This window comes from Leptonychotes weddellii, chromosome 2, assembly GCF_054177405.1.
Source record: "Leptonychotes weddellii isolate Sample4059 chromosome 2, ASM5417740v2, whole genome shotgun sequence".
In the NCBI taxonomy this organism is placed as follows: Eukaryota; Metazoa; Chordata; class Mammalia; order Carnivora; family Phocidae; genus Leptonychotes; species Leptonychotes weddellii.
In genome coordinates, this window is record NC_138370.1 from 34870144 (window position 1) to 34940790 (window position 70647).

The 70647-nt window shown below is 47.0% G+C and overlaps 1 protein-coding gene across 2 annotated transcripts; it reads right to left on the reverse strand.

Moving 5' to 3' along the window:
• Positions 1 to 4695: 4695 nt before the first annotated feature.
• LZTS1 (leucine zipper tumor suppressor 1) lies at positions 4696 to 56935 on the reverse strand. Of its 2 annotated transcripts, XM_031041225.2 has the most exons (5): positions 56736 to 56935; positions 23219 to 23353; positions 13819 to 14296; positions 11718 to 12521; positions 4696 to 9168 (listed from the first exon to the last, which is right to left on the reverse strand). In XM_031041225.2, the coding sequence occupies exons 3-5, from the start codon at positions 14161 to 14163 to the stop codon at positions 8497 to 8499; spliced, it is 1821 nt and encodes a 606-aa protein (XP_030897085.2). In that variant the 5' UTR covers positions 14164 to 14296; positions 23219 to 23353; positions 56736 to 56935; the 3' UTR covers positions 4696 to 8496. The 2 variants fall into 2 exon arrangements, with proteins under 2 accessions (XP_030897085.2, XP_006745309.2); XM_006745246.3 differs by lacking the exon at positions 23219 to 23353.
• Between the last annotated feature and the right edge of the window lie 13712 nt (positions 56936 to 70647).

Here is a 70647-nt window from a genome sequence, read left to right on the forward strand (position 1 = left end):
CCTGGAAGAACTGATCAAGCAAAGGGAAACTTGAACCTTGAACCCTCAGGCTAGGTGTGTACTGCGTGGCTCTGGACCCCCGCAGTCCGAGAGGGTGCCAGCAGGTGATGGGTCATGGCCGGCAAATTGTCCTGTTACTTTTGGTGTGAGGAATTTAATTTGTCTCACCTGTCACTGATTACAAATGCTGTGGTAAGCCTACTTACAGCTCAGTTTAGACATAATTGAGGCAGTGGGGGTGGTGGACACTGAAGGGACAATACAGTGGGGCCTCTGCCTGTGTGCCTGTAGGTGCACTGGGGCCAGCACTGTGTGGCAGGGCTGAGGGGGGTCTGTTTGACAGGAAAGGCTGCACTTAGGGGTGTGTGAATCGGATTCTAACTGGCTCCCTTTGGTCATGGGGTTTCGGTCATTGTCACAGGCGGGCTCCAGCCTAGATCTGCCCCCCCACACTGCCTAGCAAATCCCTCTTTGCTCCTTTCTTCTCCCAGCTGTGTGTCCTCGCTCTCTCCCAGGGGTTTTGCCCCACAAGTCAGTCTTCTGGAGTTGAAGGCTGGAGAGAAAAGCTTAGGTGGGGGAGGGGGACAGTTGACTAGAATAGTCAGCTGTTCCGCAAGGGGTGGAGTTTTGCTGAGGCTGCTGGAGTCTTGGGCACCAGTGTAGTTCAGCATAGCTGGAAGTCGAGACATTATATTAACAAATAACAATGGTAGCAATAAAGTATGATAGTGGTAATAAAAATAATAGCAATACTTTAGCTACATTTCAGTGGGCATTATGTCATTTAATTGTAAAAAAAAAAAACCCTCTGAAGCACAGGGAGGTTAAGTAACTTATCCAATGTCATGAGCTCAGCAGTGGTGGAGTCCGGACATGAACTCAGCTCTGATTCTGCAGATTGAGCACTTGACCCCTTGCCACACTGCAGAACGGGTATCTCTGGTCAGGTCTCAGGGCTGAACACAGGGCTGGGCAGCAGAACAGGTTTTTCTCATAAAGATTGTAACTGACAAGAGGAATGTCTTGGCATTTTTTGAACTTATATTGATGGTAGATGTGATGTTTCAGGAAAGTGGTTTAGGTTTGCCAAGGTAGGTGTTGGAACCATGAAGTGGAGAGACTTGAGGCCAGGTAAGGGGATTTAACTTCATTTGGAGGTCGGGAGGGGGAGCCCCTGAAGGTTTTGAACAAGGGAGAGACCTGGTGGGAGAAGCACTGGGCCGGGGTGGGGGGTGATGATAAACCTGCATCTTGTATGTCAACAGACTTAATGGACCAGAGTGGGGGCAAAGTAACCAGTGGGGTTATTAGATTGTCAAGGTGACTAGCTCTATCATTCACTAGCTGTGTGACCTCAAAGATGTCCTCTCTCCCCTCTCTCCCCTCTGGGTCTCTCTTTTGTCATCTATAAAAGCGAGGTGGTTGTAATCAGAAGATGTCTAAGAGGTCTTGGGCACTCTGGGAGTCTTTTGGTGACCTTAGCTGGCCAGCAGATGCAGGAAGAAAAGAGGATGGAGAGAAGGATAGGATCTGGGATCTGATTGGATAGAGAGGATGATGGGAGGCAGTGGGTCAAGGATGGCTCCAAACTGCAAGGAGAGATTGGTAGAAGAGAGATATCCTGGGGGAACAATCTGGAGTATACAGTAGGCTGAATAAACTGCTTGGGGCTCCAGCAAAGCACACCCCTCCCACCAAAACAGACACTAAAAAATGGGTATATGGATACAATGATTGAAGCGGAACATTTCTCAATCATGTTACATGGGGAAAGATGCTATTTTAACTTTAGCATCCATATAAGGATTGTGTCATTTCATAAAACTTTGTTTTTAATTTTCATGTGTGGAAGGACAATGTGTGACGCTGAATTCAAGCTTTTCAGTGTTCTTCACTGGAAGGGATGGGAGGAATTGTTTCTGAGGGAGAGGAAGCTGAGGTTGTAGGCTGCTTGGGGCTGCTGTAGGAGAGGTTCAGGGCAGCAAGAGAGAAGCTGAGGAGGGAGAAGCACTGCCAGATCCCTGTGAAGAAGGTGTCTGCTGGGGCCCCCAGGAAGGCTGAGATTTCCAAGAGAGGGAACGTGGGGTGGGAATGGGAGGTCCAAGTTAGGAAGGGATGATGACTGGCACATGCTCCCAAAATGTTGAAATAAGAAGACATTTTGGTTCTCCAACCTTCCTTTCCCTGTACCGAATTCCCCCATGCCACCCTTCCACGTAGCACCACCTGTGCCCAGCCGGCTTATATCATCCTGTTTCTTTCCTTCATGGCACTTATCTGATTGAATTGAAAATCATCTGCTTTATTTACTTCCGGAGTATAAGTTCCATGAGGAGAAAGGCCCTTCACTATTTTTGTTCACCTCTGTATTTCTGGTATCTAGAACAGGGCTTGGCATAAAACAGAAGCTCAATAAATATTTGTTGAATGAATATATGTATGCATACATGAGTGAATGAAATGGTGATATTTCAGGCCCTCTGATGCCTGGGTTGGAGAGAAAGTTGGAGGCAGCTTGACCTTCTTCATGTAGCTTAGAAAGCACCTGCTGGGGGCACCTGGGTGGCTCAGTTGTTAGGCGTCTGCCTTCGGCTCAGGGCATGATCTCAGGGTCCTGGGATCGAGCCCCGCGTCGGGCTCCCTGCTCGGTGGGAAGCCTGCTTCTCCCTCTCCCACTCCCCCTGCTTGTGTTCCCGTTCTTGCTGTGTCTCTCTGGCAAATAAATAAATAAAATCTTAAAAAAAAAAGAAAGAAAGAAAAAGAAAGCACCTGCTGTGGAGGCCGCCTGGAGACGTGGCCACTCTGCCTCCCCCCACCCCTCACAGGCACCAGTGTGCATACTCTATTCATGGCTTCATGAGAACCCTGGGACTGCTCCCAGTGCTGGCCAGGCTGAAGCTCAGCTGCTTAGCCTCAGGGGAGGAGGAGCCCCTCTCTCCCTTTTTCTTTTTCTCTCTCTCCCACTCTCATTTCCCTTTTGATCTTTTTTTTTCTAAAATAGTAAGTAGGTTTGGGGGCTTAAGAAAGGCTTATGTCCTCAACAGCACTCCAGGGGAAGATGGGCAGGGAGAAGGCTTTGCTCCCTACTTTGCTGCCCTTCCTGCCACTAAAGCAGTCTTTTCCATTGCCCCATCCCTTCCCAGGAGCCGTTTCTATTACTCCTAGCCCAATAGACAGAGAGAGTCTTGTTGAAGTGGCAAGTAAGGGGGGGTCACCAGAGAGTGTTTGGTTATCTATTTCTATGCCACATAAGAAATCACCTTGAATTTAGTGGCTTAAAAACACTGGCATTTAATGTGCTCATGGTTCTGAGGTCAGGATTGTGAAAGGGCAGAGTGGAGGAAGCAAATCCCTGCTCCATGGGGTCTGATGGATCAACTCCACTTAGCTAGAGCCTAGCGGGGGCAACAGGAGCCCTCCTGCTCCATGAGGTCTCTCCAGCAGACTAGAGGGGCTTTGTACATGGCAGCGCAGGGCCCCCAGGAATATAAAATTGGAAGCTCCCAAGCTTAGGCTGCCTTCTAAGCTTGGGCTGGAACTGGTGGAGCCTCACTTCTACTGACTTCGATTGGTGAATGTGAGTCCTAGGGCCCGCCAGAACTAAAGGGGAGGGGGCCAAAGCGGGGTGTGATTAGTGGGAGGCCTATTTCAGTGGGTGTCACCAATGCAACAGCCTCCCCGCCATGAGCCAGCTCAGGACAAAGAACAAGAAGGGTTATTCCAGGGCTGATACGACCCATTTGTCAGAGTGCTGGGCCTTGGGATTAGACAGATGCAGGCTCCTGTCCTGGCTTGCTCACTTCTCAGCTGCCTGGCCCTCCTTGAGTTTGGAGGTCCACCGCACCCTGGCCTCCTGCCTCTCCAACCTCCAGTGCTGCTCCTGTCACCTGCATAGACAGGCAGGAAGCCCCAGGTTGGTGGGAATGCCTGTCCTGGGATGTCCATCCTGTCTTTCCCTTTCTGCTCACTCTTCTTCTGTCCCATACTGGTCCCCCAGACCCGTTCCTGCCTGCCACCTTCCCTAGAGACCCTGATTTGTCCCACCTCAGAGGCATTGCCATTTATCCGTCATATGTTCCGTTTCCTTTGTACATGTCCCTTCTGTCTCCTGCCACCTGAGTGGAAGCCCTTTGAGTGTAGGATTTGAGCCCAGAGCAGTTGGGAATGCTTGTCCAGGTGAACAAGGCAGGTTGGCATGGAGAAGACTGGACAGATGGCCACCGTGGTGACCACACCTTCCCAGAGGGGAGGCCCGGAGGTAGTGGCAACAATAGTCATTCAGGTCTCCTGCCAAAGAGGCTGGAGTCAATGGGTCAAGGAATTGGCTGGTGAGGTGAGCAGCTAGACAGTGGGGGAGGGGAGGCCTAAGTTTGGGGCTTGGGAAGGAGTTCTCTTTTGGAGAGGACCCTGTGCGTTACAGACAACCATGTCCCTTCGTCTCCTTTTCTCCTTCCTCGGGGTCAATTTCACAGATAAAACTACAGGGTTGGAGAGTGGTACAGACTGCCTGGAAGTCTACCTGATGCCAAGGCCCATGCTTTCCCCCTGGCCAACACTGCCTTCATCAAGGCTGTCTGCATTTCCTTCATTGGCAGGGAGAGACATCACCTTTCCTGTTCCAGATGGAGGCGCCCCAAGGAGCTGCCATACCATAGCGGAGAAGCAGGGTAGCTTGAGGAGACAAAAGTAGCTCTGGAGGGCATGAGAAATGGCATTCTTTATTCATAAATAGAAACATAAAATTATCAGAGATAGTTTACATGGCCAAGAAGGGGCATCAAAAATAAAATGAAGCTGTCAAAAGCAACTCAAAAAAAAAAAAAAAACCCAAAAAAACAAAAAACAAAACAAAACAAACAAAACAAGAAACAACCCAGAGAAAAATAACTATGTACATATTCTTCCAAATGCCAGTCTATCCAAAGCCAGCCTTGGCTGGAGGTTCCAGCTTTGCCTGCAGACTCAGCACAAGATGGACCACGCAAGAAGCGCCCACTGGACAGGGTGCACAGCCTCCTGCCATGGCAGCTCCGGTTTAGGAGAACTCAGGACCCATAGGGAAAGCCCTCTCCCAAAGCTGCGGCTCCATCAGCAAGAGATGGCCCAGGCTGGGCCGGGACAAGAGTAGGGCAAGGAGCAGAGGGTCAGCAAGTGTTTCTCAGAGGAGAGCTAACCCTCCCCAGGCCCTGTAGAGCTCAGTGCCTATGGGGGCCAGAGTGCACCCAGCAGCAGTTACCTGAATGACCCAGCAGCCAGAAGACATGCCCCAGGGGGAGCCCTGAGAGACTCTGGTCATTGCAAGGCCTGGAGGCAGAGTGCCCTTCTTGGCGAGGTGGTACCGGGTGCTGCTCTCTCTTTGCAGGCAGGCAGAGCGTTTTCAGGCCGGGCATCCTTTGGAAGAGCAGAGCAGGTCGATCTGACTGAATGAGCAAGCATGCCGGCAGGAGTATTCAGAGCGAAGGGCAGCGAGCTCATGCTGGCTGGCCCTGGGCCAGGCCGTCTGCTCTGAAGCCCCTGTCATCTGACTTCCCAGTCCCCGCTCAGCCTCTGTTGTTCAGAGGCTCCTTCTGGAGAGGCTGGGTTTGGCATGGTCCGGGAATAGTAAGGATGTTTTTTTCCATAGGGAAGGGAAGAAAAACCACATGGCGGTAAGATCACTATGTTACAGGACACTGTTGCACTCTGGTGCCACTGTGGGCCACCCTGCGGCCTTCAGCTGGTGGGGGGGGGGGGGCATTCACGGGTTGGCCTTAGGCAGGGATGCAGAGTGCTTGGTATGGTCACACCATGGTGGAGCACAGACCTTGCCCCTGAGTGTCCTCCCCTGGGCTTAGCACCCATCTCTTCTCAGCAAGGTCTAGAGGGCAGGTCACAGGGCTTTGGCTGCTCTCTGGGGGTGGAGAGCAGTGGGGTATCTCCAGCCTGGGTGGGGAGCAGCAGCCCCTCTATCTCATGGCGGTCTCACTGGGGAAAGGAACTCAAACAAGGCCCAGGCTGAGCGCTGTGTGTAGCAGTGCTGACAGTTGACAGTACGGACTCCATCGTGGGCCCTCCATCTTGCTCGTGTTGCTTGATGACCTCTCTTGGGGCTGTGTTCTGGGCCCCTGGGAGGTTAACATACATACCTTAGAAATACCTTCGGAGGCTGGGATTGGGGGAGGCTGTTAGGCCTCCCATGAATCTGCTAAAGAGAACATAGTCTTTCCTGAGGCACAGGCGGTGCTGCAGATCTAATTAAAGGTTAGCTGTCCATTAGGTGCGTGCAAACCCTTGAATCTCACTGTAATGCCCTCCTGTGTGTCCCCTCGCTTTATAGAATCTGTGGATGAAGGTCCAGACTTTGTGGAGAATAACTGCATGCAGTGCCTGGACCATCCTCCACCCGATTCTCCCTGTCAGTAAGTTACCCTGAATAAAACTCTGTAAACTGGATGGAGTCACCCACTTTGTTTTCTGGTCTCAAAGTGCCTTCTCAGTTGAAAGATATTTTACCATCCCTCTCCCACCCTCTAACAGTGTGGCAGAGGGAATGGGACATTTTTGACTTGAGGGCCTGCACTGTGCCCAATGGAGGGCATTGCCCTCCAGGCAGGAAGGGGACGTTTAGCCTATCCATTTCAGGTTTAAATCTGCCCTATGACTAAGACCAGTGGCTTGAAATTCCAGAAAAGCTCCTCTGTCATGGGCACAGCTTAACCCCAGGGACCAGAAGGCAGAGCCAAATGCAGGGAAGATGGCCCTGCTCTCAGCCCGACTCAGGGAAAGAATGCGGTGGCTCTGAAGGGTGGGGGGGGGGAGGTGACAAGAAGCAGCTCCCACTCCCACTCTGGGTCCTGTAAGGACTGTGGTCAGGGAGGCAGACCCAGGGGGTTTGGTCTCAGACTGCTAAATACCCAGACTCTCTCATCTCTCCTACCTCAGTGAACCCCTCTCAGCAAGCAGGCATGAAGCTCAGGAATCTAGCAAGGCTTGGCTGTCCTAAGAAAGAACAACAGCTGTAGCTTGAGTCAAAAATAGAACCTGGAACAGTTCTGGCTGCCTGCTAGATCTGGCTTGCTTCTGAAAAGACAAGAAAGAAAAAAAGAAAGAAGACTAAAAAAAAAAAAAAAAATTTTTTTTTTTGTCCCTCTGAACCAAGCAACCAAGTAAGAAACCCCACCATTCTCTCCTCCCCCAGCTCTGCACATCTTCAGACGAGAAACACCAGCCTCCCCCAGGCACTGGCCCAGCCCCTAGCAAACTGAAGCTTTCTGGATTCTCTACAACTGGGGGCTCCTGTGGGGCCCAGGTGGAGGGAAGCTAGCCAGTGGCCCTGGGGCTGTTCATTAGGCTGTATTTGTGTCTCTTCTCCCTGCCTGGGACTCTGGCCCACCAAATTCTGGGATTGTTCCTGACCTGTAAGGAGTCTTGTCTGAATTTAGCACTGGAAATGCAAAGGGGAAAGTGTGTGCCACTCAACTGAGCCACAGGCAAAGGAGGGAAATGTCAGATCATCCCTGCGCCATTTTCGTCGTATATAGGTTATTCTGGATCCAGCAAAGGCTGGATTCTTGAGAAGAAAGTAAGTTCAGAGTAGCCACTGGCCAATTTAAATCACGTGGGGGCACCCCTACCTCTAGCCCCATGAGGAAAGATCTGGAGGCTGTCCCAGGGAAATTTGGAAAACCACAGCTTCCCTGTGTCACAATCTTCCCCTCCCCAGGACCTCAGTGTCTATGGCTTTAAGAAGAGTGGTCACTGAGCTCAATGGCTACCAGCTGTCCAAAGGCTGCTTACCTTCAGTTAGCAGGGCCCAGCAGGGTCTGGCCATTACTACCTGGCTTCTCCCTCTGACCCCCTCTGGGCTTTGCTGAGTCTAGACATTCCTGGGCTGCCCCAGATTTCCCCTCCTTTTTGTGGCTTTCTAGGATTGGGACAGCTCTGATGTTGCTAAGCCAGGTTCTCCATACCAAAATCCAACCCCTACAACTCTGAGGCCAGAGAAAAACAGCTCAGGTTATGACCGGGTCAGGTTCTAAGGTTTATGATCACAGATGGCTTCTTTCTACTCTCAAGCCATCCCAATGTGTCCAGGGGCAAAAAAAGCAGTTGTGCGAAGAGGCAAAAGGGAGCTTCTGTCCTGGGGTGGCCATCGGCCAATACGGCAGTTACCACCATCCCTGGGAGAGGGTCTAAGTATTTTTGAACAAAAGGCAAGGTTTAGAGACCTCTTAACCAAATGATGGAGATCCCTGAACCCGTCTCTTAGGAAAGCTAGAGGTCTGGTGGGCTGCAGGGATGGTAAATGCTGGAATGTGGGCAAGGGCTGCCAAGGTTATGTAGCAGTCCTTCCTCCCCCCCCTCCCCTGGAGAATCCCAGTCTGTGCCTTGGGGAAGGCCTCTCACAGAGGCCTGAGTTACTGAGCAGGGGAGTGGGGAGAGGAGCCCTCCATGACAGGCTCTGTACCCCTGCCTCCCGATGCCAGATCCCTGGCTCTCCCTCTCCCGGTAGGCCCCTCAGATCTCAGTGGCTATGATGTCCTCATAGGGGATGTCGGCCCCTTCAAGGTCAATTTCAAAGGGCTCCCCTGCACTGTCCCCACGGGCCAGTTGCTGCAGAGCCTTCTCCAGGCGCTGGTTCCGCTGGTACATGGCTAGGTAGCTCTGCTGTAACTGCTTCTGGTACTGGATCACCTTCTCTTTCTCCTCCTTCCACACCAGCCGCTCATGCTGGAAGCCTGACGACATCTGGTCGTGGCCTTGCCGCTCCTCCTTCAGCTCTGCACGCAGCCGCTCCAACTCCCGCTGCAGGGCGGGGATGTCCTCAGAGAAAGTAGTCCCTGGCCCAGGCCCCAGTCCTGGCCCCAGAGACACAGCATCCCGCTGCAGGGCAGCCTGGGCCCGCAGCTCCAGCAGCTCCTGCTCCAGCAGGTTCACCTTCTCTCGGAGAAGCTCAGACTCATTTTTCTTGCGCTGTAGCTCATTCTCACAGACCTCTAGCTCTAGGCCCTTGGTGCGCAAAGCGCTCTCCAAATCTTGAGTCTTCAGCTCCATGCCTTCCAGTTTGCCCCGTGTGTCCTTCAGCTGCGCCTTCAGACTGAGGATCTCACTAGCCTTGGCATTGATCTCTGTCTGGGACTCCTTCAGCTGCTGCTTCAGGAGAGAGATTTCACCTGACTTCTGGCACACCTGCCAAGGGTTGGGTGGGGGAGAAGAGAAAGTGCTAAGATGTAAGAGGTCCTTACCCGGGGCAAGTAACATCTTAAGTGCCTAAAGAATTAGGCTGGTCCTGACACGGTATCTCAGGAGCATGACGGTCTGGGTGACCCATGAAGGCCGAGCCCCTCTCTGAGCTTCCTTTCATTCTGTAGCCTGACTTGGTCCGTCCACATGCCTGCCTCAATCCCAAATCAGAGTCTAAATCTCAATCTGTACCCAAACCCACGGCTATGTGTAAATCAGTGACCACTACTCATAGCTCCATCATCCACACTTAACAATCAATGATATTGATTTCTGTGTCTGCCAAACTTCTATGATTCATGTTTGTGCCCATATCCTCTGACCTCACCCCTGTGCACACCCAGCTCCCCTCTCTCCCTACTGGGATAAAGACTGTCTTCAATCATTAACCGCTGCACTCCAATGACAAGCAACACACCTGGCTCAGGGTGTCAAATTCAGATCTGCCACACGGAGAGCTACTATGTTCTCCCCCTGCCCTGCCCCTCCACCCTTTCTATTCTTATTTCTTTTCAAAAGTTGGCCAAGAGCAGCAGACAAAACCAAAGGCACTGATTCAGATCCACGGGTCTCCGGGGTCTTGGTCATTTGGGGTCATAGGTGGCTCAAAAGAAGATCAAGACCAGTCTGGCCGGCCGTGTCACAAGAATGACTTTTCTCCTGCCGGCCTGTGGGAAAGCTGGACAGAATGAAGGTCAGGGCCTGGGCCTCTATAGAATGGATTCTTGGATCAAGACCAGAAGCCACCTTAATTTCTCCTCACTTCACTCACAGTAGTAACCCCCAACCCCTTGTGCTCATGAGCCACTTATGAAGCAATGCAGAGCTCTACCCACAATGCTTGTGTGGGACCAAGGATGCCTTTCTAAGACCAAGCCTGTATTTGTTTCATGGAGGGAGCAACATATAGTCATGGTTGGGCCATGGGCCTGCCTTTGAGTCCTGGCTGGATCATATATGATATGATATGATTGGCTGGTCCTGGCGATATACTATGTTGTTGTTGTGGTACTATGGAGTAGTGATTAAAAACGTGAACTCTGGAGCCAAAGTGTTGAGATCAAATCCTGGCTCTGATACCTATTATGTGGTGACCCACCGTGGGCAAGTCATTTAACTTGCCTCAGTTTCCTTAACTAAATTAAGGATTAGTAACAGTACCTACTTCATAGGGTTATTATAAGGATAAAATGGGAGAACCTAGGGCTTGGCACTTAATAAACACTTGATAAATTATTATCATTCTAAATATGTTTGTAATATATTTACGTGTTATTTTAAATATTTATTTTTTTTATTGTTTTGCTGTACAGCCTGACTGGACAATCTGGGAATGAGGTCACGGCAATGCCCAGCGTAGTTGGGGGTTGGGCAAATAAGGATGGATGCCTAGCGCCAGGACTAGCTTATATCTCTGAGTTGCCCCAATGTGTCCTGAGCCCTGGCTGAAAAACAATGGCTGGGGTGGGGTCTGCTTTGCCAACATCAATGGGAAAGCGGACAGGCACTGCTCCCACGGTCAGCATCCTTTCCTCTTTGGGAGACCTGGCAAACACAAGCGACTTTCCCTTCTCACCTGTCCAGTCCCCCTGTTCATCTCTGCCATAGAAAGGATCCTTTTCCTCTACTCCTGATAACACTTGTCATTCCAATTTCCAGAGTACGTACAGAAAGCTGCAGGGCATATAGGAAGCTGTGCTGCTGAGAATGTGTCACCAGCACCTGCAGGTGGCGCTGGTCTGACCAGACACATTGCCTCCTCAGTTCCTTTCCAGGGTAGGAGTCTTTGGGGAGAATGCCAGAGCCACCATGCCCACACCCCTACCAGCGCCCCCCGCCCCCTGTACCACCTTGAGAGGCCCTTCAGGTGAGGAAAGCTACCTTCTGGAGAGCAGGATGTGGAAGCTAAGCAGGCTCTCCAGCAAAGCCAGGTCCAGATGCCTCGTTTCTAGGTGCTATGTGCCCTTCTCCTGCTCATGTTTCCATTGCAGCCCACCAAACAAAGCCCCACTTACACTTCTATGAGGAATGAGCCATTCTGTCAGTGATACCTGCCCCAAGTGAGGTCACTCTTCCTGGTGGGTGGGGTACCTTCTCTCAAAAGTAACAAGGTCTCTGCTCTCTTGTGGTCTCTTGAACCAGTGTGAACTCAGGCTCAGGAACGGCTTGTGCTTCCTTTGAGCCTCCCGCAAGAGGAAGTGGGTCGGCCCTCGGACTGCCCAGTGAGGCCTCCGTGCTCCTGGTTCCAGCTTCTCAGTCAGTGACTCAGTTAGTAAATTCAGTTCTGGAGGCCATGAGGCCCTGGGGTAGCAGAGAGTAGGAAACTCACACAAATCATAGCCCCTTCTTTGGGTCCCAAGGCTGGCACTTTGGCTCACTCTGCTTAGGCAATTTGTGTTCACACACCATGGGCTAGGACCTGGAGAAACGGGGACTGGCATCAAACACCTGACCCCCCACCCCCACCCCCCGCAGCCCAGACGGTAAAGCCTCACCTCCCACTGGGTCTCTTCCAGCGCGGGGGCGAAGCTGGTCTTCTCCTTCTCATAGGACCTAAGCTTGGTCTCCAGCAGGTCCTGCTCCTTCATGAGGCTCTCAAGTTCCTGCCGGAGCTGCCGCTTCTCCTGCTGGAGCTGGAGCACCTGGAGGTGCAGCCCCTGCTGCGTGCGCTGGCTCTTCTGGGAGGCTTGCTTCGGCTTGCTGCTGCCCTTCTGCTCCAGGCCCTCCCGCCCCTCCTTGCAGCGCCACTGCCGCTCTTCGGAGGCCTGGCTGGAGGGCAGCTCCTTCTCCTCCAGGCTGCGCTGCAGCTTTTGCAGCTCTCCTTCTCTCCCCAGCAGCTTCTGCTCAAGCTCCTGGATGGTGCACTCGTCTGTGGAGATGGGGCAACGCACACATGAGGAACCCTTGTCCACCTGGCTTGGGTGGGCCAGCTTGCTACCCCCATCAGAGAAAGACAGAGCCTTCAAGCTCATCATGTTGCTGTCCTGGAGGATGATGCCCTGGGTAATGTTGTGGGCTGAGCCCCCAAAACGGCTGGTGGGCCCCACTGGCGTAACCAGCGGGTCCAACTGGTAGCTGCTGCTGGTGCTGTGTGTGGGCAGGCTGGACATGGAGTTCCGGCCGGAGTCAGACAGCGCCCCAGAGCACAGGCTGGGCTTTGGCTCCTGTTCCTTGGGCCTGTCTGGAGGGGCAGGGTGCAGCTGGTGGCTGGAGCTCTCAGGGGACGAGTGGAGGATGGCTCCTGACCGCGGCAGCACCGGCTTGAACGCTGTGGGCCTCGCTGCACCCTTCTCTGAGCCCTGGTGAGGAAAACAACCGTATCCATCCCATGTCTTCCTTCAGCTCCCCTCGCACCCTTCCCTCCCTTGCCTGGGTATGTGTACCAGCCACACAGCATCCTTCTTGGTCATAGCCACAGGCAACCTTGCCTGTGGCTATGAAGCAGCTGAATATGGTGAGTGTCTCTCAGGAAGGAGAAATTCCTTTGTGTCTAGGGATGGCCATCCTTAAGGATGACTCAGGCATTTTGTTTTATAAACTACCAACCTGTCATAAGCTTGTCCCCACCCTCCTGAGATGACAAACAGCATTTTTAGGTTCACTGGCTGAGACCCCTGGGCCAGGGCTCTGGCTCTGGGTCTCTGGGTGGTAGAGGGTAAAGCAATTAGGCTGGACGAGCATGGTGCCCTTGTAGAGGTCAATCCCTTCTTCACCTTCACTGCCCCTTCCAGTAGGCCAGGAGTAAGAAAACTGGCTATGACCAGTATTGAAGGGGTGGGAGGATCACTTGAAATAACAATCCTTTTCTGAAAACTGTCATTTTCATTGGGAGAGTGCACGGCAGTCTACAAGCCCTTTAACTTGAAAAACTGAAAGCTCTTTGCAAACTAAGGGGGTCTCTTCTGAGTATAGCAAACCCATGGATTCATCCCCCCAGGTGGGGGCAAAGGCTTAACTAGGAAAATTTTCAGGTCCGCTGGTGGGACCCATGAAAGCTTGAGGTGGCATAAGGGCTGGATTCCTGAGTATGTAGGGCTCTTTTAATCTCATCCTTGCTAACCTGATGATGACAAACTTGGCTCTTATACAGCAGCCAAAGATATTTCCAAGGCCCAGCTTGAGTGAGGAGCTGCTGCACCACAGAGGAGCGAGTGAGGGAAAGGCCCACCTCCAGGAGTCTGCTAGCAAAGAAGCGGCTAGCTCTCTCCAAGTGGACTCTCCATTGGCTCTTACAGAGACAACAGAGCTCCCTCCTCTTGCCATGCACTTGAAAATGCTGCTCTTGGTCCTGCTTTGACAACCAGTTGCATTCCAGTAGAGCTCAGAAAGGCTTTCATTCCCCTTTGCTCTTTGATTAGGGCTCACCCAGGGCTTCCAGATTAGGGGATTGACCAGTGCTTCAATTCCCTCGTCCAGCCGTTGATCTCTGTGGTGTAACTGAGCACTTCCGCCCTTACCACCACTGCTCTGGCCTCTCGGAGGGTTAAATGTTAGTGTCACCGCCTCCATTCCCCTCCCTGCCTCCCTGCTCTTTACCCCCATTTTGTCTCTATTGGTTTTCCGACCCACCCACCCTTACCAGAGACCCTTGCTTACCATTTCTAGTTGACTGGAGAAGGGCATAAGCTTGGATGGGGTGGACGGGCCAAAGTCCACCCCAGGCTGGCCGCCCATGTCCCCACTAGACAGTGCAGTGTAATCTGGGTGGTGGGAGCCCCGGGCTTTCTGGCTGACCTTGATGTAGAAGAAGTCTTCACTCTTTCCCATTTTGGAGCTGGACTTGCCATGGCCTGAGTCCTGAGAGAAGCCAAATCTCAGCAGCCCATCTGAATACCGATTGAGCTTCTTGAGATGGGAGGATTTGCCCAGCTTGTACCGTGAAGCCCGGCAGTGCTTGCCGTGGAAGCTGTGGCCAGAGATGAGGCTACTGACACTGCCCATGCTGGCTTGGGGCCAAGGACAGATAGGGCAGAACGGGGATCTGGTGGGGCTGCGGCAGCAAAGGGCAGTCCTGGTACCACGAGGGAACTGTGGTCATAGCAGAGGCCTCGAGGAGCCTGGCAGAGCTGAACACCTGGAAGCGGACAGAAGGCAAAAGTCAGCCTGAGAAGGGACAGTCACTGCACAGTCCTCAATGGTGACTTGGAGAGGAGTTGGTTCAGACTGCTAGATCTGAGCAGTAGAGAAAGCATGCTTCTCCTAACGAAAGCTCAGCCCTGACTGTTACTGGACTCTTTGTTCATTCTTCCTTTGTCTGCTAATTCAACAAACATTCACTGAGACCCTCCTTTGGGATGGCCCTCCTCTAAGTCCCGGGATATTGTAGTGACTAACACGGCTACGGTCCCTGCACTTGCGGGACTTGTGCTCAGAGTAGTGTGGACAGGCCATCAGCAAATCAGTGTCTACTATTCTTAGTGATGTATGTGCTATGGGGGAAAACTAAGCAGAGTAAGTGTAGAATTCTGGGAGGTGGTTATTTTATATGGGTGGCACAAGGGAGGCCTCTCAGTTGTGGTATCATTTGAAGAAACCTCAAGAAAATGAGTGAGCAAGCCAGGTGGAAATCTGGGGGAAGAGAAAAGAAGCTCAGAAGCCCCAAGAACAAAAGCCCTAAGTCCCTGTGGTGGACTGTGCTTGGCATATGTGAGACCAGTCAAGAGACCAGTCTGGCTGGAGAATAGTTAGCAATGAGGGTGGAGGGCATAGGACAGGCAGAAGTTAAAACTAGCAGGTACCAGGAAACATAGAGCCTGGTTGGGCATAGGGCTGGGATTTAACTCTGATTGAGTTGAGGAGCCCCTACATGGCTTTAAGCAGTTGATTACTTGATCGTAGGCTGCAGAGGGTCACTCTGGCTGCAGGGTGGAAAAGGAGCTGCTGATGGGCCTGGGTGGAAGTGGTGGGCTAGTTACATTAGGCGAGTGACTAACACGACTGGGCCAGGGTGGTAGCAGTGGATTACATTTTAGATGTAATTTTAAAGTCCAGCTGATAGGATTTGCTACAGGACTGGATGCGGGGAATGAGAGCAAGAGAGGAGTCAAGATGACCTCAATATTTTTATCCAAGCAACTAGAAGACATAAGTTGCCATTTATTGAGGTACAAAAGACCACAAAAAGAACCAGTTTAGGATGAGGTGGGGGTGGAAAATAGGAGTTTGGTTTAAGACATTAAGTTTGCAGAGCCTATTAGACATCCAAGGAGTGCTATAGAGTAGGCAGTAGGATGGGTGGAGAACTGCAGATTTCCATGTAAAAGCTGTTGATTATAGAAGCCAGCTATGCAACTAGGTGACATAACTACGGAAGTGAAGGCGGGAAGATAAGAGAAGTCTGAGGACTGGTTCATGGAGGTCAGAAGGTGAGGAGGAATGAGGAAGAGAAACTGAGAAGGCTCTGACTGATAGAGGAGACCTAAGAAAGAAACTGTTTTGTAAGGATGGTGTCAGGTGCTGCTGCTGCTGACTGAGAGTTGGTCAACAGGTCAGGCCATGTGGAGGTAGGTTGTCACTGACCTTGACGAGAGCAGTTTGGGTGGAGGGGTGGAAACCAAGGCCTGACTGGAGAGGATTCCGCAGAGAAAGAAGAGGGAAATAATTGTACCCCCGAATGTTGAGAAGTTTAAAATGCTTTTAAAAGTAATAGGGATGCCCAATCCAGGAATCACACTACTGGGTATTTACACTAAAAATACAACAACACTTAATTCAAAGGGATACACGTACCCTATGTTGATTGCAGCATTAGTTGTAATAGCCAAACTATGGAAGCAGCCCGAGGGGGATGGATGGATAAAGAAGAGGTGAAATATATATATATATATATATGAATGATGGACTGTTACTCAGCCCTAAGATAGAATGAAATCTTGCCATTTGCAACGACATAAATGGAGCTAGAGAGTATAATGCTAAGTGAAATAAGTCAGTCAGAGAAAGACAAATACCATATGATTTCACTCATATGTAGAATTTAAGAAACAAAACAAATGAGCAAAGGGGAAAAAAGAGAAAAAGGCAAACCACAAAACAGACTCTTAACTATAGAGGACAAAGTGATGGTTACCAGAGGGGAGGTGGGTGCAGGGATGGGTGAAATAGATGATGGAGATTAAGGAATCCACTCGTCAGTGATGGGCACCCAGTAAGTATGAAAGTGTTGAATCACTACTATACATTAACTATACTGGAATTAAAATAAAAAACTTAAAAAAAAGTAATAGGAATGCATTTTATAACCAATGCTGAGAATAACAACAACCTTGCCAGTCACCACACAGAGGAATACGTTGGGATGTCAACACCAGCACATTTGCAAATTTGGACAAATCTCTAAGCTTAGGCCACATGACTTTCAAAGCTGGGAAAATCTATGTGGTTGTCATGCATTGTGAAGGAGTATTTCTTAGTTAAAAGATAGATGATGGGGGTGGGGGGACTATGAGTTGAATAAAATAGGAAATGCAGAAGAAACCTTGTATTCTTTATTCTGCTCTAAGTTACACCGTTAATCCTAAAAGTGTGAAAGAAGTCCCAGGCAGGTTATAGGGCACTGTATGTGCAGAGTGGAAGAAAGGACTCTTCAGACTCTGAATATGAAGGCTTGAATTCAAACTTGCATTGTTAGCCTGAACTGTAAAGTAGTTATGTTATGAATGAATGCATTCTATATTCCACTAGTAGAGGCACAACACAACAAGACATCATGGTGTAAGTACAATGTATGCTTTCTTTGAAAAGCTTTTATTAAGTTGATGGTTTCTTAGAATCCAGGAAACACAGTTATGCCTACCTCACAGGATTGTTAAGAGAAGTTTATGAGACACCAAAATAAGCTAATAGGCCTGGTACATTTACTAAATGCCTACACAATAGACACCCCATAACTGGCAGGTATTTTCCTTGGTATTTGTCGTTGTTCTCTGCAGCATTCTTCATCCCCAAGTTATCTTCAATGCCTCACCTCATCTTCCAGAACTAGTGCTCTCCGTTCCATTGGGATGCAACTTTCCTGCATCCCAATCCCCAATGATGTTACTCAGGAGTACAGAGATCCTCTGCTAATTTACCAGTTGACGATGACAAAATGTGTTTTTCACCCCCACATCTTCCATCTCTTGCTTAACTGGGCCTTCAGATCCTAAGAAGAAAAAATTCTACCGTTGTCCCATGTAGGGAAGCTATTTTTAGCCAAAAGCCTCTCCTGCACTCTGCGCACTACACCACTTGGGCAATGAGTGACTTACTTTTTGCCCATCCAGTACACATTTATGAACATTTATATATACAATGTTGTAGAGATAAGACAGTTGGCTATGGCCTCACACAGATATGAATTTCAAAATTAACCTCTCTGAGGTTTCCTTGCTTATAAATTGGAAAAAATAACTATTTCATAGGACCAATATGAGGATGAAGCAAACTAACAAGTCAAGGGCAGTGCTGGGCACATGGTTAGTGTTCTACAAATGCATGTGTGATCAACTGAAGGCCAAGATGAGGGTGTTACCCTCAAGAAGCATACAGCATAGCTGGAGTATAACTATAGTATCCGTCAGACATGCTACATAAATCTGTTCATGGCTGTCCTGTTCCGGGACCATCTCCTCTCATGCGATCCTTGAGACGGCCTCCAAATTTGTCTTTCCCCAGTCTGTTCTTCTTAAGTAGCTGAAGTGTAAGTGTCATGCTCCCTGATGGTAACCCTTCAAAGCTTCGAACTGTTCCTAGAATAAGCAGGCCTTGGTTTCTACCTATTGCTCCAATCTTATCTCGTCCCATTCTTTCCTTGCTCACATCTGAAAGGATAGCCAGACTCATCTCTCCCCTATTGGTGAACACACCAAGCCTTTCCCCACTGAGGAGCTTTCACACCTGCTGCTACCTCTGCTGACAATTCTCTTTCCTTAGCTCTTCACACAGATCTTTCTCATCCTTCAGTTCTAAATTCAAATATATTACCTCTGCAGTGACCTATGGTTACCCTTGAAAAAAATCCAAGTCCCCCATTACTCTCTGTTATACCAGCCTGTTTATTTCCTTCATAACAATTGCTTAACCTGAAACAATATTATTTTTTAATTTGTTTATTGTGTGCATCTTCACCAGAATATATAAGTTCTATGAAAGCAAAGACTTCAAATCTATAGCTCCTAGAACAAAATGAGGAAGTGAGGCATGAGGTTACATGATGTGGCCCTTGTCATTTAACTGGCCAGTGGCTAAGCTGGGACGTGAACCTAGACCCAAATTCCAGGGTCTCCATGCTACAGCACAATGCTGGGGACTGCAGGTAAGGCTCAGAGATGTTAGGGCTCCCATTGTGAATAACAAAATAAGTTTCCAGGGATGGGGAAGAGAAAGCCTGGAGGAGAAGTCAGGGTCCGTGGCCTCTAGCCATAGTCACATTTCCCTTTTGGGAAGATGACAACAAGGTTTTAGGAATAGGTAAGCTTCTTGGTTCACCTGAGTAGCAATGTGGATGCCTGAATACTGTGCTAGGCCCTAGAGGATTGAGAGGAGGAAGACAAATGATGCCAGGGAGTGCAGGAGAGGAGTGGGTGCAGGATGGTGGCCTTTGGTCCCCTGAGTGCATTCCTGTCCCATAGCACCAGATCTCTATTCTCCATTTCCTAGGTCTTGACACAGAGAAGAGCTCTAAAGTTTGAGATTATCTCCAGATGCACTTGAAGCTAAACTAATTACCTTTCAGTGTCTAGACTTGTTCTTTTATCAACTTGGAGAGAGCATCACAGAAAATGTGGCTATGATCCATCCTAGTTCCCAAACCCTAGGTCTTCCCATCCACCCACCCCTGCCAGACTTGCTATCTATGTACTCAGGAAGGACAAGGCATAGCGGCACATTTGTATTCCTGGGAAACAAATCCCTACTGGCCCAAAGTACTGTACGTACTTAGGGTAAAAAATAAGCAATCACGCAGATCCTGGAGGTTCAAGAAGGGGAAAGAAAGAGGGAAGAGGACAAGAGAGGAAAAATAAAGGAGCCATAGAACCTCTCACTGAGCATGTTACAGCAACATTCTCCTGCATGACCTCCTACTGACTTTCCAGAAAGAGTCAAACAAGAATTAGACTCCAGGTTTAAGAGAAGGGAAGAAAAGAAAAGAACAGCCAAAAACATCTGGTAGAAAAGGACCCCCTAGCCTATACTTCTCAAAATTTGGCCCCAGGGAATTCAGGAGACTTCCCCCCCAGTACCAGGCCAGTCCTCCCTGTCCCCTACTTGACCCCACCCCCTGCCTGCCCTCAGTATGGCTGCTACAACAGGACCAGAAATCTTGGAATCTTGGAATCTTGGGAAGCCCTCCCTTTTGAGCTGCTTCTACTCCCAGCACAGCTGCTTTTCCCCCACACCAGTTTGCACTCTCCTTCCCCAAAGAAACCAGGGCTCATGCCAGAGCGACATATCTCTCTGATCCCCTTTTATGGAATGTGGAGATGGAGACATGGAGTTGAAAAGGGGTCTGTCTAGACTCAGGAAGGTGAGAAAGAATATTACTCACCCTCCCATCCCAAACCCTGAGGAAAAGCAGCTATGGCCTTGCCCACAGGAATCCAGACTTTTGGCCTAGGAAGAGTGAGCATCTTTACCCACTGTCTCCTCTGCCCTTGCCCAGTCTGGAGAGGTCGCTCACAAGATCAGCACGCTCAGCCTCCGGAAGGGTTATTTTTCCATCCGCTCCACCTTCTCTCCCTCCTTCCCCTCCCCCTGTCTCTCCTCCCCTCTCAGTCACTGCCCAGGGAGTTGTCCTGCAGGAAGGTCCAGCAGGAACCCACTGCCCTGCTGTGGGACATCTCTGCACTCTGCCTGGCACCCTCCCACCAAGATGCCAAAGCCCAGTGTTCACTGGAGACTTTGGGGAGGAACAAATAGCTTAGTCTTAGATTACTGACTTAACTAATGACTCCCTGAGATGCGAGCAAGGAAAGGAAGTGAAACCAGAGAAACTGCTGTATCACCCGAGTGCACGTCCTCCTCCACCCCACCCTCCCATGCTCAGACTCCAGGTTCCTGCAACACTGTTTCCTAAGACTTGAACAGACTTTGGAACTGCTTCAAAGAGGGTCCATAAGGTGAAAGGCAGCAGGCATTGGAGGGGGCAGCCACCTAGACTGTGATGAACAGGCTCCCTCCAGGCAAGGTATCTCACCAATGCTTGCTCTGGTACCTGACATGCTGCTCTTAGAGCCTTCTTCATCCACTAACTTTAATTTTAATCCCTTTGTAAAATACTGAAATACTATAAAAATAATCTAAGTAACTTGTGCAGAATTGACAATTGTTAAAATGCTACTTGTTTTAGAAATAAAACATCTCAAAGTTAAAATCCCCATTACTTCTTCCTTTCTCCTTTCCTCCATATCTCTCTCCCCAGGGAGAATCCCTATCGTGGATTACGTATGTACATTTTTTTAATCATTAAATATTCTTAACATAAAGAATAGTATAGGTATTGCTTTTTTACTTTACATAAATGGTATCCTGATGTATGTATCATTCTGCAACCTTGATTATTTTATTCAACATGATATATTTGGGACCAGTTCATGTTCCTTCTTTTACCTGCTGTGCAGTAGTATCCTACTACATTTCACTCATTCCTCCCTACTCAGATGTTTCCATTTTGTTGCTAAAATACTCTTGTATATCACTACTTCTCCACATGGGTGGAAAGTTTTCTAGGATTTATTTTCTTTGAGTCTTAGATGTCTAGTTTTTAGGAGAGGTGACATCTGAGACCCTTATTGGCCAATACATCACAAGAGGGCAGTAAGAATGGGGCAGCAACCCCAAATCACACTTCACCATATTACTCTGGGGTGAGGAAGTGGCACACTGCTGTTATTAATAAGAGGGTGCCACTGGCAGAGCGGAGGCAAGAGGCAGCAACCCTGTGATGGAGTGGGGGGGGCGGGGAGGGGGTAAAGGAGTTTTGACTAAACAGAGAGATCATCCTGTTGCAAGTGATGGAGGGCCTCCCTGCTCTGAGGCAGTCTGGACAATGAGGGCAGCATCTTCCATGGTCAAAGTTTCATAATGCTAGAGATAGTAGGACCTCAGAGATCCTCTACCCCAACTCCTTTACTACACAAAGCCTACATGGAAGCCCAGAGCAAGGAAGGGACTTGCCCAGGTCACATCAGGAGTCCTGGACTCAAAATTCCCATTTTACCAATAGAATAGGGCCAATTGGGTTCCATTTTCCAGTTTGGGGGGGGGGCTCTATGTGGGCCACATGTGTAAAGAGGCGCTGTGGGGACTGTGTTTGTGTGTGTGTGTGTGTGTGTGTGTGTAAGGCTGCCTGATAAAAATGGGATTCCATCCTGTGGGCTGGCAGTGCTGCACCATTCAGAGAGGATCACTCAGTGGGTATAGTGACTGAGAAGGCAGAGGAAGCCACTGTAGGCTCCACATGGGCCCCAGCCATAGATGGGGGAGCTGACCTGCCTCCAGGAATGGCTGGTGGTTGCTGGGCTGGGGCCAGAGCTCTGCTTGCAACTGCCTCCTTCCTTCTGGTGGGATGTCACCAGTCTAGGATAACTTTGAGTCTTAGCCATGGGAACCATACCTATGCATCCTCATGTTTAGTTCCATCTGTGGAAGTTGGAGAACTTCACACTATTATTCATTTACATTGTCCCTCAAGGTGGACCATATGCCAAGCAACGTGTTGGGTGCTGAGAAAAAGAGGGGCAAGGCCTCACAAGGAACTTGATTTGGTACTGAAACTGTAGCTTCCTCTCAAAGGAAGAATATGGCCCTCTTCCAGGCCTGGCTAGTGTGGCCCTAGGGGAAGACCTACAGACCACAAGAAGCCTCTCTGCTGGGCCCACATTTGCTACTCAGTGCTTGGCTCACTAGGCACTCAGCTTTCAAGGCCTCGTGATGGCTCCTGCATTATTTAACCTTTCAGGGATGAACGGTTATCTCTCCAATTATCTTTTAAACCTTCCTGAAGGCAGGAAGGGCTGAAGCTTCTTTGTATCCCACACAGTATCGAGCACAGTGCTAAGAACACAGTAGGTGCTCAATACATGATTTTAATAAAGTCAGCTCACAGGGAGCACAGGGATTTACTGAGCGAGCTTGTGGAAGGGAAGGTGAGGCACAGGGAGGATATATGACTTAAACTGAGGTCCCACAACAGATACATAGGAAGCCAAGTCTTCAAACCTAGAATCCAAATCTGGTTTCAATCCAAATTTCCATCTTTTAGACTCTATTTGAGTCAACTGGCCACTTGGGCAAAGTAAGTTTCCCCTCTCCTTCACTTCCCAGTCCTGTTCCAAGTTTTTGGCCAAGAACAGAAATATAAAGCAGTGTCTGTTTTTAAGGATCTGGTTGAGAGACAAGACAGGTACACCTAAATAAAAAGAGGTTAAAAAGCAGCACTGGTTTAACTGAAAATACAGGAGGGACTGGCAGGAGTTTGCTGAATTGGAACCAGCTCTCTCTACCCCCAGCACATGAGTGCTTTTTAATTTTTTTTCTTTTGTATGGAAGTGAGGTAAAGGTTCTCACTGTATTGTCTGCCTGTTACAGATTGAAGGTTTGTGTCCCCCATAAAAATTATATGTTGAAGTTCTAACCCCCAATGTGACCAATAGTATTAGGAGGTAAGCAATTAGTTTTAGATGAGCATGAGGATAGGGTCCTTATGGTGGGATTGGTGTCCTCACAAGAAAAGACTAGAGAGCTTGCTCTGTTCATTTGTTCTCATTCTGTCTCTCCCTCTCTCTTCCTGTCAAGTGAGAATACAATAAGAAGGTGGCCATCTGAAAGCCAGAAAGAGAGCTCTCACCAGAGACCTAATCTGCCAGTGCCTTGATCCTAGACTTCCAGTCTCCAGAAGTGTGGGAAATAAATGTCCGTTGTTAAGCCCCCCAGTATGTGGTATTTTGTTAGAGCAGCCTGAGCTAAGATAGCCCCCCCCCCTACACACACACACACATACACACACACCAGATACCTGGCAGAAGACACTGCCTGGGCAGTCAGGTTACCCTGTTTCTGGCATTGTCTTCACAGTCTTCCCTCCTGCTTCTCTGTCTGCTTGGTGTTGATAGCCCCAAAGTGCAGAGAACTGCTGTTCTTGTGGAGAGTCCTATAATGGAAAGATGCTTGGTGGGAAGTCAGGAAAGCTGAGTTCTAGTTCTAATTCTGCCTCACCCCAGCTCTGGGATACACAAACAGTTCACTTTCTGGACCTACCTGCTAGGACTTCTTTGCTCCTTTAAGCAAAGTCCCCAAAGACAGGATCTGTGCCTGCACAGTTGTGGGTCCATAGGAGGAACCATCAGATACCATTCAATTAGGCCCCCTACATAGTGGTATGTTCTATCTGCATTATCGCATTAGGCCCTCAACAAAGGATCACAGATTGATGGATCTGTTTTGCCATCCAGCATGAGATTTAACATTCCAGCATCTCTATTTCCTTGTGTCAGATGAGCATAGCTGATACCTAACTCACAGAGCAGGTATTCACAGGATTAAATGAAATCACATATTTGATAATGGTTGGCCCCAGTAAGAAGAATGGTACACATGGGATGAATTTAAACCAAGTGCTTGTGAAATTATAAGTCGGTATCGAAAGATGCTAGAACTGGAGCTTCACATGTCTTGAAGTTAAAAGAGCAGGTCTTTACCTATAAATACAAAGAACAAACTGGTGGTTGCCAGAGGGGAGGGGGGATGGGCAAAATGGGGGAGTAGAAGATACAGGCTTCCAGTTATGGAATGAACAAGTCATGGGAATAAAAGGCACAGCATAAGGAATATAGTCAATGATAGTCAATGATATTGTAATTGCAGTATATGGTGACAGATGGTAGCTGTACTTGTGGTGAGTATGGATAAACTTGTCAAATCACTGTATTATACCTAAAACTAATGTAACATTGTGTGTGAGCTACATTCAAATAAAAAAATTAAAAAAAAAAAAAAAGCAGGTCTTTAGGGAAAGATTACCACCCCCCACTCCCACCCCATCTCCCTGTGGCAGGCATGGCTGGATTCATGGGGACTTGCCCAGCAGCCAGACCTGCCTCTCTGCCTCCAAGAGGGCAGCTGGGGCTTGCAGAGATGTGAGAGCAGCTCTGGGGCATCTGCCAGCTGGGGCTGGAGGGGGCGGGGGCTGGGGGTGGCTGGTGGGTGGGCCCCTAGCCAGCTCCCCAGCAGAGGTCTCTCCGGGGCTAAATGGGACACGTGCCCAGAGTTAATTGACTCCCCTTTCAAGATGACTCTCTCCCTGACCCTCTGTTCCTCCCCCTACTACACTGACTGATTCAGCTTTTCTTATCTAGAACTCCAGTGTTTGTATTCCTGTTCTTGACCTCTCCTCCTATTTGCTGCTCTAGATGAGGGTTGGGGGCTGGGGCTGGGGCCAGGGCTGGGGCAGGTTAATCATCTCAGCTCAGACTGCAAGTCCTCGAAGTTTGGTTGCCTGGAGGGCTCCATGTGCAAAGCTCAGGACATATTTTCTGAGTAAACGGGTGAATGAAAAGGTGAGAATGGAGGAGGAGGAGGGTGGGGGGAGTGTGGGCAGCATGAGGAATGGCTGAGGTCTGAGGGGGAGCATGTGGCCCGGGGGTTGGGAGCAGAAGCCCACGCAGCTCTCAGTTAAGTGCACTTGGGTCTGTGAAAAGGCAGAAAGTGAAAGGGAAATCACTGGCAGGCTGAGTCATTCCACTGGGGTGAACAATCGGAAGCAATTCTGCTTCCCACTGCTCAGGAGGAATCAAAAGCCATTCTGCCTGGCAGCCTTTTGTGTGCAGGTCGCAGCTTTCAGCTGTGGCAGAGCCTTCCTCCATCCCAGTGGGCAGCTTGCGATGATTGACATTTCTCCTCAGGAACATGATTACCCACCCATTCCAACCTGCCCTTCTCTCTTCCAAAAATAAAGCCACAGTTACATGCAAAGCTCATGCAAATTTAACCCCGCTGCTTTTAGTGCAGCAGCTGCTCCCTGTGAGAAAGCAGAAGGCAAGCCTCATCCACATTCATGACTCAGGTGCCAGTAGGCACAAGGGCCCCTGTGAGCTGGGCAGCACCCAGTGAAGACAGCCACTTCTCCTGGTAAAGGGGGCAGCATCCAAAGAACAGTGGCTCAGATCTTAAATGAGTGAGTGAGATATCCAGAAGAGGTCTGGGAAACTTCCTAGCTCCTTCCCATCTCACGTGGTCAGACATAAGGAACCCAGGACACTTAGGACTTTGGAGGCCAGAATGCAGGGGTCAGACAGCCCCCCTTCCAGCCAAATCCTTACCACCCTAGAGTGCCCACTGAGCAGGGCACTTCCTGGAAAGGTGGATTTGAGGATAGGTCTGCACTAAGTGACTGAGGGTCAGAACCAATAAGGTCTTGGACAGTGATTAAACAGGTTTTGCCTATTCGCCATCTCTGTGGCTGTCTGAGGTATTGTGAGGCCAAATTTAATTCAGTAGGGAGGAATCTGTAATAAATTAGCAATGTGGGCCATGGTTTAGGAAAGGGGGGTAATGACACACTGTCATCACTGGATACATGACATCCCTGGTTCAGGTACCAAAGTTGGCACCTGGTTAGCCTTTGGCAAATCTTGGCCTCTTGAATTGGATGGGAGAGGTTTCAAGTTCCCTCAGGATTTTTGACTGTGGAATGCCTTTGTGGCTCCACCTCACCAAAAATCTGACTCTTCCTTCACCTATCCCCAGCTCCATACTGTGCTTCTCTTCACTCTCCAGATCACGTTCCTTGGTCAGAGGAAAATATGACAGGTGAGCTACCTCCATTGCATTCCAGGAGCCTGAGGGAGGGAAAGGGCAACCTGAACAGTGAGAGGGCTTTGAGGGTCACAGAGACAACCATCTAATTACTCTACCTATTCATGAAACCCATCCTAAGGGGGCAGGAGCCCCAGGGCAATCAGGACAAGAAACAAGTTGGTACCAGATCATAGATAGAACAGAAGGGAAAAAGCTTTTAAAATCCTGGGGTGCTGCTTCAATGTTCCACAGTAAGAGGCTACTGATGCCCAAAGAGGTTGGGTTATTTGTCCAAAGCCACATAGCAAGGCACGAGCAGAGCTGGGGCTAGACACTTGGCTTCCTGGCTCCCTAGTTAGTGTTCTTTCCACTTATATCTTTGTTAAACAGGAGAAAAGAAAGACTGGAGTGGGATTATTCTATGCTGAGAGATACTCTTTAAAAATGCTCAGATCAAGAGTCAGACCAAAGATGAAATCAAATCTCCCACCCCATATACCAGCAACCTGTGACTTCATGTGTCATCACCAACCGTAAAGAGGAGCTGAGGCCAGGTGATAAGTAGTATCTTTCCTCAGAAAATCAGTGGAAAACTGGAGCTCATGAGTTTGGTTGGTGTGAGTGTATGACAAGAAATAGGAGGTAGCAAGACAGAGTAGAAAGAAGCAGGCAGAGTAGGAGCCTTTTGCACCTACAAGACCCCTGGGAGAGAGCACCATTTGGGGAATAGAATAGGAAGATCTTAAAACAGAAAGTAATGAGTCTTCCAGAAGGTAGGGAAGCGTGAGGGAAGGATGAAGGGTGGAGGAAGTGGGGGGAGCATGTGCTTGTCCTAAAGAAGCTCCCCTTCCCTCTTCCCCTTTTCCCTCATCTCCACCACAGACTGGATTTTATACCCAATGAGTATATCCAATATATATAAATGTGTACTGGGGAGCAGGGAAGATACCTGGAAAGTTTTAGTACACAGAAAGGGATTGGAATTAGGAAAGCCCTGGCAGAGGGCGAAGCTCAGATTCCCGACTCTGGATACTGGAAATGATCTGGAGTGGCTTGAAGAGTTCAACCTGGTCCCTTAACAACTGTGGCTTTTGGGATTTGGAGTTTGTCCATGTGCACCTGTGTTTTTATGTGCTCAATGGCATGGTCTCTCTGTTAGGATCTGTGTGCACAACATGAGAATCCTGTGACCATTCCTGATGAGTCTCCACATGTCCAGAGTTAATGTTCTCTCAGTAACATCTGATGTATCTGGCTGGGGAATTTTGACTTCTGTGTCACTTCTGCCCTGACTTCTCAACCTCCCCACTTCCTGTTCCAGGGTGTGTTCCTGACAGTGAACTTGAAGCCTCACATCTTGCAAAGGAGCCTCTGGTGAGCATCAGGCAATCCCTCTGCCCTCTTGGAGCCTGCTGCCCCCACTGGTTCTGAAAGTAAGATAATTAACCTCTTTCCAAAGCTCAGGGATCCTGTAGGGTTGGCCCTTGGCTGCCCCTAAGTCGCTCATTACTGTCCTCATCACCTCTGTGACACCTTCTGGTAAGGGTTACACAAAAAGAGACCCTGAAGTGCTACATGGAGATGCTGGGAATTGAGGGTTACTACAGCTTTGCTCTTGTCCCTCCTTCCCTGTCATGGTCCAGTGATACTGAATGGTTCATGGTTCCCCCACTTGCCAGTCAGCGCTTTTCCACACAGACTTTCCCCTGCCAGGAAGGACCTCCCTGAGCTTGGATACATCACAGGGAAAGGTGGACAAGCACCTCTTCCTCCCATGGCCTTCCTTGGCTGTGTCATAAGGAAGCAATGCCAGTCCTAAGCCCTACTAGGAAATCAAATCCAAGACCACAAATATCCAGTCCCTGCACTCTAGGGGAGGGGGAGGGTTGGACATATGGTAACTCCTACTGGGGGGCTTGGAATAGAAGCTGAGATCTGGGCAGAAGAAGGGGACTTCCAGCTGGGGGCTCTTAGAGAACCCCCAGCAACATCTCCTGTGCTGTGTCCCTTCACTATTTTGAGCTGGTAAAGCACACTGGGTCATCTATTTGCTCAGTGCCTCTATGGACATTAACCATATCTACTTCATCTGATATCTCTGAGGATTAAATCAACAATGCAAGTAGAGCATTTAGACTCAGCACCCAGCTTATTATGAGCACTCAATAACCGTCAGCTATCATCATTTGATATCCCAAACCCTATTTATCTTTCTAGGCCCACCTCAAATGTTGCCTGCTCTGTGGAGCTTCTCACATAAGTTTGAGGTATGTCAGTCTCCAGATCCTCTTTGGCAATGGTTCTCAAAGTGCAGCCCCCATACCACCAGCAACAGCTTCATCAGGAGCCTTGTTAAAAATGCACATTCTCAAGCTACCCCAACCCTGATTTCTGGAGACCAACAATCTGTGTTTTAACAGCCTTTCAGAGGAAACTGAAGCTTGAGAACTGCTGTTGTGGTATTTTCTTTGTATTCTATCATTGTATTAATCATAGCCTACCTGAATTATCACTGTAAGCTCCTTGAGGGTAGGGAACTTCTTTTATATTCTGAGGAAATGCTGGGTAAATCCTTGTGAATTTGAGTTAGGTGAGCATTTTAATTAGATTTCATCTGAATAATTTCTAACTTCCCATTTCTCCCGAACCTTGTCTCCTGGTTCCCTCAACCTTCCTGTCCACTCAAGGCCCTGAAGAAAATCTTACCTGCCTTCAGTAAGAGAAGACTATCTTCCTTTCTTCATTCCTGCCTCCCTCCTCTCCTTCCTCTCCCACTTCCATCTTCCCAATCTAGGGCTCATGAAATTAACAGTGAGTGTAGAGTAAGGGTAGAGAGAATTTTTGGAGTATCAGAAAGAGCCAGATATTAAAAAGTTTGGATCAGGGATATAAAATATTGTCCCTGCCCCTGTAATGTTGCAAAAGCTTTAAAAACCTTTTAGGTGCTTCTCAGGTTGAGCAGATCTCTCAAAATGCAAAACCAGGGCAAAGAAATCTGGCCCAAATCCCCTTATACACAGAGTCCTTCAAGGACACCCCTGAGCAGCCTGCTTACTATAACCCTTTGCATTATAGTCAGGTGGAAGAGAGCAAAGGGTATGAGGACTCCCTTTAATACTTACCCCATCCTGCTATACTGGCTATAGGGCTCCCTTTCTCTGCCCTGTGGGTAATATAACTAGAAGATGGGGCGACTGTGGCCAGTGAGACACATATGTTGCATAAACATGTTATTTAGCCAGCCTGGCAGCCAGACTTGCTTCTCTCTGTGTCCAACTAAAGCCACCGATTTGCAAACGTAGGTTTCCAGGGAACACAGAATCTGTTAACACAGCACAGGCTATAGCAGGGTGAACATAAAATTTGGATACTTTTAAAAGTGAAAGGAGACACTAGTATCAATTACACCAGGACAGCAGACATAAACTGAGGCATATGGTCACCTTATGTATCAGCTATTATTTCTTCCCATGAGGGCCAGGCCATGGATGAGGATGTCAGGAAGGGCATCTCTTGGCCCGCATCCCTTCCTCTCAGCCGCTTACTGTTCATTGATTATAAAAAACAAGGAACAGGAAGCAACTAGGAAATAGCTAAATGGACAACTTACCAGGTGCTTTACCTACAGTGATATATGGGTGCTATGAGACCTTATACATCCATCACCTTTGCAGTGGGTTTTTTTTTTTTTAATTCAATTAGCCAACTTATAGTAAATCATTAGTTTCAGGTGTAGTTTTCAATAATTTATTAGTTTCATATAACTCCCAGTGCTCAACACATCACGTGCCCTCCTTAATGCCCATCATCACCCAATTACTCCATCCCCCCACCCACCTCCCTTCCAGCAACCGTCAGTTTGTTTCTTATAGTTAAGCGTCTCTCATGGTTTTTCTCCTTCTCTGATGACTTCCCATTCGGTTTTCCCTCCCTTCCCCTACGACCCTCTATGGTGTTTCCTATATTGCACATATGAGTGAAACCATATGATAATCATCTTTCTCTGATTGACTTATTTTGCTCAGCATAATACCCTCCAGTTTCATCTGCGTCAATGTAAATGGTGAGTATTCATCCTTTCTGATGGCTGAGTAATATCCCATTGTATATATGAACCACATCTTCTTTATCCATTCATCTGTCGATGGACATCTCAGCTCTTTCCATAATTTGGCTATTGTGGACATTGCTGCTATGAACATTGGAGTCCAAGTGCCCCTTCGGATCACCACATTTGTATCTTTGGGGTAAATACCCAGTAGTGCAATTGCTGGGTTGTAGGGTAGCTCTATTTTTAACTTCTTGAGGAACCTCCATACTGTTTTCCAGAGTGGCTGCACCAGCTTGCATTCCCACCAACAGTGTAAGAGGGTTCCCCTTTCTCCACATCCTCGCCAACATTTGTTGTTTCCTGTCTTGTTAATTTTAGCCATTCTGACTGGTGTGAGGTGGTATCTCATTGTGGTTTTGATTTGTATTTCCCTGATGCCAAGTGATGTGGAGCATCTTTTCATGTGTCTGTTGACCATTTGTGTGTCTTCTTTGGAGAAATATCTGTTGCATTGGGTTCTTATCTCATCTGTGCTCACCACAACCCTGGACAGTAAGCAGAGTTCCAGGGGTTACAGCTAGAAAAACTGATTCTAGAACCCAGGACTTGGGTACAAAGGCCAGAGCTTGCCTATTGCCTCATATAGCCTAGTCATGGGGCAAACATGGTGAAAGCAGGATTGAAATGCCTGGTGGGGCAGGCAGAGCTAAGTGTCTCCTCCCAGTACAGGTGTCAGCAGTAACTTTGACAGGTAGAGAGATCTGCCACTGTGGAGGTAAGCTGCTGGGAGTACCCGTGACTTTGTCTGACATTCACAAGTATTTGGGGAACATTTACTATGTGCAGTCACTATCAGGGCTCTATAGACATCGCAGTGAGCAGAACAAACATGTAATACAGAAATACGGAAAACATGTTATACAGAAAATGACAGATGTAGCTTACATTCAAGGTCCTGTACAACCTAACCTCAACCTGCCTTCTCACCTCACCTCCTACTATCACAAGCTTCACCAGCTAAGCACTCTTCCTGACTAGCCCCAGTACTCAGGGTCATGGACGTTCAGGGTTGCGTCTGACATCTAGAGTGACCTCCTTCCTAGCACCCCTGACAGCTTCCAGGGACCCATCTAGTCCTTCCCTTCTCTGTGCCTTTGCCTGTGCTGCTTCCTCCCATCTGAGGCACAATGCCTCTGCCTTTCCTGGATCCAGCGCTCCCTGCCTTCTTCTGCTCCATACTGTGTTTTGCTGAGTAATGATTTTGTCAACTAAATCAATAAACTCTTTCTGAGCCCAGATTCTAATGTCTACACCAAAGAATCAAGATCTCCTAGCAAGCTCGGGCTTTTACTCCTGCCTTTTGTATTTCTCAAGTCACATCTTCAATGTGTAAGCCCGGTACCACCTCTGCGTCTTACTCCTGAAGGCAACTTCGTCTCTACAATACAGATAAGTAGAAGCACTGGGAGCAAACTCCCTCAATTCCCTGAACTCATAAACTTACCTACAGTTGAAGTGATTCCTGCCTCCTTTGGTTCTGTCACAATGGAATGTTTTCACATCAGGCTAATCCTTCTAGCCATGGCATGATTCCATCAAATCCAGCCTTCTCAGGGGCCTGGCCCTAACAATTACGTTCTATTCCTTCTATTTCTCCAAGTTCTGGCTTTCTATTATTCCCTCTCATGAGCATTTACACATGCACAAATCTGCCAACTCAAAAGCAACACAGCAGCTCCTGAACTCCATTTCCACCCCCTAGGAATTACTGCCTTTCCTCCTGTTCACAAACAAGCTTCTTGTAAGAGAAGGCCATACTCACTATTGCCACTTGCTCATTTCCCACTTGTCCTCTGTCTACAGAAGCCTGGCCTTTGTCCCTTATAATCCACTAGAAATGCTCTCCAGGGATGTTGGTAAGTCCAACTCACACTTTTTAAGTTACAAACTTGATCTCTCAGTCACTCCATATTTGTTTGTTCAGTTTTTTTTTTTTTTCCCCACTCCATTCCTTTTGAAATACTCTTTTCTCGGCTTATATGATACTATGATCTCTTGGCTTTCCTCCTGTCCCCTTGGCCTCTCTCTCTGTCATTTTTCACTCTTTTGATCTGAAAGGTTGGTGTGCTTCAGGTTACATCCTGGACTCTATCCTCTGCTCCTAGTTGGTCTATCCTTTCTGATGGCTACAGCTGCATCCACATGGTAACGATTTTTGGATCTGTGTTCATAACCAAGCCTCTATACTGAGCTCCTGACCTTAATATCCAACTGCTTGCTGGCCATCTTCATTGGGATGGGCCACAACATCTCAAAGTCAACATATGCAAAATGGAATTCACCATTCTCTTCCTTGCCGTTACCCACCTTTCCTGAGTCCCTCCTTCTAGGTTCCTAGTCTTGGAGAATAGTACGACTGTGACCAACCCAGAAATCTGACCCCAAGAAACTTGATGAAGCCCAGAACCTTTTACTCCTTCTTCTTACTCCTATATCTGACCAATTACTAAATCCTGTCTTCTTAGTGATTTTCCTCAAAACCAGCATTTTCCTCCAATTCCACTGCCCTATCTTAGTCTAAGTTTCTATCATACTTCCCTTGGGATATCAATAGGTCTGTTATTTGCTCTGTTCCAACCTCTCCCAAAGCTTCTCTATTGCCCAAAGAATAAAATCAGAATTTCCTAACATGGCAGAGAAGGCCTTCATGATTAGAACTGTTTATCTTTGTATCTCCATAACATATGGCACTGCTGCCTTCCCTCCCCTTACCCTTTCCTCCATCCATTTTGACTGACTTGAGATCTGTAAATGTGTAGTATTCTTCCACAGGTTTTCCCATGCTGCTCCTTAGACCTAAGTCCCTGAGACTTTCCCGAGACAGGGCTTCCAATAGGAGGCCTTCCTATGTCTTTAATACACCCTCTGCTTGTTCTTATAACAGTGTGAATCACACTGTAGTTCAAGTCCTCTGTATTCATACCTCTTTCTCAACAGATTACATGACTATTTTATATACTGTTCTCCCAGCCCAGAGCTCAATAAATGTTTGTTGAATAAACGGATAAGCATGTGTTTAAAAATCATCTTCTAAAAAAAAAAATAAAAATCATATTCTATTTTATAGTTCATGGGTTCCACGAGCTACCCTTTCCTAGCTGGAACACCAGGAAACACTAAAACAGTGGGAATTTACAAACTTTTTTATCCCTAATCCCCACCCCCAGAACACACAAGGTAGCCTGGAACACAGCTGTGACAATTTTGGCTCCGCCATGCTTTAGAGAAGGCTTCTCTGGGTGGCACCTGTGCCTCAGTGGCCCCCTGTCTGAGTTCCTGGTCCAGGGCTCTGGGTCTGTTGGTTTGTAGGTTTATGTGTTGGACTTCCTCATGGGGTAAGAATACAGTTGAATGACATAACCTGATGGGACCGAGTATGCACTGGATTCAACATCTTTATTGGTGCTGTGTTTTTCTAAGTTATCTGTACTCTGAGTTCCATTCTGCGAAGAGAATTCTGCAAAAAGACCAATTGTGCCAGGACTGTGGAAATTCCTGGGATAGTAGACTGCAGTACTAAAACAGGGAAAGTCTCACTAAAACCCAGATGAGTTGGTGGCCTTATCTCATCAGGAAATTGGGATTAGCACAAAAGAAGACTGAATTAGTCCTCAGTGACACCTTGACCTGGCCCTTGGCTCCTCATCAGGTGGCTCTCTGGGCTGACTTGACAGGCAACAAAGATACAGTGGCTGGATGTGTGTGTCTCAAATGGTTTACCACTCAGGGGTGTGGTCTTGGGCTTGTGGAGGGAAGCGTCTGTCGGGCCACAGTGGAGGGCAAGTGTGGAGGAGAGGTGAGTTAATTTGCAGGGTGGGAGGGAAGAAATGGAAGAATTGAGCACATCCGTTAGCTCCCATCTCCACTCCTCCTCAATTCCCTGCTTTCCAGCGGACCCAGAGAGAGGTGAGCAGGGAGTGGGGCAAGGGCCTGAGCCAGAGGAGGAAATCCAAGTGGATGTGGGAGGGGAGGGCTCCACAGGGGTGAAAGAAAACCAGAGGGAGGGGAAGAGAATGGACCAGTGAGGATGAAGGAAGAAAGAGGGAAAGTGGATAGCAGCAGGAGGAGGGGCAAGGGCCATCACTGTGATGTAAATGCAGTGACTGGGAAGCGGGGGAGGGGGGAACTGAGGGCGGGAGGGGGAGGGTACTGGGCAGAAACAGCAGTGGAGATGAAGGCAAAGATTCTATCATAGCTGTTGGTTATGGAGATCTGATTTCTTTTGTGCAGGCGTCACATGCTGGGTGAGCTGTTATTAACTAAAAGAAGTCAGGGCTTAGTAGCAAGGAGGTGTTTGGTTGAGTGCATCTTAGCATGATAGAAGAAATGGGACTGGAGCACATTTTAATGGGAAGAGCAGTCTTTAAAGCTACCAGCCACCTATCCCTTACCCCATGACCACCACCATGACCCCCCTACCCCCCCAAAAAAGCATAAGAGGGTTATCATGAAACTATCAAGAAATAATATAATCGTGGGAGAGATTTGTTTTATTTTATACATCTTAACATACTATGGCTTGAAGAGTGAACAAATGTTAAAGGTGTCCCCAGGATCAGACATCAGGATTGAAGGTAAGTATAAGGCTGGTATTTATTTTAACAGAACAAAACAAAAAAATGGTTTAAAAACTGGGCCTTTATCTGGGGATTTTCTCTTTGAAGCTTCCACTCTGGAGGATTTTCATTCAGAGAGTTGAAGGGTAGAGGGGAGAGTGGTAGAAAACTCTAGCAACCCCAGGTGGGAAAACTGTCCTAAAAGCACCCTTTTCTCCATTTCTACCCATCTCAGGGGTTAGAATCTAGTGCAAGATCCAAAACAGCAGGATTTATCAGCATCTTGGAAACTTCCCAGGGGGTTATGCGTGTCTATTGCCAAGTCTGGCTTGGTGCAAAGTTGGGGAATTCTGAAACCAGAGGGAAGCTGGCAATAGGAGAATGCGTATGAAAGCCCCTCCATGCAAGCAGGAGTGTCCTGGTATGGGAAAGAAGTGTAGAAATAATACCATCAACTGTGAGTCCCTTGAAATGTCTCACTCACCACTGTATCATTTGGCACAGCACCTGGTGCACAGTTGGGGCTCAATAAATGCTCACTGGATGAATGAATGAATGAATGAATGAATGAACAAACAAATGAACTTCCTGCCTTAGGTTTCTTCTAGCTCAAATCAATCTTCCACACTGCAGCAGCTAGACGTTACCTTGCTAAAACACAGACCTGATCCGTTCATGTTGAAGTCCTTTTCAGCTTCTCCCCTTGGGAAAATTGTCTTAATTTCCTTCCTCAGAGACCTGCCCTCTCATTCATGACTCTACATGACCTGAGTCCCAGCCCCCCCTTTCCAGTTCTGTTCTCCACTTCTCCTCCACTGGTTCCTCATCATTTCCTCCAAATACCCCTCAATACATAATACCCTCAGAGCCTAGCTTGGCTCAATTTAGAATTTCTTTCATAACTTGCTCTTACGACCCAAGACTTTAGTCTGTGATAACCCACTCTTCAGGGTCCCACAAAAATATTGCTTCCTCCATGAAGCCTTCCTGTCTTTCTTGCGTCCTTGCCTGTGGTTTTACAAGAGAGGGCCTGAAGCTATGGCAGCACTGATTTCATGTTATCTCTCAAGTCATTTGTTCTTTACCTCTCTACCAACCCCAAGACTCACACTTTGATTTGTCTCCACATATTCAGCTAAATGACTGTTAAACGAAGGAGTGAGGGAAGGCAGAGAGGCTCAAAGAGGTTGGAAGAAGAAATGTTAGTGGGATGATGTTAGGAAAATATAAAATGGCAGATACCTACCTAGCTTTGCCTCAGAAATTGCTGTAATCAGCGCTGAGCTTCCTGTTCCCCAGCCAGCTTCCACCCTAAGGAGTAGAACTTCTACTGACCACAGGAGAGAGAAAGGCCCTTTGGCCAGGGAAGATGCTCTCATTCCCATTGGCACACCCTACCCCAGCCCCCAAATGTCATCAGAGTAAAGATGAGGTTGAAATCCCCTACTTTTCTCAGTCTTTTCTTTCTAGGAACTGACCCTGATCTTAGACCATCCCACACTAAGGGTGTGCCCTTCCTCCTGCTTTTATCTGCCTGGTAATAGTGCTAATTGGAGGGACTTCAGTTCCTTCTGCAGCCTTGTTTTGTCAGGCATAGAAGTCTTCTCCAATTTTCTGGATGTGGATACCATTCCTGCTGGCACCCTTCCTTTGCAGTTCAATTGTCACTCCAGGCCTCATGAAAGGCCCCTTACAGCTCATTCATTCACTGTACCTCATTGTCCCTATCCATTCATTGACATTCACTGGGATTATTCCTCCTGCTGCCACATGCACAGAGACGCGTGCACATGTGTTCAGACCCCACATCCCACTAACAGAGAGGACACTTGAAATAAAGAGCAGCACTGCCTGAATGTGGGACTGCCCTCCCCCTCTATTAGCTGGGGAGTCTATCGCGCTAATGTTATTTCAAGAAGTATCAGGAGAACTGGCGACCTCTGCAGAGCAGGCAGGGAGGAAGTGGTGGGGGTGTTCCTGGCAGCATCTTTCACTAAAACCCCATCAGCTACATCACTCCAGGATACTAATCCCCAGCCCTTCCCCTGCCCCCATTCTCCCCAGAGCCAGCTAGTTCTAGAGATTCAGTCTCTGCCTTCCTCTTAGCCATTAGCCTGTTATTCAAGATTCTCCAGAAGACGGCTCTCAAGTACCTTCCAGCAGGCTTATGTGCTATGTCCTCCTTGAATTGAATTCTACTCCTACCAACCAGGTCTGCTCCTATGATCTTTAGCTCACGCTTTGCTTATATATTCTCTCTAGTCACTGCTTAGGGGCCAGGTGGTTGCAGTGGCATGGAAAACAGTTATTCTACCTCAGCAGCTCAACAAAAATGGTGTCTTTTCAACATTTTTTAAGCTAATGGTTAATAAGATGGTTGTTAGGACTATGAAGAAAGTCATTAGAGGAAGCATAGCAAAAGTAAGATCATGAAGTAAGAGACACAAGAGAAGAGAGTCAGTGGAATGGTGGTGCTTTGTTATGGTCTATTGCCTACCCACCACAATACAGTACCCCCTCCAGCCTGGCCCCAGAGTAGGCTCATTTCTCCCTGGTGTAGGATCCCAGTTCTCCCCTTAGTATTGAAACCCCACTACCAGGCCTTCTAGTACCTACTCTAGCCCTGCCCTTCCATGAAGGAGACATTCCCTGATCCCCCCCAGGGCCCACAGTCCTTCTGATTCCCATGAGCTTCTTGGCAGTACCCTCAATTGGCGCTCAAAAGGTCTCTGCATGTGCACCTACCATACCTACTCTGATGAGATCCCAGATTTCTAGAGGGAAGAGGCAGAGGCTCATACCTCTGTAACCCCCCAGAGCACCCTGGGGGAAAAGCCTGCACCTTAGCCACTGCTCCCTGAGCTCACTGGGCTTCTGGTCAGGCAAATGCAAATTGCTGGCCTAGTCAGAGACAATGACATTTGTTCCTTCCCAGGATAGACAGGACCTGGTGGGCCATTGCTCTGGAAAGGGAGCATTTTGTAACTAAAAGAACAGATAGATATGGACTGCAGCAGAGGCTCAGCCACTCACTACCTGTAAGAGCCTTGGGGAAGCTACTTCACTACTTTGACCCCACATTTTCTTTTTGCATTTGTAAGTTGCAGTTGGGTTTCTCAGCCTTGGTGTTATTGACAGATTGGACTAGATAATTCTTTATTATAAGAGGCTATGTATGTGTGTGTGTGTATGTGTATATATATATGCCAATTATACCCACTCTCTGCCCCCCTTCCCTGCCCAGTTGTGACAATTAAAAATGTCATAGACATTGCTGAATGTTCCCTGTGGGTAAAATCATTCCCAGTTGAAAACCACTGATGAACACCTTGGGATTATTCTAAAGATTAGATAATGTGATAGCATATGTAAAGCATCTGACAGCATCTAGCATATAAAAAGTACTCAATAAATATCAGTACCATCAGATATTTTAGGTAGAATTTGGCAGTTTCCTTTCCATCTTCACCCACCATGGAGTGTCCCTGGGGCCTCAAAATTTGGGTGGAGTGGGGATGGCTCTAGAAAGGAAGCTCGATAGAAGATGTCTAAGCCCAGGGATCTCTCCAGTGTGTTCAGTGGCCTCAGAGGAAACATTTCTTGGATATTCAGGTGTGTCTTGGAAGTGTCTCAGGGTAAAGGGGTGGTGTAGCTGGAGGCCCAGAGACACATGGAGTCAGTAGTTTTGACAGAGAGCCTTTTGTAAGCAGGTCGCCCATTTGTGTTTCAATTCCTCCTCCCCACCCAGTTGCTCGGGGCAGATATATGACCCATTCCAGATGAGGGATATGGCTTATGTAGAGAAGCAGCTTGTACCAGCAAGGAGAGGATGTGGAAGATACTGCTGAGAACTAATTGGGCTGGGGCACAGGAAGGAAGGACTCAGAGGAAGCTGGCTGTAAATGTAGACCCCAGAGGATAGCTTTCCTGCCCACCTTGCCCTCAGTGCATCTGGTCTTTGCAGCTGCCACATTCTGCCTGCCCAGCTCTAGGCTTCTCTACTGGGGTGGGAAGACAGAGGAAGGAGAGAAGTCTCCAGAGGCAGTATTTCAGTCAGGCCTAGGAAACATGGAAATCTTCCAAGTCCACAACTGGCTTCTGTGAGAGGCAAAATGGACCCAATGTAAGGAATTTCAGAGTTGTCCAAGCTATAGACACCCCAACTCACGTTGTTTTTTTTTTTTTTTTTTTTTTTAAGAGATGGAATAGAAAGGAAAATGGACTAGGGCCTTGAATTGCTCCTCTGGGTAACTGACTGTTTGTGTGGTCTTGAGTGAGTCATTCTCTCTGGGGCTCCCCTTGATCATCTGCTTTTGGGCAGCACTGCAACTGCTCTTTCCAATTCAGACACTTTGAGAAGCTCTGGTGAGACCAGCAACTAAACATGCTTTGAGAAGAGAGAAAGAATTATTGTGCACACCCACCACCAAGTTCAGCCTCATGCTCAGGGAGAGCAGGCTGCACCAGAGCCATTTGAAAGGGAGTCACTGGCTGAAAGGTCTGAGCTCCCAGTATGAAGACAGCCCAAGGTGGGCCACCTCTGGGGGGCTGGAGTAGAGCTGTTCCCTGAAGGTTACCAAGGTCAGTGTGTACTAGGAGCTGGCAGAGGGGGTCTAGCAGAACAGGTGAGGAAAAAAGAGTTCATTGTTTTGATTTGGTTTTGGTTTTAATCATGACACAAGCCATGTTTCTCTCTTTTTTAAGTGTGGAGTTGAGATCCAAAAGTCCCAAAGGAGCATTCCTCACTTGTATGTGTTGTTCATGGGGAGCTGTGACCTGACCCAGTGGGTACCTGGCCCACTGTGGGTCCTTCCTCTGCATTTGCTCTCCCTTGCCTCCCTGAGGAAGCATCTCATGCCTAACATGTGGTGACAACCTTCAAGATGGCCTGCCTCCTCTTCCCACTAACCCATTCTGCACAAAGGTCTTCTAAACACAGATTTCAACACTTGCCTCATTTATGTTCCTGATAACCTTTTCCTGCTCCCATGGCCTAGCTCATCAGAACCAAGGCTATTGATAATGTTAGAAAATCTCCCCACTGGAGACGAACCATGAGAGACTATGGACTCTGAGAAACAAACTGAGGGTTCTAGAGGGGAGGGGGTTAGGGGGATGGGTTAGCCTGGTGATGGGTATTAAAGAGGGCACGTTCTGCATGGAGCACTGGGTGTTATATGCAAACAATGAATCATGGAACTAATGATGTAATGTATGGTGATTAACATAACATAATAATAATAAAAAAAACAAAAGAAGTAAAGTGAAATGCAAAAAATAAATAAATAAATAAAAGAAAATCTCCCCACTAAGTAATAAAATCAAAAGTTGTGTGCTTGAAACCTATCTTACCAATACTTCCTCAGGGAGGGAACTTGGACAAGCCCCTTAACTCTCTGAGCCCCTTTCCTTATCTCTGAAAATGGCATAAGGACCTCACATGTGGTGATTTCATAGGTGTGCAGTGAGACTCAATGACACAGCGATGCGGAAGGGCTTTACAAACTATAAAGTGCGGCACCAACATTAGAATCCATTCAGATCTCTTGGATCTCTCTCAAAGTTCATTCCAGATGGTTTTCTTGTTCTCCTATTGTTTCTCTCCGTAGGGATTTTCCCTCGTGTAATTAACCAGGCAAATCATTCCCTCCAGAGCTCAATGACCTTCCTATTCTGATGTTTTCCTTCACCACCCACACCCTTTGTACTGAGTCCCTGACCTGCCTCAGTTCCTCTGCACACAGATCAGAATTAGTGAACCCCACCAACAAATATGCCTAGGATTTACCCATTATCTCATTTAATCCTTGCAATAAATTCAGCAAAGTCTCTGGATACAATGTCAGTATACAAAAACCAATTGCACTTCTATATACTAGCAACAAATAAACAGAAAAAGAAATTTTAAAAACATACTATTTAAAAATGTACATTTAAAAAATAAGTAAAGTTATACATGGTCTCTACATTGAAAACTGGAAAGTATTATTTAAATTATTTAAATCGTTATTTAAATTATTTTATTAAATTATATAATTATGTATTACATAAAATTATTATTTAAAGTAAAGTGTTGTGATAAAGAAAATCTAAACAAATGCAGACATATGTCAGGTTCATGGATTAGAAGACTCAATATTCTAAAGATTTGAATTGTCTCCAAATCAATCTATAGAGTCAATACATTACCAATCAAAATCCCAGCAGCTTATACACTGACACTCAAAAGTCCAAGAATAAACAAAACCATCCTGAAAAAAAACAAAGCTGGAGGGTATATGTTACCAGATTTCAAGACATATGAAGTAGCAATAATTAAGACAATGTGGTATTGACATAAAGGTAGGTAAACTGACCAATAGAACAGAATAGAGTCCAGAAACAGTCCCACACACAGTCACTTGATTTGTGACAAAGGGGACAGTGCAGAGCCGTGAGAAAATAAAAGTTATTTTTATTAATTGCTGCTGGGTCCACTGGTATCCATTTATAATAAAGTTATCTTGACTCCTACTTCATACTACATACAAATAATTTCTGATGAATTTCTGATGAATTACAGATATTAATGCAAAAGGTAAAATGTTAAAGCTTCTATCTAGAAGAAAACAAAGGAGAACAATTTCTTGGCCTTTGAATAGACAGAGATTTCTTAACCAGGACCTAAAAAACACTAATCATAAAGGAAAAATACTGATCAATTAAGAATTTCTCTTCATCAAAGGTCTCCACTGAGAGAGAAAAGACAAGCCAGAGAGTGGAAGAAGATACTTATAATATACATATCTGACAAAGGACTCTCAACAGAATACAAAAAAGAACTTTTGTAAATCTCTAATAAAAAGACAGAAACCAAATTAAAAATGAACAAAAGATTTTAATTAGTCACGTCATAAAATAAAATATGCAAATGGCCAAAATGTATAAACAGGTATTCACGACGATTGGTCATCAGGGAAATGCATATTAAAACCATAATTAAATACAACCACAACAATGACAAAATGAAAAAGCCAGATAACCAAGTGCTGGTTAAAGATGCAAAGCATCCTCTGAGCAGATATGCTCAGCCACACTAGGAAAATGGCAGGATCTACTCAAGTTGGATATATGCACGCCTTATGACCCAGCAGTTCACTCCTAGGTGCACACCCAGTAGAAATGTTCCCATGTGTTTACTAAAAGACCTAGCAGCATTATGTGTAAGGGTCCCAAAGTGGAAATGCCTGGAAACGTAAGTCCTATCCACAGTAAAATAAATGAGGCACGGTGTATTCATACCATAGAACATTACGGGGCAATGAGATCCATGGAGCTACTCTTACATAGAGTAGCATAGCCCAGTCTCTCACAAAAGGATGCATGCTATATGGTCCTATTAATCAGATGTTGATAAAGAGGGCAAAGATATGGTGTCAGGATGAAGGACAGAATTACAGAGGGTAGGGGGACCAGAGGGGCTTCAGAGGATACTTTTAATGCTCTATCTTTTGCCTTGGGTTCTACTTACATAAAAATTTTTTGAAAATTCATCAGTTTGTTCATCCATGCTTTGTGCACATTTCTGTATGTATATTATATACTTGAGTAAGATTTTCACTTAAAAAAATTCTCACAGTGACCCAGGCAGGAAGTGATTCTTTCTCCCAATTTGCCAATGACTAAGGAGGCTCAGCAGGAACAAAGAACTGGTCCAATGTCAGATGGGGATGAGCAGCAGAGAGTATTGAAACCCATCCTGTGTGCCTTCCTTAACACATCTCCTGACTTTACATCCACTTCCTCACTGGGGCTTTGCGCCTTCAGAAGCAGAGACACTGAATCCTACCTGCCTTATACTCCCTTTGAGGCCTGCACACGGCTGGACATGGTAACCGAACAGATGCTCAGTGCTATAGACTGGAAGTTTTTGTCCCTCCAAATTCATATGCTGAAGCCCCAACCCCCATTGTGATGGTATTTGGAGGTGGGGCCTTTGGGAGGCAATTGGGTTTAGATGAGGTGTTAAGTGTAGGGCACCCATAATGGGATTAGTGTCCTTATAAGAAGAGTAAGAGACCAGAACCCTCTTTCTCCACCACATGAAGACACAGCAAGAAGGCAGCTGTCTGCAAGTCAGGAAGTGGCCTCTCACCAGACACCAAGTCTTCTAGCACCTTGATCTTAGACTTCCCAGCCCCAAGAACTGTGAGAAATGAGTGTTTATTATTCAAGCTACCTGGTCTATGGTATTTTGTTATAGCAGTTCAAGTTAAGACACTCAGTAGAAAGAAGGCCAGAAGCTAAATCAACAAACTTGCCCACCCACCTTTTTCCTCTCCCTCCCTCCCTTCTACTCTCTTTTCCTTCCTGGCTCTACAGAGTGTTCCTGAGTTTGCCTGGTTCTTTGACTCTGTCCTCCTACTTGGCAGAGTGGTGCTAACTTTAGGATGGGGATGGCAGGGTGGTTTCAGCCAAGTGGCTTCAGCGGTGCTCCCAGAATGTGCAGCAGATGTGGACTGGGATTGCTGCTCTGGTGCCCTCGTCTCTCTCAGGCCACCTGCGCTGGGCCACCACCCAGAAGGGTGGGGTTTCCTCCACTCAGCTACTCCTGGAAAGAGCCTCAGGGATGAGGGGGGAACCAGACTGGTGTGGCTCAGCTCCCACCTCTCTCTGTCCCCAGGGCTTGGGGGACACACACTCTTCCACTTCTGTTTCAGCCTCGAAGCTTTTTTCTCCTCCTGCAGAGAAGAAGGAGTGAAACTGTCCCTGCTGGTAGATCCCTGGGCAGAGCTCCCTCCCCCACACAGCTGGGGGATTCTTCAGTCTCCACCTCAAGAAGCAGGACCTGGATGCTGTCAGAAGCCCCCTCGGAAAGGCTGAGGGCCAGCCTCCCATGGCTCAAGAAGGGGTCACCACTGCCTAGGAAAGGCTGTGGGGAGAGAGTTTACCAATTTACCTTCCTATTGCCTCTGGCCAGAGGTAGACACCCGAGCTGAAATAGCAGAGTCCAATCTCCTTGGATGTCAATTTGGGGGACAGAGCTCCTCCTAAGCTCCCATCTGCTGAATGTTTCCTTAGGTTTGGATGAAGGACTACACACACATGATCTGAAGCAAGCTGTACCTCAACACTGAGGGGGGACACTATTATTATTCTCATACAACAGATGCAGCAAATGAGGTCTCAGGTTTTATATCTAGCAAGGAACAATGCCTGGCTTTGAACCCAGGCTGCGGTCAACAGTGCTCTAGCCATACACACCATCTGTTTACCTCTAGGGGCATCAGGTGCTCCGTAGACCTCACCACCAGCCAGGGATCCCCCTGCCCCATTGCCCAACCCTCTCCCCACAGGCTTGCCTGCTCCTCCAGACCTCACCCTAACTCTGTCCCATGACCCCCACCCCTCCATCACCTCCCCCTGCACTCTGGCTTCAGTCGGTAATCCTTTTTAGGCCTTTGCACTCCTAGTCTTGGGCCACCACTGGGGCCTCTCTAAGCCTCCGTTCCTATCTGTAAACTGGAGCTAACAGTAGTACCTACCTCACAAGTTTCTGGTATGTATTAGGTGAAGTTTTATTTGTAAAGGAACTGGGATAAAATTAAGAGCTTAGTACATGGCAGCTAGGCTTTATCTTTGTTTTTGTTTTTTAACATATAGCACTGAGCATCTGTTGGGTTACCATGTTAAACTTAGTGACTCAAAGCATTTCTGGGCTCTAATCTTGATATATTTTTCTCCAACTTTGCTGGTCTCTGGGCTCTACTCCTTTCCTTTCATTATCTAAAGAACTGGGGACATTTCCGTTTGGGGCCTTTAGAGATAGACTTTTTAAAAATATGAGTAATCATCTATCCATTTTTTGTAGGAATTGCTCTTAAAGTGCTTAGAAATCACCAATCTAACAAATAAATAGTATACTCCCTGAGGACGCCAAGTACGCATGGGGCCCAGCACAGAGCCGTGCCCAGCAGAGCTCAATACATTCAGACAGGCAGCAGCACAGATACGAATCCTGGGGAGCAGTACCAGCCCCTTAAGCCAGCAGCCCCCATCCTTTAGAGGGCTACAGGATGGGGTGTTTTTAGCTGGAGACATCTCCTCTTTCCCCCTGCATGTGCTCTGAGTCACAGCCAGCTAACAGCAGGCCAGCCCCAGGGTGTAGATGAGATCAGACACCTCTGTCTTCCCCAGAGGCATTTCTGTGGGTCTCTGGCCCTAAAGTCCTCTTGGGCTGAGGCCTGTGATGTGGGCCTGCTCCCGTCTCTTGCCGCTCCTGTTCAGCCCACATGTTCTGCCACCCCTCCTTGAGGAAACTAAACAGGAGAGCCGGCGGGAAATCCTTTCCACCTGCGTCCATGGAAGGGCAAGGGGAGGACAGACTGGGGGAATCCAAGGGATCGTGTCAACTCAGTGGCTTGGAGCAGGGTGAGTAAATGTGAAGCAGCACATGGGCTGGTCTGCACCAAGCAACGCCTGGTCTTGCACTGGATCTGGTACATACGGAACACCCTGTGGTATTCGGGCAAGAGAAAGCTTCACAGGCATCAGTCTTAGAAACCAGACTCCACCTTCTGCTGGCACCCTCTTACGATTCAATGTGGAAACATACTTGTCTGCAGAGACTGAGACCCTAAAAGCCGTTTCTGGTCCACGGGAGAAGTGGCTGATCCCTGAGGTCCTCCCACCACTGTGCCCCTGCAGATGTGTCCTTGGAAGGGCTGTGCAGCCAGCACAGGTCTGGGCAAGGCAGGGGGACAGTGCTGCAATTAGACCAGATCCCAGAAACCCCCCCCTGCCTCCCTGTCCCCATTCCTGAGCTGCTCCAGGGCCGGGCAATGGAGCGGGGTTCGCAGTTGCTGACAGAAAAGGTATGAGGAGGGAAGAAAGAAGAGAGGAGCTCTTGGTTTGTGTTCATCCCTTCATCCTATTTTCCTGTCCTGGGACACACCTCTCTAGGGTCCTATGGGTGGAGGCATCTTAAGCAGGGACCTCAAACATAGCACCATAATTTTTGACCCTTGGCAGGCTTCCCTGAAACCACTTTACGCTGATGAAAGTAAGGCCTAATTCCAGACTACCCTGTGTTTCTCTAACAGGTTCCACATCTCTCATCAGCCTCTGAATCCATGAAGTGCAGTCAAGTGGGAGTTTATAGTTACTGCCCAGGGACTGTGCAGAGGGCAGTTCTTTGAACTCTGTCTTTCTCTGCAGGCTGGAGGTTCCCACCATTGCCTAATGGAGGAGGGCAGAGGCTGCTGGAGGGAGGTCCCATGGCTGCCTTTGTTCCTGGACAGCTCTTTAAGATCTCTTCAAGCTGTCCTGGCCCTAGAATCAGACAGCCCTGAAACTGAGCTAACATCCCCTCTCCCAGATGTTCCTAAAAGCCATGAGAGCCTCATGTTGCTGGAGGCACTGTCTTCTCCCCAGCAGATACCCACAACATGCTAGAATGGAGAAATTGCTGGACTCTGAAGATGCAGGTTCTAATGTCAGATCAGAGACCTAACAGCTGTGTGCTGTGTGCTATGGAAGAAATCACCTCAACTCTCTAGGCCATGCCGTTAAAGTGGAGAAGTTTCCTCCATTAAAAAAAAGAAAAAAGGAAGAAAAAGAAAGAAACAAACAAACAAAAAAACCCAAAAAACCAGAGCACAGAGGGAGGTGAGAAGGCAGGTGGAAGGTGCATTAAATGCCAAACAGCTCATTTCACATGGGAGGATTCGTATATGGGTCCCTGGTATAGAATGTGTGTCAAGACAGGAGCAGCTTCTCCCTGGTCCACCCAGGCTGCCCGGCCCCATATTGTTTAATGTCATTTGGGCAGAATAATGTTCCTCTAATTTCCCAAGGCAGAAGTAGACTCTTCAGCCTTCTTCATTCTCCTATGTAAGACTCACCCAGACCTGGGCCTTCTTGCATCTGTGCATGTCTCATAAACTAAATGCAGAGAGAAATTTCAATTTATTTGTTTTTCTTTCTCCCCTTTTCCTGACCTTATGTGCTACATAATCCAGAAAATGATCCAGATGGGAAAGGCATTGGCTTTGAAGCAAGAGGCAGGAGGAAAAAAAAGAAAGGCACAATATAAACCCCTTGTATCCAGACGTTCACTCTGGGGAGAAATCTTCCTCCCCTAACTCCGTTCCACACGTGTTCCAGATGGTGTTGTGGGGTCTTCCTGAGGGTGGAGGGAAAACCCAGCAGATCCACAGGGTCTCTGAGCCATTCCCTCTCCTGCCTCCTGTCCTCCACACATTTGGTGTAAGCCAATGTGAGCATGAGACCTACTTTCAACACCGAGTCTCTACCTCAGGACATTCAATGATGCCACACTCATCTGCTCTACATAATTCCATCATTCAATTTACTTTCTTCAAATTGACACGGTAGATGGAGATCCAGAGCGGCAAAGGTGGAAGTGTTTCCCTCCCATGTTGTTTTTAGTTACAACTGTCTCCCTCTGCCAGAGTAAGCAGGTAAGAGAGTAGCTGTCCTGATCCTAAAGTTTCCCCTCCCTGCTCCCCTGAACATGTCCTACACCAAGGTCTCACGAACCTCCCACACAGACATCTCAGTCTCAGGCCTGCTTTCCTTCCCCTGGAGCTGATGGGAAGGGGATGAAACATGAAAATAGAGCTCCTATTACGTTTCACAGGCCTTTACTTATATTGGGTCACGTAATTTTCATAAAAATTCTCCCTGGGACACAATACAGAAAATGAGAAGAATGAGGCTCAGAGAGGCTCAGAGAGGCTAAGTGACTTGCCTGATGTCATACAGCTATTAGGCAGCAGAGCCAAACACTGATCCATCTGATGCCAAAAACCATGTTCTTTCTGCTCTCCACTCCCAAATTTGCCTGGAAGGGTTGACAAGCATGAAAAAGCCCATGCCTCACCTTTACGGCTTGCCTGCTCTCTCTACCAGGGCTGTAGGTTGCTGTCCAGGTGAAGATGAACTTCTCTGGGAGACTAAGGGAGCATGGCATGAGCTGAAATGTCTCGTGAGCAAAGCCCTGTCTCCAGGAGCTAGTCACCTCTCAGAAGATGTCACAGGACACTGCCATGGTCCTGCCCTTGGCTAGTCCGGTTTTTAGAAAACACAAGGGAAGCTCCTGGGCAGGGAGAGGAAGATGGGGAGTGAAGTTCTAAGATCTTCACAGATCCTGTGGGCAGGAGGACCCCTGGCACCCTGTTCTTCTGAGATCGAAGGAGGTCCCTGCTTGACCGGCCCCGCCTCTCCTGGCACTGGGGAGCACACCTGCCTTCTGGCTGGGAATCTTTCCCAATGTGGCATCAACTCTCTGGGTGGTTAGCATAGCTCACTGGCACCCACAGCCTTCCCATTTTCTTCAGGTTTGGTTTAAATTGGGCACATATGAGACAGAGACAGCAAACTTGATTTTCATTTTGGAAAGGTAACAACTGGTCACAACTGTGACTGGCATAGTAAACCTTCACTGTCACATTAGATGGGAGTTTCTCAGAACTCTTAGAACAAAGGAAAAGGCAGAGGAAAGGAAGGAAATCAAACATCTGAAGACCCCAGAGAAATAAGGATAGAAAAATGGAGGCTGAGTATCAGCTGTCACCAGGGACTCCCTTGACTTGTGGGGAGAAATCCAAAAAGACTGAAAACGTCCCATTATTGACAAGTTCTCGTACGTCCTCTTGGGCAACCCTGGCTAACACTAAAGGTTTGAGGATCTGAGGAATTCTACTGGCCCTTTTGTCTTTGTCCACAAATAGCAGTGTAAAGAATCTAAAGTGGGAGCACCAGTCCCGGTTCTGCTACTGACGAGCTGTGGGACCCTGAGGAAGTTCCTCCCCAGTCTGGGCCTCCATGTCTTCACCTGTTCAAAAAAAAAGGCCCCCTGTGATTCTGTCTATGTCCAAAGTGGTGCAAAGCAAGGTGTTATCTGTGTATCCTATTATAAATAAGTTTCTAGACACATTGACACCTGACCTTTGATGTTAGACTAGCTTTCCTCTCCTTGATGCTTTGGCTACCCTATGTTTCCAGGCTGTGTGAGATCTCTGGGAACATGTGCTAACAACCAGGAGATAGGAAGGAAAATAGAAAGTCATTCTAATAATCATATTTCTAGAAAGAAGCCTCTCCACCCTCAAATCTATTCTATTCTCCATTGCTAGATTAACTTCCTAAAACCAAGGTCTATTATAAGCCACTCTTCTACCTATCACGTCAGTCACCTCCCACTGCCTACCAAATAACAAGCAAACTCCCAAGGGATGCACAAGGCCCTTCTCAAACTGATTCAACTTGCTTTTGTTCCCACCACCTATTGTCCCCTATCTTTGCCACCCACCCCCCCTACATCTCTTAAAATCACGCCCAGACCACGGGGTGCTTCCCAAGTTCTATATCTTCCATGAAGACTTTTTAAACTGATTCCTCTCTGTAGAGTGATATTTTCTAATGCATCTGTTGTCTCCCCCAGTACCAAGCCTGTCTGGAACAGTGTGTCTCATTTTTTGCTCCTCTTAGGATCTGGTAGAGAGCTTGAGATGAACCTAGCATTCTCTGGCTTTAAAAGAACGTAACTAAAATAAAAAGAAATGGGTTCTAGGGGTCCAGAGCAGGAGTTCTTGGAGGTGAGCAAAGACAACAACTTGGAGAAGAAGGGTTTTGCGGGGAGTGGGAGGAGTGCATAGAATAGAATTTAAGGGTCCTTTCAAGTCTGAGATTTTGTGTTTCTATGTAGAGTACTGGACATTTCGTCAACACAGGCTCCTTAGTTTCCTGATAAATCTTGGAACCTTGGGCTTGGAGGTCCTGTCTGTAGCTCTAGCATAGAAGTTAACTCCAGTCAAGAGAAGTTTTTACATCCTGGGGAAGCTGAAAGCCTGGTGCTCCTGGTAGATGAGGAAATGTCTCAGGAAAGACCAAGCATCCTGCCCATACCCACTCCCTGCTAGTGCAGTGCCTCTGACCAGGGCAACTGCAGGCCCATGGAGGGGAGGAGCACAGGCCACTCCCTTCAGTGGAGCACTGCCTTTTTAGTGCAGGTGGAGATTGGGGCTTTGCCTGGTGGCTCTCACTTTCCCCACCTGCCTGCAGTTCAGTTTGCCTGCTGGGCCACTCAGACATTGAGGCTGGGGAAGGCTGTCTCCTCAAGATGTGCGCACATTCTAATCCTTCCCAGCCTCCGTCGTGTGTGTACTGTTGAGATGCCCTTCAATGGGAAGGAGAAGAAGAAAGTTAAAGCTGGAATGTCTGAAGGTTTCAATAAATAAGGGAGGTGCTCTGAGTGGTTAAAGTGTCCTTCTGAAACCATGCTGTCCCTGACCTTGCTGCTGAGGTGGCCAGGGCAGACCCAGCCCAGGCATCCTCCCCACACACTGGTCAGACTGCCTCTTAGCAGTTGGCAGGTCAAGAGCAATCTCAGGGCTCATTCCCCCAGACTTCTATCCCTTGACATGCTCTGCGAACTCCGCATTGTCCCTGCCTCCCTAGTTGTGTGGTGGCTTCTATTCTCAGGGCTTTCTCATTATCTTCCTTGAGAAGAGGGTGAGAGGGAAGGAACCTGGGTTGGGGGATTCATCAGGTTCCAGGCCAGCTTGTGTTGGTGCTGTGTTCCCCCCTCCTTGGGAGACCAAACAAATGTTATCAGTGACTCAGAGAACCTCCTGTCAAGGTCACTCTGTTCTGCCTGATGCTGTCTCCACTGTCTGACATGAGAACTAACTCTGTTCTCCACCTCCTACCAGCCCCAGTGCAATCCTGGGTGCTGGATGGGCTGACAAAGAGTGCCCCATCTGTTGGCTGGTGATCACATGGAGCCTCTGCACAAGGACAGAAAGTCTCCAAGTTTCTACTTCCTAGCTGGTCTGTCCCTGTGTGGTATAACCCTTTCCCTCCCTGAAGCTTCTCACTGAGATAGGAGACCCAGCCTTGAAAGTTCCCCTGTTATTCTTTCTCCTCTTGCCTCTCTGGGTTCCCAAACTCTGTGGCCCTTGGGCAGCACAGGGAGATCTGAAATGGCTGAGAGGGAAGGGCCACCACAGGCCTCATTACCATTACCCTCAGCCATTGGGGGCTGAGCCCTGACTGTGTCCAGAGCCTGGAGCTATACACCTGAGACATGACACATTTTCCTTTTGAGGGATTTATAATGTAGGCAGGGAGGAAGGATAGAGAAGCTAAATACTAATATATGGGAACAGATGCTCAATGCTTGTGATAGTACGTGCTGCAGAATTTAAGGAACAGGGAGCTGATGGGGAGGGGTCTTTCTCTCCCCACAGCTGATGTCCTTTCTTCCCTCCAGACCAGGCAGGTACAGCCCCTCAGTAGTGAGTACACCTCTTTCACCCTAGAATCCTGTGTCTCCTCCTACTGAGCCAGGACACACTCACCTATTGCCCACCACCCAACTGTCCAGAGTTACTGGAGTTACCGGGGAAAGGTGCTGGCAAACCCAAGCTTTGTTTCCCTGACTCCTTAGCTTTCTCTTACCTCCTTCCCTTGCATGCCTATACTCAATTCTTTCTTCAGCAGGAATATAATGTTCAGCTGCTTTACACCCACTCTCTGAATGCTGCCAGTGAATAATGACTAAGGTAGTGGGTGGAAGTACAGCAAGTTGAGACCAATTTAGCAGTCCAGGGTGCCAGGAGGAGGGTGATTTAGCAGCAAATGGCTTTGCAACAGCAAGGAGAGAGAAGATGCCCCCAAAGCCAATAGGCCAGTGAGCCAAGTGCACAGCCCTGCCCTGGTGCCTCAGGCAGGGATTGCCTCAGCCACCTGGCAGTCTATGCATTGCAGTTGGATTCATGCACAGGGCAGGGTTCATCCTTAAACACCAAATGATTTTCAAAAGCCATGCCCACCCTCACCCTGATCTCAGCTCCACTTTGACGCTTTTGAGGGGCCTGTGTCCTTGGGCACCCCTTAGCCTAAGAGTCTCACCTAGAATGGTCCCTCTTTGTCTAGTGGATGCTGTGACCTGGGAGCTTCAATTCAAGAGACTGCTCTGGGCATGGCAGAAATTGAGGTTCTGTGGCATCAAGGAAGGGGGCAGCCCAAGCACACTTTAGATCATACCACAGAGAGGCCAACCCAAGCAGACATAGGTGTGGATCTTCCAGGTCCTGCCACCTGGGAATGTCTGAGGATTCATGTTATGGGATGTGACTGTGAGTGTGGGTATAGGAAGAGAGCATGTCTCAGTGGAAGAGATGAATGAATGAATTTGGTGTGTGTGTGTGTGTGTGTGTGTGTGTGTGTGTGTGTGTGTCTGTTAGCAGTCATCCTGAAGGCAGTTACCTTCTCCCACAGTGATTAACTGACATGGAAGCATATCTATGAGTGATCTGGATAGGGCAACTCTTTACTGTCTTTGTTCCAGGTACTAAACAAAACCCGTATCACATCTGTTTAGACACCAATTTGGCCTATCACTTAGGAAGAAAAATCACCAGTCTACTGGATTGAGTAGAACAATTAATTTTAGCTTTTAGCTAACATACACACACACACTCACTTTCTGTTTGCTAATTAATGAGGCCTCACAATTAGGTGATTGTAGCCCTGGACTGGGAGTCAGGACAGCTGGGTTTGAATTCCAGCATTCCACTTAAAATCTGGGGTGAACTCCTTCACCCTTGATAGGCTCATTCAGTTTTCTCATATGCCAAATTGTGGAAGATATCTTCTCACAGGGTTGATGATGATGATGATACTTAACAACAACAACAACAACAACACCAATAATAATAATATCCACTTTTAAAGTGTAAAGTCCTGAACAAATAAAAAGGGCTATTAAAACTATTATTACCAGAAGCCTAGAGATGGTGATAGATTGTCAGGTGGAAGTTGATGTCTGGCAGGAAGCAGGAGAGTGACAGAAGCAGGATGGAGATGGCAGATACAGAGGCAGCACTGCCAATTGGCAGCTAGCCCACAGCCCAATGCAACCATGCTTGATTTTGACACGTCTCCACCCATTTCTCTAAGTCCTTGGAGAAGGGGATCCAGAGCCAATATGCACACTCATTTTGCTGGAGGCAGTTGTTAGAGGTGAGTTACTTCCCACCCTTCATTTTCCAGCTCTGTCTAGTCTGGGTGTCTTGCTGAGCTGCATGGAAGGAGGAAACAGGCTCCCACCTGGGTTTCCCTTGGAAGAAAAAGCTCCATCTCCTCAGGTCTCAGCTTGCATCTTGGAACTATGACCTCGCCGCTGCTATGTCTACTCTTTTTATACCTTCCTGAGGTTTAGCTTCAATTTTTTGTTCATGACCACCTCTTCCCTGGTGTCTTTGAGCTCACCTCACTCATGCTGAGCAGCTGCTGTGTTCAAAGTTAGTATGATCCAGTTTTCAATGTACTTGTCAAGATTCATGTGTGCTGGTTCCTCTTCTCAATTCTCATCACAAATTTTAGTCTCAAGCCATTATTGAACCATTTTTTCAAAATCCCCCACCTCCCTGGCAACTTGCATGGATGAAACCTTGAATAAATAGTGAAGTACAGTTTTAGGGAAGCTAAAATCATCACAAACCCCTGAGAAGGCATGTGGCAACCCTGCTATGAGAAATAATGGTGTGGTGTAAAGGGCATGGGAAGGGAGTCACCAGACTGTAACCATGTGACCTTGGGCAAATCATGGCCAGATTACCTCCCCAAACATAGTTGCAATTCACACTCCCAACAACAGCGTGTCTATTTTAGATCAGCGATTTTCAGACTGCAGCAGCATAAAGATCTATTCAAAAGCAAACTCAAAGACCTACTACTTAAATAGACTAAAGATTCCCCAGACTGTTGGATACTTCTTTGTTGGCCACCCCCTAGGAACACCTCATCACTGTCTTGGAACCACTGTCCTGCAGTTCCAAGCACACGATTTTAAAAACCTTAATTCTAGATCATACCTGGCACCTCTCACTGGTATATATTTGTTAGTTGACTGACCCCGAGTTAGAGTGCCTAGTTTGGCAGCGTGGGTGGTGGCTAGGTTTTCTTTGTGTTCCCAAACTGGTCAGGAACTGAGACGGAGAGCCCTATCTAAGCAGAGGCCCCAAAGGAGACGACCCAGTAATAGAGGCAGGAAAGCCAGGGGTCACACCAACAAAGTGTGTCCCTGCAGAAATCTGCTGTTGGGAAAATGCTCCCTGCCAATGGTCTCCAACAGCACTTCCCCTTCCCATTACTTTATTAAACATGCATTTACTAAAGGCCCACTCATGGTAGCCAAACAGTATACTCTGAACTGGCCATTCACAACACCATCACTGCCTCTAAGAACTTTGCAGGCTCTTCAGGACCAGTGGGTCAATGCCGGGGTAGTGTGGAATGATGGTAGGAACTCAGAAGAAGGCATGTAACCCAGACTTAGGGAAAGGAGAGGGGAAGATTGCTTGATTCTCATGGTTAAAACCAGAAGTACAAGTGGGAGCTTGTTAGGTGGAGATAGAGGGACAGGGCAAGAATAGTTGACAGAGAGGAAACATGTATTTCTATTTTCAAAGGTAACAGAAGAACACGGAAAGAGCCAGGGCTGAGCTGAGTGGCGTTCAAACCCCTGCTCTTCCATTCTTTATCCTAGTACATTATTTAACTCTCCTCATCTAAGAATCATACACACCCTGCAGGGCTGTGCTGAGAATTAAATGAGATAATGAATAACGAGTACTGGGCACATAGTGTACTTAGTGAACAGTATTACGTGTTGTTAAATAGTACCCATTACGCCAGTCTATAAGCTGATTAACCACAGGTTTGCCCTCATTACCTTATTCGTCTTTGTAGCCTCATTGCCTGGCCCAGAGCTTTGCATTTTGTAGGCACCCAATGAATGTTTATTAAGTGAATGTTTAATAAGTGCAAAGACATATAAATAAGTTTTCAGGATTAGAAAGCCATTTTTATATGGCTGGAACCCATCTACCTCTTTGCCCATACAGGCAGAAACATGGCTTCTCAAAACAGCACGGCAAATCTTTCCCTCACATACTCCCCAAGCATTGGCTCTCCCAACACACACCGCACGGCGGCACCCCTTCGGTGGCAGCTACTTCGACCCACATCTACTGGGGCACACACAGACAGACAGACAGACAGACAGACAGACAGGCGGCTCCTCTACAGACGCACAAATACACAAGCTGAGTTGTTAAAACAGGTTTTATTTTGTGAGGTGCACAGAGGCGGCCGTAATGTTAAATGACAATCATCTCAAATGCCCCATCCTCCTTCTTGCTCACACATACACACTCTTGAGAGACAACCTCTTTTCTCTGACCTGGGTTTTTTCTCACTTCATGGAGAGTAAATGTCCGCACACACATCTTCTCAGCTGAGACCTCATCCTTGGACTTCCACTTGCTAAACCTAACTTTGCTCCCATTAGCTGTGGACCTCAGGGAAAGCCCTGCCCCTCTGGTGCCTCAGTTCTTCACTGGTAGAACACAGAGAATTAACCATGCTTCATGCCAACCTGGTAGTTACACTGTGAGGATAAAGGAGATAACAAATGAGATAACGTCTGTGATGTGCAGAAAGCACCTCAGAAGAAAGGCACTGGATAAATATAAGGTGTAAATACCACACCTGATGAGTGTGTATGCCCCTGCCCACAGATTTCCACCCACACACTCTGCTCTTCTCTACCCTTGAACACAGACACCCTTCCTGCCTGTAAATGCTGTCTCTCATATTCATTTTCATGTGTGTACATATATATACATACTTCAGCACCTGTATTTTCCCCAGCATGCCCACAGAAAATTGTATTTGAACTTAGGTTACAAACACTCTCTAGCCCCTACCCACAGACTCTTCTCAAGGGTCTCTGGTGCTGGAAGAACTGCCAAGCATACAACTCATCTCTCTGTGGCTGGACTCCTCGGCTCGCATGATTGCAGTTAGGCTGCACTTCCAGCAGAGCAGGAGACCCTTTATCCGGCACAGCTCTTGCCAAGAGCTCTCCAGAACTCAGTGCCTCCACACTAGTTGGTCAGCACCTAAGACCCAAGACCAGGGCTGATGGTTGCAGGAGGGTGTGGATGGAATGGGAGAGGAGGGACCCAGGAAATATAGATGCTCAGATCCCTAAGCATTCTTTGTTCCTGGGGAACTGAGGGCTCTGAAGCTAAAAGTCCCAAACACTTTTCTAGGCCTGACCTACTCCTGGGCCAGCAGAACATTCATTTGCTCCACAGTTCACTCCTTTCCACTTGGAGCAGGAGGGAGAAAGATCACCTGGCCTATGGTGTTTTGATGCCTGTTGCTGCTGAGTTGTGTGCTTTGAAAACTGGAGTTCAGCATGTTGAAGGATGTGTGTGTGTGTGTGTGTGTGTGTGTGTGTGTGTGTGTGTGTGTAGGGGTGGGGAGGGAGTCAGGGCCTGGCGCCTCTGGTGGGTGCGAGAAAGAAGTCAATGTGGTGCGTCTGTAGGTGTGGTACTGTGTGTGTGTTAATTTGGCTGAATGGCAAGTCCAGGACTGATCCTAGTTGGCCCACAACTCCAGGAGGCCACTTTCCACGTTCATCAACCCCCTCTCTATTCACCTCAGCGCCTGTGACCTATTCCTTCAGTGAGACATTCCAAAGGTCTAACTGCATCAGTGTCCCTGCCACCCTGTGAGCACGGACACAGCCCATCTCCAAAGTTCCAGACGGCAAAGTGCAGTGGCCCGACCCCAGCTGTCAGACCCTCTGTCTGGGGCCAGGGTCCCCCCCGGGCTCACGCACATTCCCTTTTCCTCATCTCAGACATCAGTGTCACCCAACACTTAATGTCCATCAAGATCAGATTCAGGGCTTGGAGCAGATAAAACCAGTCTGCAGAAGACGGAGACGAAGACAGGACAGACGCAGCATCCCTTTCTCCAGGCTGGGACCAGAGCAGCAACACCCACCCTGGCAGAGGGGGAGACCCTGACAGTTACATGCGGAGACAAAGACACCTAGACAGACCCTGCCACAGACAAAGACCGACGGACGCACGGACGCACTGCCACGCCGCGGGGAGCGCAGTGTCCCCTGGAGCCCGAGTGCCGCGCTGCGGCGGCAGGCACTTCTCAGGAGCGAGGAAGACCCCTCGTCCACCGCACCTTACCTGCCCCCCTGCGCCTCGGACTGACTTGGGAATTTTTTTTCAGTGTTTTGCAGTGTGTTCCCGGCTGTCTTCCCAGAGCTGCCGGCCCGGCGGGTTCCGCGGCGCCGCCGCACCTCGCGGCTCTGGCTCGCCGGACCTGGCGGCCAGAGAAACTTTCGGCCTCCCCGCGCGTCCGCCGCCCGCCAGCTCCCGGCGCGCCGGCCTCCGCGCGGGGTCCCGGAGCCGAGGGCGGGGCGGGGCGGGGCGGGGCGGAGCGGGGCGGGGCCAGTCCCGGCGCCGCTCATTGGCTGGGGCGCGGCTCTCAGCCTCTCACTTGCCGCTCGGCGGCCTTTGTTCCCGGCTGACAGCTGGGGCTGCTCTAGACCTCTTGGCTCCTCCGCGTCCGCCGAACGCCGTCCCCCATCTCTCCGCTCTCACTTCCAACAGACCCCGCCGGGCGGCTCTGAGTCTTTCTCTCCACCCGCCGGTCCTTCCCTTTCTCCGACTGTTCCTGTCTTGTTCTTGTCCCTTCCTTTTTTGCCTTTTATTAACGCACACTCCATTCTTATTCCTTCGCGTGTCCTTTATCCATTCCTTCGCTTTCTCCATCCCCCCGCCCCGGATTCCTTTCTTTCTTTATCACCCCTTCTTACTCACCAGTTTCCTTTCCCCAGTACTGTCTCTGCAACCCCTAAGTCCAGCGAAAAGCCTGGATTTCTGGGTTCAAAGACGGGACCAGCAGCCTACTGATGGGCATTGCCTCACGAAGCTGGGATTATAGACCCGAGCCCACAACACTGGCACTCCCAATCCCAAGACATTTCAAAGGCAAACTTTTCCAGCTTCCTCCCGGGGACTAGGTTTCGGGTGAAAGCTGAGGCCTGTTCCAAGTTTATAGCTATAAATCTCACCCAGTACCTTTTTATCGCTATCATTTTCTCTACCACGCTCACTTTCAACTTCTAGCAGTTGGGCTAGGAAGGAAACCAAGCTTATAAGCTTTGGTAGGACAAAAGACCAGTTAAAGGGGGTGCTGGGTGTGGCATGAGGCTCTGGTCCTGAGGGTTCACCCAGACTAATCCTCTAAACCCAGGCATGGCTCTACCCAGGGAATGTCATCCTCAGCCAAAAGAGGTGTGTATGTGTGGAGGAGGGAAGATTGAAGCGGCTGATCCCTGACTATAAGTGGAGTGGGGGAAGACAGCCCAAACAGAAGCAACATCATTTTGTTTCAGCCACCCCGCTGCTCAAAACCTTATAAGAAATCCTTACTACTTCCAGATCTTGACTCTGAACACCCCAGCTCTCAATTGCAGGCTTCCTGGAAGGAAACACAACAAACATTTAGGAGTACAGATAGGCTCTGCTAATTATCAGCTGTGTGACCCTGAGCCAGTTCCTTAATCTCCCTATATCTCAGGGGTTTTTTGTTTGTTTGTTGTTTTTTTTCCCCCTTTATGAAATGGGGTTAATAATTCCTGGAATGTAAACTTCCTGAGGGCTGGGATTTGTTTTTTGTTCATAGCTGAGGGACTTCGTCTGTTCTGATCACAGATGTACCCTCAACACCTAGAACTTGGCTGGGATATCGTAGTCATTCTATAACTACTTGTTAAATGAACCAATCCTTAGTTTATAGGTTTGCAGCAGGGACTAAATAAGAATCCTTGGCATGTAGTAAGTACATGCACATGGTAGCTATTACAAGTAACATTGCAACTTCTCTGTGTCAACTCCAAAGGCTATTTTCAGCCTTTTCAGAACATCACCTCTTCTTTTCCACCTTTGCATATACTTGTCCCTCAGTTTGAAAGGCCTTTCTCTACCTGTCAAAATTTGAGACTTAAAATGCAATCCTTATTCACACCATCTTTGATCATCTCATCAAAATTACAGTTCCTTTTTCTAAAGCTCCATGTCTCTTGTCCTGTTCATTGGCACAGCATATGTATACTTGCTTGCATGGTGGCTGTGACTGCAGGTCTGTCTTCCCCTAGACTATGAGCTATCTAGAATCAGGGACTGGACTCTACATCTCCAGAGACAGATATGGTGCCTCATGGGTGGGAGTTTCTCAGAAACATTTGCTGAATGGATTAATACAAATCAAACATCTCAGCACTTTTTTTTTTTTTTTAAGGTAGAATCTTGGAAGGTAGAATAAGGGATCAGGTGGGCTTCAGATTTCTGTCAAACTCATTTTTGTCTTTTTAGATGTGGAATTCCATGGAAGGGGAAAAATAATAATCCTGGAAACCTGTTCATCATTTTGGCCTTACCACTTACTATTTAAATACTCTTGGATAAGCCATGTTCCTGGCTAGGTCTCAGTTTCTTTATCCGCAAAGTGGGTAGTTTGGGTGAGACTCTTTAGGGTACTCATCCAGCACTGACATACTGTGGTTCTCTGCCAGAGACATTCTGGGTGGAAGATAAGGCATGACATGTAGCTCTCTTTAATGACTGAGTTAGGCAAAGGGTGTGGACAGTGTGTTGGTGTGTATGTGAGGGGTGGAATCAGGATACAGTATGAAACAACAGAAGGACCCTGTGCAAGGGATGCATCAGAGATAAAGTGGGGTGCATTGAAAGTGGGGGTGGAAGTAAGGAAGCAGAATAAGGGGAGGAGAGCTGCCATGGTACAGCGTGTGTGTGTGTGTGTGTGTGTGTGTGTGTGTATGTGTGTGTGTGTTCATGAAAGCCTTGGGAATGTGGTCTCCAGAAGTAGAAAGCCATAATTAGCTCCCTGATTCAGCTGTTGGGTATGGTAATGCAATGACTGGGTGTGTCTGCTCCTAACACCCCTGGTGGGATTCTCAATGTGGCACCTCTTCCTTTGTCTGGTGAAGGAGTGTTGCCCTAACTGGGCCTGGGTGTCCCATCTGAGCCTCTGCATCCTTCAGGCTCTCCCTGGCCTGAGCTGAGTCTGGAAAGCTGGATCACAAAGCATGTTTTTGTAAAAAATTCCCTACCCTCCTCATCTGTTCACCACCTAAGATTCAAGTAGTTTACCATTCTGGCTTATCATTTTGTCCTTCATCTCTAGGACCTTAGATTGGCCACATAGGACCAGGCCCGTGGACCAGTTAACCTAACATTTTCTCTGGATTAGAAACACCCCTGCCTCTCTCAGTGTGCTTTCACCTATTACAATTTAATTAATTGCCCAACTTCTTGTTTGTGTGTTCAACTCTTCTGTAAGCTTCTCATTCAAAGACCACATCTTTCTTGTCCAATACTGAATGCCCAGCACATTGTTAGTATACAGAAAGCACTCATACAATATTTGAAGGAATTCTATGGAGGGGTGAAAGACAATGTTTTAGAGAGAGACATGGACTCAAATACAGAAGATTCACATCTATTCCCACATCTTCAAATTTGTGGTCTTGTCACAACTTTTCTGAGACTCCATTTGCTCATTGGTAAAATGGGCTTATTAACATTAGCCCTACCTGTCTTGTGACAATGATGCAAAGATGAAGAGAATTAATCAGGTTGAAGCTGGTAAGAAAAGTGAAAAATGTCAAATAATTGTTTAACATTATTTCAAGTCTAAAAAAAATCCAGGTACTTGAGTTAGAGGATAAGAAAAGCTGACTATAGGGGCATGCCTGGCTGGCTCAGTCGGTGGAGTATGCAACTCTTGATCTCGGGGTTGGGAGTTCAAGCCCCATGTTCAGTGTGGAGATTACTTTAAAAAAATAATTTTTTTAAAGATTTTATTTATTTATTTGACAGAGAGCAAGAGAGCACAAGCAGGGGGAACAGGAGAAGGAAAGGGAGAAGCAGGCTCCCTGCTGAGCAAGGAGCCCGATGCGGGACTCTATCCCAGGACTCTGGGATCATGACCTGAGCTGAAGGCAGTTGCTTAACCAAGTGACCCACCCAGGCATCCCTAAAAAAATAAAAATCTTAAAAAAAATTAAAAAAGCTGACTATATTAAACTGAGGCTGGATAATCTCCAAAAGTAGATGAGAAAATATAGTGATAGATCACTGAGCTGCTACTCCATCTATCCCCAAGCTAACCCAGGAAAGTACAGGAAGGCTGATTTTCCTGAAGGCCAACCTAATGTCTCTTGACCTTAAAGGATGCCCCACCAGTGTCCTGTCTCCCTCCAGGGAAAACAAAAACAAAAACAAACAAACAAACAAAAAACAGTTCCTCTGGAGTTTCCCTGGATGTACAGTTTTTATAACCAGAATTTACATTTCTTACCTGTATGTCCCTGGTCACCTTGCACCTCTTATCTCTGAACTTCAGTAAACTCTGCTTTGGGAGGAACATCTCGTCCTTGACTTCTCTGGGTGTTATGAAGACAAATAGGATAAAATGCAAGTAACGTTTTTTCTTTCCTAGAAAGCAAATGCTTTCCTAGAAAGCATTTCTTTCCTAGAAGTGACTCCAAGGAATTGTTAATCATTATCATTGGGAGGATTATCATCTGGAACTTCATTTTTAGTACTTAATCTGTATTCAGGAAACCAGGGAAGTTGTAGAGGGAACAAAACCCCATTAGGAGCAATAGGGAGAACTTGCTGACAGAATTCCTATCCAGTGATGACTCATTCACACTAACATGCTCAAGTTGCCTTAAGAAGTATATCCACTCCACTCTCTCATTGAAAGGAAAACTGAGTCAAAGAGCAAGGTGAGAAATTTGCCCAGCTTTACTGGACAAAAAAACCTTTATCCAGGGTTTTGAAGCATGTGTCCTATAACTGCCTCAGAAACCTTATAACTGATACAGTGTCTGAATGTGGTTTGGTTTGGTTAGTGTAGACCACAGGCAGGCAGCCTTCCTCTGAGCAGAGAACCAGTTACCTTGGCAATGCAAAACCAGGGCTCAAATGGCACTAACTAGCTTCTAGTGTGAAAAGGCTTTGTTCAGCCATCAGCTGACAATGCTCATGTGATAACTGTTAGCAAACCATTCAATGTAAGTGCAGGGTTGAGCTGGATTACAGAGAAATAAGGAGGAAGTATTATGATTTGACATGTCCTGCCCCACCCCAAATACCATTTTCAGTAGGATAAATAGGCTATTCTAATTCAAGATCCTAACTGTGAAAGGGCCTGGCCTATCACCTGTTCTGGAATCTATCTCTTCTGTTGTTTTAACTAGTTTGTCTGAAACTGAATCAGGAGGATGTCTGGAATCTATCTCTTCTGTTGTTTTAACTAGTTTGTCTGAAACTGTGAATCAGGAGGATGTTTCTAGTTACAAGTAACAAAAAGCCTGAATTAAATTGGCTTAAACAGTAGGCAACAAAAATCTCATGAATTAATATATTAAGAGATTAGCTTCCAGGTTAGTTCATTCTGTGGCCTCACAATGTCATCATAGATCAGGTCTTTGCATTTCTCTGTTTTGCCATTCTTGAACTATAGGCTTTGCCCTCATGGTGGTTGCTTCATGACTTTGGTTGGATTTGCCAGCCATGTTGTCACCCAGAACCAGGGATAGGCTTAGGAATAAAGGACCTTTGTTCCTACATCTCTTTCTTTTCTTTTTTTTTTTTTAAAGATTTTATTTATTTATTTGACAGAGAGAGAGAGAGAGAGCACAAGTAGGCAGAGATGCAGGCAGAGGGAGAGGGAGAAGCAGACTCTCCACCGAGCAGGGAGCCCGACATGGGGCTCGATCCCAGGACCCCGGGATCATGACCTGAGCCGAAGGCAGCCGCTTAACCGACTGAGCCACCCAGGCGCCCCATCCTACATCTCTTTCTTAAGATCAAGGAAACCTTTCCTGGAAGGCTCTCAGTTGACACTAGACAGGATTAGAGACATCATCTAGCAGTCATTGGCAAACTCAAGGAGACTACCATTATTGGCTTTGGCCAATTGGTTGGGGTGGAATAGATACTGGGACATACCCATGCATTTCACCTTTGTTTTCAAGGGGGAAGAGGGAAGCCATGGAGAAAACCGGTCATTGCTTGACTATTATGTACCTCATCTTTGCTGGACATTTTATCTATAGTATCTTATTTAATAATCATAGAAATCATTATCTGTTTTCCAAATGAAGAAATTGCAGCTCGAAGTGGCTAAATAATGTACCCCAAATCCCACCACTAGTAAGTGGAGGGAAAAGGACTGGAATGCAGGTTCATCCAAAGCCTTTGCTCTCTCTACTGTTCCAGGCTATCTCACTCAAGTTGACTCTTCTCAGCTCTACCCAAGCTAGAGACCCCCAAAATGAATTGAAACCTTCCAGGAACCACTGAAAGCACAAGAGATAAAATGGCTTTCTATTGTCTCCAACACCTCCATAGTGTTGCCCCCTTCCTTACCTACTCACCTCAATTTCTCCCTCTCCCCCAGCGTGTATGTCTCCTCAGTTCTATACTGCTTCCTCACCTTCATCAAGGCCACATTCACCTCTCAGCCCTTGCTCTCCTTCAAACCATAATAGAAGTCTTTCAAGGCCCTCCCCAAGCCCTGACCTAGCCCTCCTTGATCCCCCACCCCCACTCCTCTGAAGTCTTATCAAATAGCACATCCATGTCCTGCTATTCTTTCATTCATTGTGTACTTTGTAATTTATGTTCTATTGTTTCACATGAATGCATCTCATTTTCCTAGTAGATGTTTTAGTGCTCAGCCCAATGCTTGGCACATGATAGGCACTCAACAAATATTTAATGACTAAATGATGGCAGAGACCACCTCTTATTTTCCTATATCCCTAATAACATTCAGCCTGCTGCTGAGCACACAGGTGGTAACTAATAGACTAATTGACTTTGAGCTAATTTCTCCCCAGGGCTGAGGAATGGCATACAGATGAAGAAGTTGACATGACCTTTGTCAGTTCTGAGGGAGGCTTTTGGCAAATGGACCCTGTCAAGCTCACATTTACTTGTAACCCTGAACTCATTTAAAGAAATAGAACATATGAGACCATGACTTCTGGGAAATCATTTAGTTCCTCTATGGAATGCTGGCATGATCATTTCCTTCCCCCCAGGGGGAATAAAAAAATATCAAAGGTCCTTGAGACCCTGAGCGCTGAAATTTAACTTACACATTTACTCAGTCATTTCTCAGGAACCTTCTGGGGTGGGGGTGGATCCTAGACAGAAAGGCCAATGCTGTACCCTAACAGTTGGTAGGATCAGAGACTGGTCTTCTGGGATGAGGGACTGCCCTGGGCTTGGGCTCTTACTGGCCTGCCTGGATTTCTATTTGAATCCTCCAGGTCACTGCACCTCTCAACAAGCATTGCATTCTCCCCTTAGGTCTTCTGGGGTTAACCTCACTCCCTGTACTTTGTGTGTCAAACTGTCTCGGTGTTGAGTACATATTTTGCTTTATTCCCATACTGACTATAGTTACCATGAGAAGGCTTCAATCTTATTGCCTGCAAAAATAGAGGAGCTAGAGAAAGGGAGAGAGGAGTGGAGGTGGTGGGTGGCTGTCGCAGGTATTCCCTGAGGTTTCTTTCAGAAGTCTCTGGCTCTTTTTAGCTAAGTTTGCTGGAAACAACAAAGAAGGACTGTTGCAGCAGTCAGGTGAGCGTTCCATCCAAAAGAGGCTTTTGGTAAACTTTGAGGAGTTTTGCTTTTATGAAACAATCAAGACAAAATGTCAAATAGCATCAATTTGCTGGATGTTTCCTAGTCCTAGTGCCTACCTCATGGTGCTTAGCACAGCACCTGTCACACAGGAAACCCCTTTAGTTATTGCTTTCTTTGCCACCTCCTCTCCCCCAGTCAGAAACTCAGCTGGGTGGACTCAGCCAAGTCTCTTGCCGATATCCTCAGTTTCTGGCACTTTTGAGTGGTATTGACAATATAATTCCACAGGGAGGGACACACACACAAAAATATAGAGCAGATTAAAATATGTTTACTAAAATTCTTGGGGATACTGTGATTGCTATAAATGGAGCATGGACACTGACAGCTTTATATTGCTTCCTTCCCAGCTCCACTTTCCACCCCCTTCCCAAAAATCTTTGAATTTTATCAAAGAATATAATCTAATGAATGAGGCAAGAGTGAACTTTCTGGCACTATCAGTGGGTAGAGGCGGCACCTAGGAGGGCAATAGGACTTCATGTTGTCTTTGAAATCCCAACGTTAGGTTCCCAGCTGAGAACAAAATAGCTAGCTCGAAGTTAAGGGGGAGGTAGCCAGGGGACCCTGTCCAAAATGGCAGCTTGAGAGGAAGTAGCCGGCTGCCTGTTCTGGAACCTCTCAGAGCAGTGTTTAGAATGTTCTCTCTCATTAATCCTATTTAAAGCTGAGAGGGGAGGCGGGGAGTCCTGTTTCAACTTGCAGTGGTGAGGTTCCCTGCTGCCATTGCTGCAGGGCTAAGCCCAGTGCTGGGAGGGGGAAGGGGCTTTCGAAGGCCACTTCTGCTGGCTCACAGCTTCTTAGAAGAGCTTCTCAGACTCCCCCCACCCTTAGACCTGATTTTACTGGCCTGCCTCTGGCCTTAATATGTGTTGAGGAAGAGGATGCTTGGTGAGAAGGCAGGAGGTGTGGGCTGGCAGGCTGGCTGGCAGGCTGTTCTGGTAATGAAAGGGTGTTGGGAGAAAAGTGAGGAACTCTCCATTGAGGTGTAGGTGGGGGAGGGAGAAACAAAAAAGAAGGGGCTCTTGTGCAAGAGTGTTTTCTGGGAAAGTGCCTCTCCCTCTGGGCATGGGGAGGTCTCTAGCTGGTTTAAAAATACATTTTTTAAACCTGGCTGGCTCTGATGTTTACTAGCTATGTGACCATGGATGTCATTTAACCTCAGCTGATGATCTATAAAGTGCAGAGAACACCCCCTCACACATATTTGTCATATATATCTCACTGGGTTGTCACCAAACCAAATCAGGTGACAATATAAAAGTTTTTTTAAACCTTAAGTCACTGTATATACATGGCAGATGCATCCCTTTCACTCAGGGTCTGCCCCACTGATGCAGTCTTTAAGGCCCTAGTATATACTTGTTCCTCAATATTCTGATAAGCTTTCAGGGCCAAACACTGAAATTCCACAAGGACAAGCTTTCTTTCCTAGTTATTTCCTCTTGTCCTGAGGAACCTTTCTTTGCCTGGGCCTCTTTCAGGTTGTCTAGAAATGTGCCATGATAAAGGTCAGAGCCTTTCCTAGGAAGACTGGCTAGTGGTTGAAAGATCTGCATGCTGGGCTGCCTGGGTGGCTCAGCCGGTTAAGCCTCTGACTTCAGCTTGGGTCATGATCTCAGGGTCTTGGGATGGAGCCCTGCATCACATCCGGCTCTCAATAGGAAGCCAAGATTTTAAGCTCAGGTCCAGCATCAGCCACATGACTTTATAAAAGCACTTAATTGTTTTGTATCTTCGTTTTTCCTCTCAGTAAAATGAGGATAATAAAACGTGTCTTGTGTTTCCCTTTGGCTTGCATGAAGGTGATGGGGGATCGTGAAGGAAAGGCTGCAGATGTGAGGTAATTTAGACTCCTGGGGTTGTCAGGCATCCTTGATAAACGCCCATTTGGCAGTGCTCTTGCTATCTTGAAACACAGCCAACTTCACTATGATTTGCATCAAACTCCCACAATGCCAGGCACCACCATTATTGCCTTGAAAGCAGTAAAGCAGTAGGGTAGAATATGCTATTTTAGGACTTAAAACTGAAAAGCAAAAAAAAAAAAATCAATGTGGGCATAGATAATTTAACAGAATTGTACTCATGAGGAAAGGGAAGACATTATATATTAACTTCTAGTCAAGTGGAACTTGACATTTACATAGCAAGTGAAATCACCACAACCAAAAAACAAGTTAACAGCCCTATTATCCCCAGACAGTGAAAGAGAGAGAGGTGAAAACTATGTCTAAGATGTCTCAGGGGATTTGAGGAAAAACAGTCTTGCTTTAGGTTGACAGAATTTTGGCCTGGACATCAGAAGATGTGGTCCTTCAGGATTTCCTTTTCTTCCTCTAGAGCACAGACTTAATATATTTGTAGAGTACTTTATACTTTTGAACTGCAAACATTATGTCATTTGATCTTTGCCAATCTTTTAATGTAGGAAGAGCAGGTATTATTATCCCCACTTAACAGATGAGAAAACTGAGGCTTGGTAAGATTAAGTTGCATACTTAACAAACCACAGAATAAAACAAGCCACTTCTTTTTTGGTTCACATTCTTGACATCCAAACTGAAAAACTCACCCTGTAATTAGAATTTCATAGAATTTGATGGGGATAAAAATTATCCTGTACAAAATTTCACCCAATGCAAGAATGCTAACTACAATACACAAAGAAGGTAGTTAGCCAATTCTGCTTGTTGATTTATTTTAAAAGAGAACTCACAAACTATTCTATTTTTCATATACCATTCTATTTTTGACATCTGTATATGTTGGGGAATTTGGTGAAATTAAAATAAAAATCTCTGTCCCAGTAATGTCTACCTATCATTTAATGTTGCAGCTTAAAAATGATGAAATGAGGGGCACTGTGGCTCAGTTGGTTGAGTGTCTGACTCCTGATTTCAGCTCAGGTCATGATCTCAGGGGCAAGATCGAGCCCCAAGTAAGGCTCTACACTCAGTACAGAGTCTGCTTGAGATTCTCTCTCTCTCTCTCACCCTCTGCCCCTTTCCCTGCTCATGTTCTCTCTCTATCTAAAATAAATAAATAAAATCTTAAAAAAAAGAAGAAATGATGAAATGATGGCTCCAGTCTAAGTAACAAGTCTACCATGAGTTGGGGAGTGAGCTTTGGCTCTGACTGCCAGTCTGGTTTTCTTATCCCCAACACCATGCCAATTCTGCTCACCTGAGACCTTTTTTTTTTTTTAAGATTTCATTTATTTATTTGACAGAGAGAGAGACAGTGAAAGAAGGAACACAAGCAGGTGGAGTGGGAGAGGGAGAAGCAGGCTTCCTGCTGAGCAGGGAGCCCGATGCGGGGCTCGATCCCAGGACCCTGGGATCATGACCTGAGCCTAAGGCAGACACTTAACCAGAGAGTGGGGGAGAGGGGCAGAGGGAGAGACCCTCAAGCAGACTCCCTGCTGAGCACAGAGCCCCATATGAGGGCTGGATCTCACGACCCATAAGATCATGAACTGAACTGAAACCAAGAATCAGACGCTTAACTGACTGAGCTGCCCAGGTGCCCCTCAAGTATTTCAACCATCCTCATCACTGTGCTAGGTACTAGGAACAGAGCACTGAGCAAGACAAATGTGTTTTTGTCTTCTAAAGCTTGCGGTCTGGTGGGGACTATGGTCATTGAACAAATAAAATAAGGTGTAGCAAGGTGCTATAGGAGGTGCATGGATGTCTAGGAACTATGTTGGGGAGGACACCTAATCTGTGCGGCTGCTAGCCATCCTTGTTGCTGTGTGCACACATGCTGTCTAGTTAGGATCTCTATAAAGTGTGGGGCCCTGGAGAGGCAACATTAATCCAAGAATTTGTTCAAGGCAGAGTGCAACTATTCTTTCTCTCTCTCTCTCCGTCAACACACTAAACTTTGTTAAAGCAAGGAAAGATTGAGTTTGCTTTTTACCAGATGCTCTGTACTGAGGTCCCCTCAAGTCTATATGATCTACTGTACAGTCAGACCTGATTAATTTTTTTAAATTGAAATGAAGCAATTCACAAATTACTTGTATTATATTTCATCTTCTTGGTTTGGGTCCAGGATCCTAATCTGTAATAATCTCTTTTTGTCTCTATTTCTATTAAGAAAGATATGTTTGTAAGAACTAGAATCTTGTTCAGGTTATCCTAGTTTATGAGAGTTTATTGTAAGGATAAGAATAGCTTCTGCAGACCCCCAACAAGGGCTTTCAGAGGAGGGAAGAGGAGATGACCTGAGCAGCTGCAAAAGGAGAACAACCTTGGGGACCCATCTGCCACATAAGTATTCTCACTACTCTACCTCTTCTTCCTATTCTATTCTCTATTCTTTTCCTTCTTATTTCTCCTTGTGGTTTCTTTTTATTCTTGATTTCTTCCTGTTTCCTTTTCTCTGTGTCTTTCCACTTTTACACTATTTGTCAACTGCATTTGCTGCTTTTGGACACCTAGAAGATCTGATTAAGTCAGCCATCCCTCTCAGGAATCAAGTGTCCGTATGCCCTGGCTATTTGGATCAGGTTCCACCCCTGATCTAATCATCTATGGGCAGGACTGTGGCATTGTGTGGGAACAAGCATACTTACCTACACATAAGGAATCTCTCAGAAGAGGGATGTATATCTGTAGGCCCCAGAGCACAGTCTCTTAAAGACACTAATAGTGTCTGAGTGTTTCATAATTATCTCCTTACCTATATAGGGATTTAATTCTATAAAATACTCATTTTCTGTTTTCTGAGTTTTATCCTTTCACGTCTCAGTTTCAGACCTGGTACTTCCCTTACAAAATGAGCAGTTTCACTTTTCCACTTTATGCGTGTGCTGAAGGCAAGAATCATGATCCCAACCACTTGTCACTTGAACAAGAAGAGATTTATTATTTTTAATATAAATGATGCTTGTTATAAAGGAATGTCTTATGCATTAACAGAGATAGTGTCTGAACTTATAGGAGAGTTGGCAGGCATTCAGTTTCTCTTCTTGTCACTCTATCCAACCTTTGAAGGACAACTGGGAAGGGAGACTCAGAGGCTGGCTCTCTGAAGAGGTGGAGACATGTACATCTGTGGTCCCTGTGGTTAGCCATTCCAACATTCTTTGTTTGGGAGAGCTTTATAGTTTCTGCAAAACTTGAAGACTGCCATTAAAAATGGTACTTGGCCAAGTGTTCATCGGCTGTGTACTTCAAAGGTGGAATACAATTACTCCTCCAGTCGCAAGCAAGCAAAGAACGAACATGAAATGAACTAGTGGCTAGCCTTCATAAAATCAGAACTTGGTTATATACATTACAATAGATGTTAAGATCAATATGGCAAGAGAAGTCCTTTAAGTATGAAATTAAAGTATCCAAAGATGGATGTGTCTGGGGAATATCAATAAACTCCTATTGTTGGTCCTATCATCTTCAAAGTGTAGGAATTTCTTAGGAATGCAAATTCCCAGGCTGATGCCACCTACTGACGGAGTTCCTACCTACAAAATCTGAAACTCTGGTGTGGGGGCCACCAATCTACGTTTTAACAGGTGGTTTTTATGCATGCTCAATCTGAGGATAACTGCTTTCAGTCTGAGAATCAGGGCCATTTTTATTTTGCAAATATTGCTAATCAGGGTAAAAGTCAAATAGATGTACATTCTAGATGTTTACAATGGCAAATGACAAAACCATGTATGTGTGTGTATATATGTATGGTATGTGTATATATATATTAATATATTATATTTTATATATAATTCTTATGTATTTATGTATATTTCATATACAGTTAACCTTTGAACAACATGGGGGCTGGGGTGCCAACCCCTATGCAGGTGAAAATCCATTGTGTAACTTTGACTTCCCAGAACTTAACTACTAATAGACTACTGTTGACCAGAAGCCTTACTGATAACATAAGGTTGAATAACACATATTTTGTATGTTATATGTATTAATTATATACTGTATTCTGACAATAATACATACTTGAAAAAAAATTTTTTAGTATTTCTAGGCTATGTGGTTTGTCTGCAAGTTTTTTCAAATTGTATCAAATCCCCCCCAATTTTTCCACTATGCTCACTGAAAAACAAATCGTGTATAAGTGGGCTCAAGCTGTTCAAACGCATTTTGTTCAAAGGACAACTGAGTCAAAAGACAACAACAGGGCGCCTGGGTGGCTCAGTTGGTTAAGCGACTGCCTTCAGCTCAGGTCATGATCCTGGAGTCCCGGGATCGAGTCCCGCATCGGGCTCCCTGCTCGGCAGGGAGTCTGCTTCTCCCTCTGACCCTCCTCCCTCTCATGCTCTCTGTCTCTCATTCTCTCTGTCTCAAATAAATAAATAAAATCTTTAAAAAAAAAA

What these genes read in the sequence shown, in the direction of transcription:
- LZTS1 (XM_006745246.3), bottom strand. Translation starts at nt 14,163, where the DNA reads ATGGGCAGTGTCAGTAGCCTCATCTCTGGCCACAGCTTCCACGGCAAG. An exon ending in TCTCCAGTCAACTAGAAATG is followed by an intron (nt 12,522 to 13,818) that starts GTAAGCAAGGGT and finishes TTTCCTCACCAG; the next exon opens with GGCTCAGAGAAGGGTGCAGC. An exon ending in TGGAAGAGACCCAGTGGGAG is followed by an intron (nt 9,169 to 11,717) that starts GTGAGGCTTTAC and finishes AACCCTTGGCAG; the next exon opens with GTGTGCCAGAAGTCAGGTGA.